The sequence below is a fragment of the Amblyomma mixtum genome, chromosome 3, assembly GCF_055824585.1.
Source record: "Amblyomma mixtum isolate Tamu chromosome 3, ASM5582458v1, whole genome shotgun sequence".
In the NCBI taxonomy this organism is placed as follows: domain Eukaryota; kingdom Metazoa; phylum Arthropoda; class Arachnida; order Ixodida; family Ixodidae; genus Amblyomma; species Amblyomma mixtum.
In genome coordinates, this window is record NC_143014.1 from 9,787,570 (window position 1) to 9,859,658 (window position 72,089).

Consider the following 72,089-nt stretch of genomic DNA (forward strand, 5'->3'; position numbering starts at 1 on the left):
GTTTTTTTCTTATTTCTCATGCGTTGATGCTTTCTTGTAAACCAAGAGTTAGATTTATCATTTGATAGCGTGATAAGTGGGACGTGTTTGGCAACGAGTTTTGCGAGCTTGTCTTTAAAAAAAACACAGTTATCTTCTACCGACCTGTCTTGAAAAGAGGGCAAGAGGATATTATCAGAAAACACTTGAAGTTCGTCATTGATTCTATTGTAATCTCCTCTGTTATAGTCGTGAATCTTTTTCCTCGTGATGCCAGTGAACGGAAGTGGAATGTTAATTGTCAGTGGAAGTAAATTGTGGTCGCTCAATCCATCTAAGTACTTTATGTCATGCACTGTGTCAGGGGCTGTTGTAAAGACAAGGTCTAAAATATTGGGGCCATGGGTGGGTTGGGGTACTAAAATGAAATAGGTTGAAAAAGTTGAAATAGGTTGAAATCTAAAGTCGAGTTTACGAAGCTTGATGAAGCAGTACAAGGAGATGAGAGCTTCGACCAGTCGATCTGTGGAAAATTAGTCTCCGAGTAGATAAGTTACATCGGCCCGGAACAGTTCAAATGCCCTCGTAAGCCTTACACGTAGTTTATCTGAAAAGGAGTGATCGGAGGTCGCTCGCAGTAAAAGTTGCCTATCAAAAGCTTGAAAGAGGAAATAATGCAAGCCGTACAAATGATCTCAAGGTCGCAGTCGGTATCGATAGCAATAATGTGAGCGTTTTTTTTTATGCCTAAGAGTACGCCCCCGCCTCGCTTATGAATGAGATCACACCTGTATGCTTTATATGAATTGGAGCCAGAAAGAACTTCCCAGTCCTTGATATCGGGATGTACCCATGTTTCAATGAAAGCTATATCGTAGTCACTGTCTTCGAGAAAAGATGAGGCATGAGCGCTCTTGGATAAGATACTTTTACGAATTGGAAAAACAGCGCAATCAAAGACGAGACACAAGAGAAGGACAAAACACCAGCGCTGACTAACAACCATATGGTTTATTGCTACAGGCAAGGCAGCATATATATGAAATGGCACGAGTAAAAACACAAAATAAGCATGAGAGAAAGATACCGCACAACCACACAACTTGACTAAAAAAAGGCACGTCACTGTGTGGTTGTGCGGTATCTTGTGGTTGTACGGTTGTGTGGTTGTGCGGTATCTTTCTCTCATGCTTATTTTGTGTTTTTACTCGTGCCATTTCATATATATGCTGCCTTGCCTGTAGCAATAAACCATTTGGTTGTTAGTCAGCGCTGGTGTTTTGTCCTTCTCTTGTGTCTCGTCTTTGATTGCGCTGTTTTTCCAATTCGTAAAACATGTACCAACCAGCCCATATTTGCCCTCTTCTGGAATAAGATACTTCATCATCATCATCGTCATCAGCCTGACTACACCCACTGCAGGGCGAAGGCCTTTCCCATGTCTCTCCAATTAACCCTGTCCTTTGCCAGTTGCGGCCACTGTATCCCCGCAAACTTCTTAATCTCATCCGCCCACCTAGCGACACACTTCGTGGTCAGACTTTCGCCGGTTCTTACCCCCACCCCCATCTAACCCCTCCGACTACGCTTCATGGGTTGATGATCTCAGAAACACCCAGTCACGGGCAACACGTGAAATTTCTAACCCTACTCCCCGTGACAACCCTGATCCTCACCTTCTACGATTGTGGAAGCGGAGAAAACGTCTCCAACGCACATTAGCTACACAACCATACAACACACAGCTCCGCGACAGAATACAAGCAATCCGCAACGACATTATCTCCCACTGCAAGACACTCGACACCGAACACTGGACACGAACATGCGACCGCTTAGACGGAACTTTACATCAAAAATCATCCTGGTACCTTCTCCGCTCCCTTCTCGGACCTCAACCTCATCCCACACCCACTCTTGAACGCCTCTTCGCCTCCCATACTCCAACAGAGGTTTTCACTGACCTCCAACAACTTTATTTCCCACCCTCACAATCCTCTTTAAACTCACCATATCATGGTCCAGCCCTTCCCGCACTAGACATACCCTTCACGCACACAGAACTTGACACAGCACTCGCGCGTTGTAACAGACACCCTGCCCCCGGTGCAGTCAAAATCACATGCAAAACTCTCAAGAACCTTCCCCCCGAAGCCAACACATTTTTTCTTAATGTCATCAACGACGCCTGGACCTCTGGCACCCTGCCAGTGGACTGGACATCGTCCCTGGTCTCATTCATACCGAAACCCAATAAACCCTCCAGCATCAGTAACCTCCGTCCTATTTCCCTTACCTCCTGCGCGGGCAAGCTCATGGAACACATGGTGCTTTCCCGCCTCACTTCCCATCTTCAAGCCACCGACTATATCCCCCAGTAAAGATCAGGTTCTTCTTCCTCTTCTTGCACCACAGGTGCACCGCCAGAGACGGTCGGTAACTAGGACTGAAGCTCTTCGCACCAGGGGTGCCCCGTCAGAGACGGTCTCTCGACGAGTACAGACGCAGGGATGAAAAAGGCAATAACTGAAGATTTATATACAAATATACACAGAATATACAAGTTCAGGCACAACGGCAAAAAGACAAACAACCAAAAGGTGGAACTGGCTAACACTAGGGGAGGCCCCTACTCGGCGTTGCCGAAGATGCATAGCATCTCACGTTAGCGCAGAACCCCGCTTCCAGCTCCGGGGCCCGGTTTTAAAGGCCCGGCCCACATTTGATGGCTTCCAATCATGTTACGATGTTCACATGATTGGTTTATCGAGAGCCTGGCCAGCCCTCCAGCTTCCGTAGGGCAAAACGCCCTTTCCACAAACCCAAACGCACGGTCGTGTCAAATGAAAATAAACACAAATATACATTCGTGCTCGGTACCGCGTGTCGGGTGGACACCCGTACTTCCCGGCGCGTTCGCGAGCGGCCGCGTTCCAAGAAAGGAGACGCTCCGCTTTGAGTGCCCCCAGCCGCGTTCCGATGACCCCCGCGAACGCTACCGATACCTTACACCCCCACACCCTTATTGGATTTCGCCGAGCACTATCCACTCAAGACCTTTTCCTTCTCCTTCAACACGCTTTCTTTAACTCAAATGCCTCAGACGCTGCGCAGGTCAAAGCCTTAGTAACCATTGACATACGCAAGGCTTTCGACTACATATCACACGACCACATCCTCACCATACTAGCTGATACGCAGTGCGGACACAGCATGCACAATTACATAAGAGCTTTCCTCTCCCACCGCTCTGCCCGTATCCGCTACCTCGACAAACTGTCTAACCCAATCCCACTCACTCGTGGCACTACACAAGGTGCCGTCCTCTCTCCATCCTCTTTAACCTAGGCATGGTCCCACTCGCCCGGGCCTTAGCCGAGATCCCCAACCTTCATTTCGTCTTCTATGCAGACGATCTCACCTTGTGGGTCACCACTGACTCACCGGGAGAGGTCCAAACCCCACTACAACATGCACTTAACACCATTTCCTCACACCTCTCCCAAGCGGGCCTGCAACCCGCTCCGGAGAAATCAGAACTTTTACTCATAACACGCAGTAAATATCAACGGACGATGAACCCCTCCATCTCCCTCACACTTGCCGGACAGCGCATCCCCCGCGTCGAATCTTGTCGCATCCTGGGTATGCAACTAAACTCCAACACTTTCACCTCTGCCATCAATCAGTCCATACGCACATGCCACTCAGTAACACACTTACTGCGCCGCGTAGTTTTAAAACATGCCGGCCTCTCCGAGACACACGCCAGCCGCCTTGCTCAAGCGCTGGCTTTGAACAAATTCCTGTACTACATACCTTACTGCCCACTTACAAGTACACAACAAGACAAACTAACCCGGGCCCTCAATACACTATATAAAGCAACACTAGGACTCCCCCCTCAGGCTTCTACAGACACCCTGTACAGAACAGGCCTCTTCCACCCTCTTCAAGCCCTCCTTAACCTGCACCGGGAGAGACAAATCATCCGCCTGTCCAGTACACCAGCTGGACAGTGGATACTTTCCCAGACTCCCTACGCACCCATCTCTTTCCCAGACCGACCGCAGTCTCCGATATATCCCCCTAACCTCCGCCTCGCACCCATTCCACGCAACATGTCCGCACACACACACGCAGGCCGTCGCCAGGCATACGCATACAACCACAAGCCACCTTTGGACGCTGCGGCGGTGGCCTGCACAGACGCCTGTCTCACGGAAACCGCGGGTTCCACAGCAGCCTTCTTCCTCCACCCTTCCCTCTCTACAACCAGCACTCACACAACCGGTCCATACACCTCCCCACCCTCCACGCTCGCCCTAGAAATACACGGGATCGCCGATGCCATCACACACTTTGCCACCCTACCCCCCGCCCCCCAATACGTTCTCTATACAGACTCGCAGGCAGCTCTGCGTGCCTTCCATGAAAGAGCCCTCCCTTTCCCTACTCGATCGGCCTTAGATGCCGCCCTCTTAGCATTAAGCCCACGACCGGTGACCCTTCGGTGGATCCCTGGTCACATGGGCATCCCCGGCAATGAGCTGGCTCACCAGCTTGCCTGCGAAACTATACACCGGGCGCCGGGGATCCCATGGACGAGCCCACCGACGGAGCAGGCGGTCAGGGCTTACAAACGTACTGTCGACGAATACTACACACAGCAAAAATTAGATTTAGCTGATTTACCACCACCGCACCCATCCTTATCGATCCGTGAAGCTCGCATTCTTCGCCGAATACAGTTTAATCTCCTACATACACCAGCCAAACTTTACCTATACCGGTACACTTCCACACCTCAGTGCCCAAACTGTCCACACACATATTCAGACATAGAACACTGCATCGTGGTGGAGCAGCGCAAAGGACGGGACACAAGAAACAAGGAAGGACGTACACAGGCGCTGACTATCAACTGAATTTTTATTGCGAAATACAGAGAATATATAGCCATCATGAGGGGGTGGAACATAGATAAAAGGTTGCTCGGTCACCGGAATCCAGAAGACAGTCACGTCAGTAGATAAAGTATGTTGGTGAATGTGGTGGCGGTGAAAGACGATAAAGAGAAGCGGAGGGTGTATAGGGCCAAGGCGCGAAATAACGGATGATCGGTAAAGAAAGATCATCCGTTATTTCGCGCCTTGGCCCTATACACCCTCCGCTTCTCTTTATCGTCTTTCACCGCCACCACATTCACCAACATACTTTATCTACTGACGTGACTGTCTTCTGGATTCCGGTGACCGAGCAACCTTTTATCTATGTTCCACCCCCTCATGATTGCTATATATTCTCTGTATTTCGCAATAAAAATTCAGTTGATAGTCAGCGCCTGTGTACGTCCTTCCTTGTTTCTTGTTTACCGTCCTTTGCGCTGCTCCACCACGATGCAACAGCACCAACTAGCCCAGCAACTTGCTCTTCGATAGAACACTGCCTTACACAGTGTCACGCAGCCTTCCAGTCCCCCGCCTATCCTTTCCCCCCACCCCCACCGTGGCCCATCTGGCTCGCCTCCCTGGAACTGAGACTGCAACGTGCCCTCGTCGCCTTGGCCCAGGATGTACTGAACGCCTAATAGAAAGGATGTTCGAATAAAAATGTCACACCACCACCACCATCCGCCCACCTAACTTTCTGTTGTTCCCTGCTATGTTTGCCTTCTCTTAGAATCCACTCCGTTACCCTTAAAGGCCTACTGAAGCGGTTTTGTAATTCGATGAGTTTAAGGTTGCCGAATGTGCGAAACATGCACGTAAATTCTGAGAAATCGTTTTGCTCTAGCATTTAAAATGGTGGCGTAATCGCCGAATAAAGTCGTCGCCGGCGTTCAGGCTTCTCTGAAGTGCACAGCGGCGGACAGAGGCCCCGATAATGACGTCATGTATGACGGCCCTACGTTTCCAACGAACAAACGGTTATTCCATGGAAGAAAACCGACGCCATCGAAGGTGAAGCTCACAATGCATTGTTTGGCGCCATCTGACGACATACAGCAGCATGCAGGCGTAAGCAGCGGACATCAGAAATTTCGGCAACAATGACGTCACTGCCCAGTTTCCCCGCACTCCTCCAACGTAGTGAGAAGAAGCGTAAACATCGTCGCGGTTTTAATCGATGATTATGACATCCCTTTAAATGCTAGTGCAAAAGTACTCTTCATGCTTTATCTAGAACATTGATAGATTCGAATTCTTGAATAACCTCGAATTCTAAAAAAAACGTTTCCGCTTCCCTTTAAGGACCAGCGGTTATCATGCCTTCGCATTACATGCCCTGCCCAAGCCCATTTCTTTCTCTTGATTTCAACTAGGATGTCATTAACCCGTGTTTGTTCCCTCACCTACTCCGCCCTCTTCTGATCTTCTTAACGTTACACCTATCATTTTTCTTTCAGACAGCCGGAAAAACCGGCATGTCTAGTCAGCTGTGATACTCTGAAGTTTTCTCTTCGAAACGAAGGATCGCTTACAGTGTTTGTCTTGAGACACGCTGGTTAGAGCGTACGAGTTTTGAGTCGGAACTCCTCACTTTGCAGTGAAACACGAACCACCTTTGCAGGCTGAGTGCTCGAAACTAGGTTGCCCCCGAAGGGGCGCAGCGGAGTTTACGGAGCCTCCTCCAAGCGCACACCCCTGAAGAAGCCGGGCGCCGGGCCGGGGGTGGCTTGTACCCATTTTTACCGGTGGGTGTCCGGCGGTGGGTTTCGAACCAACCACCTCCCGCAGCCGAAGCGGACGCCCAGACCACTAGGCCACGACTGCGGTCTATGGAAAGCTGAACCCTCTTCGTTAGCCTCCACGTTTCTGCCCCATAGGTTAGTACCGGTAAGATGCAGCTGTTGTATACTTTTCTCTTGAGGGATACTTCGGGTATTCGGATATTGAACATACTTCGGATATTAGTAAATGATATTGATAACGGGGAAGATATGACTGGTTTGGGATTTTTGTGGATGTATGCAATATTGCCACGTCTCAGCTATTGATCTAACTACACTACAGCATCAGTATCGACACTGTAGATGTACGTTTTTAAGTCCATGCGCAGTTGATTATCAACTGATAACTTGTACTTCAATTTATGCTGTTTTGCGAACTCGATCAGCTTTGCCCTTGTTTTGTGCGTGGCAAGCGAAAAATCCTCACGGATTGCAAAATATGTTCCCTTAAGTTCTCGCCCTTATGACAGAATAAGTGCTTTGTCCTTGAAATAGATCAACTTTGTCATCACTGGCCTCCGCTTCTCAGCGTTATACTTCCCCAGTCGGTCAACTCGGTCAAACTGATGGCTTGTAGCGGTAATTTCTAACTTTTTGGGGAAGAATTATATTATTTTCTCCTCGTACATTGCCCAGTCTTCATCTGATTCATCTTCTATTTCGAAGACAAGAAGGTTTGAGCACCGCATCCTATTTTACGCATCCTCACACCTTGACGCAATGGCTGTCAGCTGGTTCGAGACGCACACTATTTTGGCATTTTAAGCATGAAAAGCTCCCGTTGTCAGCAGTGTGGTGAAGTCACGCCGAGACCGAGAGAGCCAACATCCGGGCACTGAATTCCACTCATCCGGACACTGAAACGAGAGCATCTGGGCACCGTACGAGATTTAACGAGACTCTCTAAGAGAGAGGGTCGCGCTTCCGCGCCGTCCCCAAGGATAGCGCTGCGGTCCCACACTCACGCATGAAAAAGACCGGCCGCTGGGCCTTCAGCTCATGAAGTTTCCCCCTTTGGCAAGATGTATACACGCTCGCGGAGTATTCAACGCGCTGCATACACATTCTTGTCAGGCCTGCGTCTCGTCGTGCCCGCATACGCTTCTGCGTCGTCCTGCATTTCAATGCCGCCACCGTCACACCTGCTTTAGCCGAGCAATGGAGGCTGATGAAAGGAGAGGTAGGAGGCGTCTTGAGGAAAGCGATCGCTTTGCGAGTGATACACCACAGCAGAAGACTACTCGCCCCTGCCGACAACGCCGCGATTATGCGGCCCCTCCAGAAAGCGACCAGGCCGCCACGATTCGCGGATGCCTACCTAAGCCCGCTTTATTGCAGGCGATCGCTTCGACGCAACAAGAGTGTGGTGTGGTGTGTTGAACACTATAGACATATTTCAAGATTTTGACTAGTACCATCTACAACCAATGTGTTATGCCCGTAAACATTTCATGCTTACTCTGCTCTCGGTTACGGGAGAGGCAAAGATTTTAGAGCGCAGCTCTTTGGCGTCCGTTCCTGCGTTTCGCGTCGTCGTCGGCGTCGGCGTTGTCGTCGGCCTCGTAACCAGCTCCGCCCCCCTTTCATCCCCCCAGCGCTATCGGCGTCAGCGGCATCAGTCAGTCGCTGCTATCTATTCCCTCCTCCCTTTATCGTGTTGTCCGCTTGCTGCGCGCGCTTCTGCCCCCATCGTTTGCCGCTGGGTGTACACGCCGCCCCCCTCTTCCTGCGAGTCTCCGGTTGTCAAAGCGCCGGCTCGAACTTAATTTTGTTTAACCATTTTTCAACAGCGCAAGAAGACGACGACGTTTACACACACAACAACACGAGCGCTGACTTTTAACTGAAAATTTATTAACACAAAAGACACTTATACGTAATCCCACCAAACAAACACACACAAAAAAACTACTTAACTTATCTTAAACATCCGGCAACGACTTCTCAAGAAGGGCAAATTCACGATTCATCACTGACAATGACTGTTTAGCGACACACGCAGAGCCCCCCTTATCAATGCGATAGGCCTCTACTAATTCTCTTACCGTCTGATCTTTGAGTTGGAAAACTACAGACGTGTCTTGAAGCAGAGGGGTACAGGTGTGTTCACGTTGTCTGCAATGCAGAGCTAAATTTGATCCGCCTCCTTTGTCCAATGAATTAAAATGTTTCCTCAGGCGGTCGTTTAAACAGCGTCCTGTCTGCTCTACATACCATGCGCCGCAAGACAGGGAAATTCTGTATACTACCCCTTTCACGCAATCGACCCTCCTTTCAGCATAATTAGTGGTGCATTCACTTTCAGTCCTCCTACCAAGTAGGGACTCACGCCTTATTTGTACAGCAGGGCAAATATTACTCAATTTTCTACGGAATGAAAATAAAACGTCAACCTCATATTTACGATCCACTTTCTTCAGACGGTGGGAGACCGAGTGGACGTACGGAATAACCGCGACCCTCTGGCGCTTGGCTACTTCACGGATGTGGTTGGATTTCATTTTGGACGCCATTCTTTCGCATAGCCTTCCAATCGTAACTTCAGGGAAACCTGCCTCCCTGAGCCTGGCAATTTAGCTTTTCACACTTTCCTCAATCGAATGAAGGCACGGCTTATTTGAGCGGCGCGAATGCATGAAGTGGCAACGCCGTCTTTCACCAACTTGGAATGCCCCGAATGCAAGCTTTGTAACCTCTTGACGGAGCGTGGCGAATACAACCAGCAAACATGCCCCGGCTCAAGCCTCAGTTCTAGATCCAGAAACTGAATCCTGCCATGTTGAATAGACTCTGTGGTAAAGGTAAGGCCATGGCCATTCCTGACATGGAATAAACAGCTATGGCTGCCGTCACGAAGAATTTTCGATGCGTGCCTGAGAACGCTGCCAAGATTAAGATACGCGCCGTCGCTCTTCTAAAAAAAGTGAGCCTTGACAAGTTGTGCGACTCGGTCAAAAAAGCGGAACGTAGCACGCTCGAGATATTTTTTACTGTCAAGTCTCACAAAGTAGGCTTGCCCTTTCATTCCATAATTTCGGAGCGTGGCACGTGGCAGCTTGTCGTCTCGAGCTACTTACAGAAGTCTCTTGCTTCCCGTTCCTTTGAAGATCCTTTTCGCACAAGTAACTCTGAAGCCGTTCAGGAATACCTTCAGGACAATAATCCCGGTGACTGTCATGTGTTCAGTGTGGACGTAGAGGACTTATACTACTCGATTCCTCACGATTGTTTGCCGCGCTTTGTGAGAGACTGCATTACGGAAGAGAATGACGAGGTGCGGTTCCGCAACGTTTGTGGTGTGCCGGTGGATGCCTTTCTTGAAGTACTTTGCATGTACCTTAGATCAACCATTGTTGCTTGAAATGATGGCGTAGTTATACAGCGCTCTGGGATTTGTATCGGTTCCCGTGTAGCACCGATGCTAGGCGATTTGTTCCTCAGCAGGGTTGACAGAGCGATTGAAGTAGAGGCACCGGCCGGTGTACTGAAGATACTTAGATATGTGGACGATTACCTCGTCTTTGTTAGGAACGATAGCTTTACACAGCCTGTGCAGCACAGCTTTGTCAGGAATGGCCATGGTCTTACCTTTACCACAGAGTCTATTCAACATGGCAGGATTCAGTTTCTGGATCTAGAACTGAGGCTTGAGCCGGGGCATGTTTTCTGGTTGTATTCGCCACGCTCCGTCAATAGGTTACTAAGCTTCCATTCGGGGCATTCCGAGTTGGTGAAAGACGGCGTTGCCACTTCATGCATTCGCGCCGCTCTAAATAAGTCGTGCCTCCATTCGATTGAGGAAAGTGTGAAAAGCCAAATGGCCAGTCTGAGGGAGGCAGATTTCTATGAAGTTACGATTGGAAGGCAATGCGAAAGAATGGCGTCCAAAATGAAATCCAACCACATCCGTGAAGCAGCCAAGCGCCAGAGGGTCGCGGTTATTCCGTACGTCCACTCGGTCTCTCACCGTCTGAAGGAAGGGAGTCGTAAATATGAGGTTGACGTTTTATTTTCATTCCGTAGAAAATTGAGTAATATTTGCCCGGCTGTACAAAGAAGGCGTGAGTCCCTACTTGGTAGGAGGACCGAAAGTGAATGCACCACTAATCATGCTGAAAGGAGGGTCGATTGCGTGAAACGGGTAGTATACAGAATTCCCCTTTCTTGCGGCGCATGGTATGTAGGGCAGGCAGGACACTGTTTAAACGACCGCTTGAGGGAACATTTTAATCCAGTGGACAAAGGAGGCGGATCAAATTTAGCTCTGCATTGCAGACAACGTGAACACACCTGTACCCCTCTGCTTCAAGACACGTCTGTAGTTTTCCAACACAAAGATCAGACGGTAAGAGAATTAGTAGAGGCCTATCGCATTGATAAGGGGGGCTCTGCGTGTGTCGCTAAACCGTCATTGTCATTGATGAATCGTGAATTTGCCCTTCTTGAGAAGTCGTTGCCGGATGTTTAAGATAAGTTAAGTAGTTTTTTTGTGTGTTTGTTTGGCGGGATTATGTATAAGTGTCTTTTGTGTTAATAAATTTTCAGTTGAAAGTCAGCGCTCGTGTTGTTGTGTGTGTAAACGTCGTCGTCTTTTCGCGCTGTTAAAAAATGGATAACAACCAACTCGCCCAGCTTTCTGTTCTTCTTACGAAATGCTTTTAGCTCCCGTTGTCGGCAGTGTGGTGACGTCACGCCGAGACCGAGAACCAACATCCGGGCACTGATTTCCACTCACCCGGGCACTGAAACGAGAACATCCGGGCACCGTACGAGATCTAACGTGATTCAACGAGACTCTCTAAGCCCTCCTACGGGACCGGCATCCAAGCGTCGGTTGCTCTCCAAACGAGTCACAAAAAATAACTGCTGCCAGTGTCTTCTCAATGTTCATCAAGATATCACTCGAGCTGTGCATTTGATAATGCACGGAATTATAATTTCCGATTTCTAATAACGCGTGCAAAAAGCACATACATGCCACGATACACTTCGTTGACATACGTGATCTGTTAGGGGCTTTGAGAAAATGCCGCTTAGAGAAAGAGGGGAGCTCCAGGGCGAGAAGGGCTGTCGACAGAAAACTGCTTTCGCTCCCTCCCCAAGGATGGCGCTACGGTCCTACACTCCCGCATGTAAAAGACCGACCGCTGGGCCTTCAGCTCATGCCAGTTTCCCCCTCTGGCAGGCTATACAGAGCGTATACACGCTCGCGGAGTATTCGAACGCGCTGCATATACATTCGTGTCAGGCCTGCGTCTCGTCGTGTCCGCGTACGCTTCTGCATCGTCCTGCATTTCAATGCCGCCACCGTCACAGCTGCTTAAGCCGAGCAATGGAGCCTGATAAAACGACAGGTCGGAAGCGTCTTGCGGAAAGCAATCGCTTTGCGAGTGATACGCCACAGAAGAAGACTGCTCGCCCCTGCCCTGCCGACAACGAACACTAGACCAATTTCAAGATTTTGACTAGTACCATCTACAAGCAATGTGTTATGCCCGTAAACATTTCATGCTTACTCTGCTCTCGGTTACGGGAGAGGCAGAGATTTTTCTTCCTCTGTTGTGCTACGTGCGGCGATGGCTGGTTATAAGGTCGCTACCTTAGTGCTAAGGAGCCAAATTTTGTTTCAATTTTCTGCCTGTTTTTCTTTAGCACTTTTCATCTCCTCCAATAGGAAAGCATAATCGTCTTCAAGTTTATGGATCGTTTTATGGGCCGCGGCAAATGCATCAGCTTCGCCTTTCGACATGGGACCAGGGTTGGATTCAATATCAGCAGAAAGCATTAGCATGATTTCGCACAACTCGGAAAAAAAGCACTAAAAAACACGAACATTCGCTTTAACATGTCTTCAATAGCAGGTGGGCCCGACACCGACAAAAGACAGCAATTGTTGCTCTTAACACAAGTCGCGTTGGTCAAGTGACTAACCTGCAACATCAAGGAGCGTGAGTGCATCTTCCCTGGTGCGATGTCGTGCCCGAAGTGCGAGCTTGGTGGGTGGTTTTTACACTGCGCGCCAACCGCTTTGAACGCTGGTGTTGTAGAGCCTGGTTGCCAGACAAAAGGGTAGGTCTCGTCCAGAACTGGCTATAGAGATAGATCATCTATACACGAAAGGAGATTGAGGCAGTTATAGACTTCAGTGTATACAGAGTCTATAGACCACCTATACACGAAAAGAGATTGAGGCAGTTATAGACATTAGTCTGTAAATAGTCTATAGACAGTCTATAATCTTGATATAGACTGTCTATAGACTTTAGTCTATAGATAGTGTATAAACAGTCTATAGACAAAAGGTAATTCAGAAAATTCTAGACTTTGATCTGTAGATTTTCTATAGACTGTTTATAGACAAAAGAAAGAGTGTAAAGGATGACTTTAGATTGTATAAAAAGTCTATAGAAAATCTATAGAAAATTTTGCAAGCGTTCGCCTTGCCGCGCTGGCGTTCGCGCAATCTTTTCGCCCACGGCGGACCCTAGTTCTCCCTGGGCCGCCTCTCACGGCCGCAGCCGCTTCGCGGCATCCTCCTCTTAGCTCGCCAATTTAGTGACCTATTTCCACCACGCGCCATTTCTTTCCCCTCTCTCCGCTCCTGCGCAAATATTAATGCGATAGAGGTCCCTGCATGTGCTTTTAACTGCAATATTAATATCGTCTTGGAGCCCACCTAATCGTGCCCCCACTAAACATTCAACCGTACTCTGCCGCGCCCGTTTTCTTTCCACCTGGAACTCACCTATAGCCCCATCTTCTGCACTTTCTACAGCCCGACCGATTGTTACTCATCTAATTTTTTCTTCGCAACCTAGCGCAGGCCTGCAAGAAAGTAGGCGTTTAACAGGCTGCGCTTTCTCCGTCCTTCTGCATCATCTCATCCTCCCGCACGACTTCAGAAATTGGGAATCACTTATCTGCATATGTAGGTTAAGAAATGGCTGCTAGCGAGATTCTTTCAGCTGTCACGCCGCTAGCATGGCCGCGCCAGTCAGCCGCGCCGCTCCTCCGGCAGGTCGGGAAGCCCCCCCCCCCCCCCCCCCCCCCCCCACCGGCGTAGTCTAGCGCGCGTCGGCAGCCGGGTGGGTGGAGCCTGTGGAGCAGCGCCAACCTTTGAGTTTCCAAAAAGTGGCGAGAGGAGAACGAAAGGCGCTACAACTCTGAAATTCAAAATTTGACTATGGATAACTGAGCTCCTAACAAACACATTAAACGGAAGATATTTGTGAAACGGCGTCTTTTAAATGCCAGGCTTACCGTAAGTTTATTAAGAGCCCCTTTTAGCCCCGTTTAGAGCCCCCTTAAAGGTAGGTTAAGCCTTATGGGATGATGAAAGAAGGGACAGTGTTCGTATCTACGAAGTAATACGCAAAGAGGACCCCAGGTCGCCGAAGGAAACCATTAAAACTTTCGTGATACGCTTAGTGCACAATGGTAACCAAATTTTTCCTTGCAGTTTCCTATTTCCAACAATGCATTAGACATTAATATATGATATTCTATTAATATATGATATGTGATATTCTTATGTGGCCATTGAGCATTTTCTGTTTGAATTTCTTCTTGGCGCTCTATGGGTTTCTGTTTCATCAACTCGACGATGGATGTGATGTGTTTGCGTTTGTGACACTTGAGGCACTAAAAAATGACAATTAATGCATTTTGATGCTTTTTGTTGTTGTCATTACAGCACTTCAGCAGGCTGGTTTAAGTGCTGTAGTGAATTCAAACTACGTATGTGCATTAATATTGCAGTTATTTCGTGCCTTACGTGACCTAAGGGCTAACTACACGTGAACGCCATCCTGCGATGGATGAAACCCATATAGAAGAGCATTAGCAATGAAATTCCGTTATACATTGTAAATTTAGAGGTCGTAAGGGAGTACCGCGTGGTGATCCATGTGTTCCAATGTCTTACGGATCATTTAAAAGAAGAAAACCAGCAAGCAAAAATTAAGTGTTTATAGTCCTTTAAGGCCGAGATTAAGTGTACCCTACAGTTCTTTTTAGAGCGCAGCTCTTTGGCGTCCGTTCCTGGGTTTCGCGTCGTCGTCGGCGTCGGCGTTGTCGTCGGCCTCGTAACCAGCTCCGCCCCCCTTTCACCCCCCCTGCGCTATCGGCGTCAGCGGCATCAGTCAGTCGCTGCTATCTCTTCCCTCCTCCCTTTATCGTGTTGTCCGCTTGCTGCGCGCGTTTCTGCCCCCATCGTTTGCCGCTGGGTGCACACGCCGCCCCCCTCCCCCCTCTTCCTGCGAGTCTCCGGTTGTCAAAGCGCCGGCTCGAACTTAATTCCTTTCTTCGCTCCTCCTCCAATGCAACCCCTGTGCGGTGGCAATCAGAGAGCCAGATCGGTGGTGGCGGATCTGTATATGTGCACCGCCCGAGCCGAAATTGCGAATACGTGTGAAAAATAAAAAAAAATTCTGTGATAGCGCATACATGTGTTGCTCGATTTCTTTGCCTCAATCTATCGAAAAGGTGAAACAGCTTATTTGCTGCGCTCAAATTTCGCATTAGGAAGTAACGTAATCGTCGGTAATGGGCTACGAGACAGCGAAAGCGGCAGCATGCTGATCCGCTTCTTATTCTTCACGCAGTTCTGCGCCTGCCTCGCTGGTGCCTTCGTCGGGACTACAGCGGCGCCTTGCTTCCTTGCGCTACGGACTTCAGTTCCATCGCCATCACCAATCCTACACGTGGATGACATCTAAGCGAGCGTGGACTGCCCTACCTTTCCTATAAAAGACAGCACGGGTGTTCCCTCCACTGCGCAACCTGGCCGAGCATCTCCCTTCGACGATGTCATCTTCGATCTACCGGTCATCTTAAAGCCAAGTTCTGTGACGTCACCCACGGATCGTATAAAAGCAATGCCTACACAGCGGTCTGCCAGTGGGCTAGGAGACAGCGAAAGCGGCAGCATGCTTATCCGCTTCTTATTCTTCACGCAGGTACGTTTTCTTGAAAACGCACGTTGCGTCCGCTCTGATGACAGATTTTTGATGCTGTTTTCTCGCCCACACAATCGCGGTTTTCGTTATGTGTCTGTATCGTTGTATTCACAGCTTGTTTACTGCATTGCTAGTGTTCTCTTAAGCGGCGATGTGGAAACTAATCCTGGACCCTCTCACAGCAATCCCGGTTCAAAACCAGGCACACGTTCTACATCTTCTGCCGTTAATGTTCAAGTAGCAAGCACTGATGACGCTTGCTCCACTTTCAATCAGCCAGCTATTAATGAAATGCTTGCCGAATTGCTTGCGGGCCAGAGAAAAATGGCCGAAGATATTGCAGATATAAAGCGTTTCCAGCAGAGAGTGAACTCTCGTTTTGAGGCACTTGAATCACGAGTCTCTGCTCTTGAGGCAAACCCGCCAACCTCGAACGGCGACGCAAGCGACGGGGCCATGCAACACCAGTTGAATTCGTTGTCTGAGGTTGTTAGCAAGCTTGTTTCAAGAAATGATGAGCTGGAAAACCGTTCTCGCAGAAACAATCTTATATTTCACGGTCTTGCTGAAGAAGATGAAGAAACTAACAAAGCTCTGTTCATTGCGGTGACTAAGGTATTCATCGATAACCTTCAGTTGGATTGTCCTAAAATAGAAAGGTATTGTTGTGTCCCCTTATTGCTTTTGTGTGTGTGCGCCCCCGCACTCCTCCTAACGACCACTCGCATCCTCCTCCTAACGACCACTCGCATCCTCCTCCTAACGACCACTTGCCCCTCGTCGCACGCTGTCGCCAGATGCCCCCCCATGGTGCGCCCCCGCATCCTCCTCCTGTTTTGGGAAGCCACTCCCTCCCGTGGACGCTTCTCCGCTCCCTCCTTTCTTCGGGCGGCCAGTTCGGCTCCTGCCTCGGTCGACGCTGGTCGCACCCTCATCAGCTTTAAATAAACGAAGTCTTAAAGTACCGTGTGCGTCTTTCGCTGCATTCAACACAGCGACCGGACACGACAGTGGCGACGAGAAAGTGGATTCGACCCGCGCTACGCAACGCTATTGACAAGCCATGGCTACGCGAGGGTTTCCCAATCAGATACCAGAGTTCAACGGCTCATCGTGGTCATCGTGGGTTGGACGCCTTCAGTTCTACTTTGAAGCTAACAACATCACAGACCCAGCCTTGAAGAGGGCCAACCTGCTGACGCTGTGCGGGGAGCAGACCTACGATACTGTCTGCGCCCTTATTCAGCCAAGCACACCAGCGGCAGTGTCTTACGACGACATCGTAAAAGCGCTGCAAAAGCACTACGACCCAAGGCCATCCGAGGTCTACAGCCGGGCTCGCTTCCAACGACGAGATCAACTGGGAGGAGAAACTGTGAGCGCCTACGTAGCCGCGCTCAAGAAGCTCGCTGCCGACTGCAATTTTGGAACGCTGTCGGCAACAGCTACCGGGCAGGAGGGAGACGCAGCTTCTTCTGCTAACACCACCATGCTTCCCTTGGACGTGATGTTACGCGACAGATTTGTGTGCGGACTGAGTGACGAGTCACTGCAGCAGCGCCTGTTCGCTGAGAAGGACCTCACATTCAGCAAAGCTTACGACATCGCCGTTCGAGCGGAGAGCGCCGGTCACCAGCAGAGAGGGATTCGCCGGAACACCGAGCCGGTACACCAGACAAGCAACCAGGTGCGCAAGCCTTCTGTTGTAAAATCGGTCAAAAAGGCACAACGCTGCTGGCGGTGTGACGACCAACACAACCCCCAGGGATGTCGATTCCAGTCAGCCACGTGTAATTTTTGCCACAAGCGAGGGCATATCGAAAGAGCATGCATTACGAAACGGAGACTTGCCAAGATAAAGTCACCTTCCCAGCCTAATCACAGCGTCAACGCCTCAGAGAATACGCCGCTATCTGATCTCCATGGAACAACATCAGCAACACCATCTGTGTTGTACGACCTGAACACCATGAATCTCGGCACGCGACCGAAGATTTTTACAGAAGTAAGCGTACATCACCAGCTGATTAAGTTCGAGGTGGACTCCGGCGCAGCCTGTACTCTGATCAGTGAGGACACGTTCCGAACTTCATGGCCATCTGACGCACCCGCCCTGCAACAAGACGACACGCACCTGCGAACGTGGTCAGGACAGAATCTGCCACTATTGGGCTCTGCCAACGTGCAGGTTAACTACAACGGCCAGACCCATACGCTACCTCTGCTTGTTGTGAAGGGCACAGGATCAAGCCTTCTAGGGAGAAACTGGTTTTCTCCACTAGGCGTGATGATATGCGGCATACACCAGACGCCGAGCCAGAACATGGTTGAGCAACTGCAAGAGAAATACGAAAGAGTATTCTCGGAAGAGATTCCAGGAAACGAAGGGCCCCCGGTCACACTGGAGTTGTTGGACAACGCGCAACCCAAATTTCTGAAGGCCAGGCCGGTGCCGTTTGCTCTCCGAGATTCAGTTGAAAAAGAGTTGGACAAACTGGAGCAGCAAGGTGTCATCGAGCCGACGCAGCATTCAGAATGGGCCACACCACTTGTCGTAGTTCGCAAGAAGAACGGAACCATACGCCTCTGCGGAGACTACCGGAGCACCGTCAATCTTGCGACTAAAGCGTCCTCTTACCCGCTACCGACACCTGAAGAAGTATTCAGTGTACTGCGTGGCGCAAGAGTCTTCAGCACATTGGACCTCACCCAGGCGTATCAGCAGCTGAAGGTGAGCGAGTCAACTGCTGAATTATTGGCAATTAACACACTGAAAGGCTTGTACAAAGTCAAGCGACTGCCTTTTGGCGTAGCTGCAGCCCCGGCCATATTTCAAAAATTCATGGAGACAGTGCTTCAGGGCATCCCAGGAGTTTGTGTCTACCTTGACGATGTCATCATCAGTGGCACTTCCACTGAAGAGCATGCAGTGCGCCTAGAGCTCGTTCTCGAAAGGCTAGCAAACGCTAATTTGTGCATAAGCAAATCGAAGTGCTGTTTTGCGGTGCCAGAGGTGCAATTTCTGGGACACCGAATTGATGCGGAAGGCATTCACCCTACCGAGGACAAAGTGCGAGCGATCACAGAAGCACGAGCTCCAACAAACAAGCAGGAGCTACAGGCTTTTCTCGGACTCTTGACGTTCTACGACCGGTTCTTGGAACAAAGAGCTACCGTGGCCAACGACTTATACCAACTCCTTCGGAAAGATGTGACATGGACATGGTCGCCACGCCATCAGCAGTCATTCGATGCCCTGAAAGACCTGATTCGAAGATGTACAGTCCTCCGCCACTACGACGAAAGGAAGCCTCTGCTTTTGGCTTGCGACGCATCACCGTACGGAGTCGGCGCGGTTCTATCGCAAACTGACGAGCAAGGAAGGGAAGCTCCCATCGCATTCGCCTCACGTACGTTGTCGCAAGCAGAACGCAACTACGCGCAACTTGACAAAGAAGGGCTAGCCATCGTCTACGCGGCGACACATTTTCACCAGTACATTGCCGGCCGGAAGGTGACCTTTATAACCGATCACCGACCGCTATTGGGCATTCTGGGACCACAAAGGCCTATGCCACCAACTTTGTCTCCGCGAATGACACGTTGGTGCATCAAACTCTCAGCGTACGACTACGCTCTGGTCTACCGCAATGGGAGTAAACATCAAAACGCCGATGCGCTAAGCCGTCTGCCACTAGACGCAACTGTTGACGAACCATTTCCACCAGGAGACGTTCTGATGTTCGAAGCACTGCCAGAACCTCCGCTTACAGCAGGCACAGTTGCAGCATCTACGCAGAAGTGCGCAGCTCTCCGGCTAGTTTACACAGCTGTTCAACAAGGCAACGTGCATAAACTCAAAGGGGACAACTTCGACGCTTACCGCAGGCGAGCTACAGAGTTGAGCACCCATCGCGGCTGCATCATATTTGGGTCCCGAGTTGTGATGCCGAGAGAACTACGCGCACAAGCTATGTCTCTCATTCACGCCGGACATCGGGGCATCGTTGCAATGAAAAAGTGTGCCAGAAGCTACATGTGGTGGCCTGGCATTGACAACGACATCGAAACAGTGGTGCGAGAATGCAAGCCTTGCCAGAGTAGCCGGAGCGCCCCGCCGAAAGCTCCTGTCCCAGAATGGGAAAAGCCAGACACACCATGGCACACACTGCACATTGATTTTGCAGGACCAATTGAGGGCTGCACTTTCCTTGTGGTCGTAGATGCCTACACAAAGTGGCTTGAGATAAGGCAAATGGGACAGACGACTTCGGCAGCAGTCATTGACAACCTCCGATCACTATTTGCAACGTTCGGCCTGCCGCGCAAGGTAGTGTCGGACAACGGAACACCGTTTGTGTCTGCGGAGATCCTCAAGTTTTATCGCGACAACGGGATCTCATCAGTTACATCGGCCCCCTACCACCCAGCGACAAACGGACAAGCCGAGCGCTACGTAGCCGAGCTAAAACGCGCCCTTGAAAGAGATCAGACAGGCTCGCTGCAGCGCCGCCTTGCGCGCTTTCTCTTCAAGCAGCACACGACGGTTCAGAGCACAACAAGCGAGACCCCCTCGAAAATGATGTTCGAGCGTGAAATGCGAACCCAGCTCACAGCCATCCTCCCCGAGCCAAAGGCAGAGACGTTCCGGGAAGAAAAAGCAATTCCGCGCTGCGGCACGCTTAATGAGGGGCAGCGCGTCCTCGCCCGACAGTTTCTGAAAAAGCCACGCTGGGAGGAAGCTACAATTGTCATACGCATAGGCCTGCGCTCTTGGCTCGTCAACATACATGGCACAGTAGCACGCCGACATCTCAACCAGCTGCGTAGATTTACGACGCCGTCTGAGAGCTGTCCGCCAGCGGAGAGAACACGTGCACCATCTTCCCACATAGCCTGGCACCTCTTCCCGGAAGAAGAGACTTCGCCCAGGACAGACCTAGGAGACACAGCGAACAACAGCCAGCCTACAAGTGTTTCTCCCCCGAGCGCACAAAGCCAGCGCGCCTCCACGCGTGAGCGCCGACCCCCTGCACGATACCAGGCAACTTTCTAAGGGGGAAGGAAGTGTTGTGTCCCCTTATTGCTTTTGTGTGTGTGCGCCCCCGCACTCCTCCTAACGACCACTCGCATCCTCCTCCTAACGACCACTTGCCCCTCGTCGCACGCTGTCGCCAGATGCCCCCCCATGGTGCGCCCCCGCATCCTCCTCCTGTTTTGGGAAGCCACTCCCTCCCGTGGACGCTTCTCCGCTCCCTCCTTTCTTCGGGCGGCCAGTTCGGCTCCTGCCTCGGTCGACGCTGGTCGCACCCTCATCAGCTTTAAATAAACGAAGTCTTAAAGTACCGTGTGCGTCTTTCGCTGCATTCAACACAGCGACCGGACACGACAAGTATCATCGGCTAGGTAGAAAGCAGGAAGGGCGCCCTCGTCCTGTCATCGTTAAGCTTCTCGACTTTCGGGAAAAAACTCAAGCGTTAAAAAATGCGCATAGGCTCAAAAATTCAGGCATTAGCTTATCCGAGGATTTCTCTGCTCACGTTCGATTAATCCGGAAAAAAATATGAGATGCAACGCAATCTTATCGTGACAGTGGCTCGAAGGTTCATTTGCGTTATGACCACGTGTTTATTGATAGCGTGCGGTACAACTGGGATGATGTTGAGAAAAGTTTGGTCAAAGATTCGAAATCAACGCCCCCGGACACTGCTGCTGCTAATGCTACTGCTGCCAAGTCACCCGCAGATTCTGACTGACGGGACACCGCCGCCAACCTTCGTGTTCTGAACATTAATGCCAGAAGTTTAGTAAACAAGCTTCCAAATTTTATCTCTTTAATCCTAACTCATTCGCCTGATGTCATTGCGGTCACCGAAACGTGGCTACATGATGGTATAATTGACTCTGAAATAAGTCCTCCAGGTTTCGCTGTAATTAGGGCGGACAGGCAGCATGGGAAAGGAGGCGGTGTCGCTCTCTTCATTAAGTCTAGTCTGAAATTTGTTGCAATTTCGGTCCCTGTCGAAATAGAGTCAACTTGGTGCAAACTCTACGTAGGTAACAAATCATTTGTTATCGGTGCGGTGTATCGACCACCAGGCACTTCCATAGACCACGTGCATTCTTTAAGTAACTTCTTGCATTCTCATCATATCAGCAATCCAAATATAATTATCCTAGGAGACTTCAATCTTCCCGGAATTCATTGGCATACATTATCCATTACTGGTCACGACATTGCAATCAGTAATGACCTTGTCAATTTTTCTTTGTCATTTGGATTAAAACAGATAGTTGATAAGTCCACGAGGTCTTCGACAATACTGGATCTGGTGTTTTTAAGCTCTTCTCTTTTCGCGACGAATTTTACATGCGAAGTCGTCGAGGGGATATCCGATCACAACGCTGTTCTTGTTTCGATCCCATGTTCTATTCCTTCCTCAAAACTAACTTATTCAACATTTCCGGATTTCAGTAGAGCAGACGACGTGGCTATCCTGGATTTATTAAGTGACGCATTTGAACAGTTTCAGCACCTTAGCATATCAGGTGACGTGAATTCTTTAGTAACATTTTCCGAAAACATTGTGAAGGTCTGTATTCAGCGTTTTGTTCCATTAAAAACTAAAAAGCAAAGCCACAGTATGCCCTGGATAACAAGGGACATACTGCATCTTTCTCGCCGTGTTGCCAGACTACGCGTTTCCAAGCGCAATGGTAACCCTGAACTCTTGCAACAGTTCAGCGACGCTAAAGAAGAACTCCGTGCCAAAGTTCACTCGGGAAAAGATTTTTACTACAGAAATTCCTTGCCGCAATTAATGAAACACAATCCCCGCAAATTTTGGGCATCCATATTGCCACAGAGCACTAGTCCCAATACCTTCATTATTGATGATAAGCCGGTCTGTGACTCATTAGCTATAGCTACTAATTTCAACACATATTTTCAGTCGGTATTTACAAGAGATAACCTTGAAATGATTACTTTTCCTAGCAACTCTCAATGTTCTGTCGAAGATATTTCAATAAGCGTCGAAGGTGTTCTGAACCTCATTCTGAACATAAATGTGAAAAAAAGCAGTGGTCCTGATGATATCCCTAATGTATTTCTGCATCGTTACTCTCTTTGGACCAGCCGCTATTTGACTACCATCTTCCAGAAATAGCTATCATCCGCAACCGTCCCCGTAGCCTGGAAGCTTGCAAAAGTTATTCCCCTGTTTAAAGCTGGCAGCACCCAAATCTTGTCCAACTATCGCCCCATTTCGTTAACTTCACACTCATGCAAATTACTAGAACATATCGTTCATAAGCACATTACAGAATTTCTTGAAGCTAACAATATCTTGTGCAAATTTCAGCATGGGTTTCGGCGCGGGCTCAGTACCATTTCACAACTTGTAGAATTCACGCACGACATTGCTAGTTCCCTCGACACCGGCTCACAAATCGACGCTTTATTTATCGACCTTTCTAAAGCTTTCGACACTGTTCTCCACAGCAAACTTCTTTGTAAACTTAATGCAATACTCAAAAACCCGTTACTGGTAGACTGGATATCAAGCTTTCTTTCTAATCGTACACAGTATGTTTCTTTCAACTCCTGTTCATCTGAAACTGTTAATGTATCATCCGGTGTACCGCAAGGATCCGTGCTCGGGCCACTGTTGTTCTTATTATACATTAATGATTTGCCAGAAAATATTATTTCTAAAATTCGGTTGTATGCAGACGATTGTGTCATATACAGTTCAATTAACACCACTGAGGATCACGCGCAACTAAATCAGTCATTCGTGTCATTCTGCTCATGGTGTGAAACATGGCAAATGCAAATAAACTTTCGTAAATCTGTATACATGTCATTCTGTAATCGCACAATACCATCTTCTTACACCTACTCATTCAAAGATAACTCTCTGAATCAAGTGTCCGAGTACAAATATTTAGGTCTTCTTTTTTCTTCTAACTTGTCCTGGTCAAAGCATATTAACACAATATCCAATAATGCAATGCGGAGGCTCGGTTATCTAAAACGTACACTAAGTGTTGCCCCACAAGAAACTAAACTGGTAACATACAAAGCTTTAATTCGTCCACTTTTGGAGTATGGGTCAATAATCTGGAATCCTCATAAACAGTCCGATATCAGTAAGCTGGAATCCGTCCAAAGGAAAGCAGTACGGTTTATTTGCCGACGGTATGACAGACATTTTTCACCTTCATCCACTCTTCCTGCCATAGGCCTTTCCCTCCTTTGTACCCGCCGCGACAATGAGTGTTTAAAATATTTTCATGGTATTGTTAATTCATCCCGCTTTGCTTTACTGTCTGAGTATTTGCATTTTTCAGCATCTTCATCTACAAGGAGCTACCACCCTTTGAATGTAACACCCATTCACGCGCGCACTGATATGTACAAATTTAGTTTTTTTTCCTCGTGTTATCGAACGATGGAATTCTTTACCCGGTGATATACGCTCCCTGGAACCAAACCTATTTTTCAATGTTGTTGCAAATCTGTGATTAGTCTGTTCCATTTCTGTTCTGTATTTTAATGGTGTTCACTTCTGAATATGTTGTCCCTCTCTGCCTTTTTTTTTCTTCCCCCCACTCCTGCAATAGCCCCATCGGGGCTGCAGTATATGTAAATAAATAAATAAATAAATAAATAAATAAATAAATAAATAATTTTTTTCTCTTCATTGCAACTGCTTCACCTCTGTCCCTATTACAGAATTCCCTAAGCAAGATTATGCTCCTTCTATTCGCGTCCTTCGGCACCTTGCGCTCATTCTTATTATGTGGATGGGTAGTGGAAGAACCTATCGCTGCAGAACAGACACGCACAGAACATCGCATGGGATGTTTATTATTTCAGGTTCCTTTGCGCTGAAGGCCGGCTGTGGCTAACACGCCCACAGGTGAAAGACTTGGAAAGTTTTCTCTTTCGTGGTGTTTTCGACATGTTTCTTCCAAGAATCTGTGTCTAAATGGACTCGGGATGAAAACAGCGCGCAAAGCGCGGCCATGTTTCTTGAAGCAAGGTCGTTTTGCTTGCGTAGTTATACGTTTGAAACCGCTCATTCAAACATCGCCTAGTCTGGCCAACGTATGCATGACCACAAGATAACGAAATCGTGTACGCCATGCGTTATGTACTGAACACATTTGTATTTGATGTTGGTGCCGCACGTTCTGCCATTTGTTTTCGCCTTTTTATTTCCTAGCCTTGTTTTGTTCCCCTTCGTGCATATTTCCTCAAGATGCAGACCAGACTGGCTTCGTTCTTGGCAGCCGTCTTATCAGCTTACGAATATGCTATGGTAGCATGAACAAAACCGCCTGCTATTCTTGCTCTCCAGCTCTGTGTTTAGTTTTCAATTTTCGCTGGCACATTTTACGTTTCTCAGCTGCTCTGGGGGTCACTTTTTGCAACCGCACCGCTAAGACTTGCGTTCACTTAGTGCGGGTAAGACTTTTTTAATTGCCTTTTTTTAGATTAGTAGTAGCGATGCCGTCTTTATGTGCCCAGAGTCCAAGTGGCAAATTCTCTTCTAGCTTTTCGTGGAATACCATCGCTCCTTTCACTTTTGGCTGTTTCACGCGCACCGGAGTCGCGATTAGACGTCACCCTCTCTTTATCCAGTGAAGCGCAATATTTTTCCTTCATTTTAAATTCCTGGTCGCCGAACAGCGAGAACAAGGTACGCTCTCGAACAGAGCCGTCTCCCGCAGGAGAACAGTACGGCTCGTGCATTATTCACCACACGCATCTATCGGAGACAAGGGCGCTCCCCGGGGACTCCCCTCATTCACGGGAGGGAGGCGCGCGAACAACACGCACTAGAAGAGGCGAGCGGCCTAACGATGCTCACCTGCTGTCATCCTCCCAGGCCCATCAATCCGGCACAGGAGTAGCGCCCACACTTTTTAGCGTTTCGCGAACCCTCGAGGTGCTGTCCGGCGATGGGCTGAATGGCGAAGCATCGTTGTCGCGGTTGCACGGGACCCACTGCACGAGAGCCAAGCCTGGAAGAAGGCGATCCAGGGCGCTTCGGTACCAGGTTCTCATGGTTGCCTGCCGAACTCGTGGAGCATGCCGACGCGTGGTACCCTCTGGAAAGTTGGAAACGTTAAAAACCAGCCCGAAATACATCGACAACTTAATAGATATGCATAACCAGCAACAAATATTTTACTCCGTAATTAAAAGCCGGCTAACAAAATTCCCCGTTCTACGAACAAATTTCGCTTCCTAGTCAATGGACCTTCTGTTCAAGTTATTGATCAACACAGTTTTATTAACCTCAGTATATGCCAGATTGCCTTTACTTCAAGGAAGCAGCACAAAAGCAGCCGCCAGCACAGAGGGCCCGTGATATATATCGCTAAAGCCGCATAGGATTTAAAAGCGCTTGACTGCCCAGTGTATGAAGCAAGCTTTGCGAGCAAGATAGTGGCCGTTCAGACATCAGCTTCAATGTCAACGCGAGTGTCGCTGGGAAAATATTTACGCCTTTCAAGAAATTTTCGTTCCCGTAAGAATAACAAGGAAAGAATACAGCACATATCCAAGTACAGCTCTAGGCCCTACAGCCCTGAGGCATGAGACGTGAAAAAAATTCAAGAAACTTCGGCATCAAAAACAAGTCTAAGCGCGCTCAATTCCAGGCGTGCTCAATCAGAGTGAAGCGCTAATCGTACGATTCATGCAGGTGAACAAGACATGTCGTGAAAGAAATACGAGTAATATGCGTTCAGAGGATAGTTGGTCTATTTTCAGTGTTTTGCCCAGCGCACACACATACGATGCAAAGGACGAGCAACAGAGGACATTGGAGTTTCACCTACCTACCTGCCTACCATACCTACTTAAAACAGCGAGAATTGGGCCTAACACCTTCGCGCTCTGCCTTATTGCGTCTACATCACGTTCTGTGAAGAGTTAAGCCCGTTGAAACACCATATAACTACCTACCTACACCTACCTGTCTGTCCGTCCGCCTGCCCGCCCGCCTGTCTGTCTGTCTGCCTGTAGTTTGAATCTATATCCATCTACTTCTATCTATCAACAAGAGATCAACGAACATTGCGACCAAATTGAAGTAAACCACGAATAAAAAGAGGACATTATCAGCGCTTTACAGGGGCATGGAAGCGGTAAGAACATGAAACTGCAACTACCGCATTCTTTCCTGCTCGTGCAGGTCATCCCCGATGTTGCTTCTAAAGAGCATGTCACCGAGGTTAATATGAACGGAAAATGTACGGCGTCCACAATCAGCAGAGAAAAATCCAGGCGCAGTGGCAGTTCGTGCACAACATGCTGTTGTGTAGCTTTTGGTCGGTGCAGCCTTCCGATCAGCGCACATTCCACACCACGAACATACGAACATATAAACCGCCTACAAAAGGAGGATATTGTCAGTGCTTACCGGGACGTGGAAACGGCACGACGCTGCAAGCGGCGCTCACGCATTTGTCGCTGCTCGCGCAGGGCATCACCGATGTCGTTTCAAAAGAGCGTGTCGCCGAGGTTAATATGAACGGAAAGTGTACGGCGTCTACAAAAAAAAAGAGAAAAATCCAGGCGCAGTGACAGTTCGTGGACCACATGCTGTTCTGTAGGTTGCGGTCGGTGCAGCCTTCCGATCAGCGAAAATTCAAAACAACGACCATGTAAACCGCCTACAAAAGGAGGATATGGTTAGTGCTTTACCGGGGCGTGGAAACAGCACGACGCTGCAAGTGGCGCTCACGCATTTTTTGCTACTCATGCAGGGCATCACCGATGTCGCTTCAAAAGAGCGTGTCGCCGACGTTAATATGAACGGAAAGTGCACGGCGTCTACAATCAACAGAGAAAAATCCAGGCGCAGTGACAGTTCGTACACGACATGCTGTTCTGTTGGTCATGGTCGGTGCAGCCTTCCGATCAGAGAACATTCCAAACCACGACCATGTAAACCGCCTACAAAAGGAGGATATTGTCAGCGCTTTACCGGGGCGTGGAAACAGCACGACGCTGCAAGTGGCGCTCACACATTTTTCGCTGCTCGTGCAGGGCATCACCGATGTCGCTTCAAAGGGGCGTGTCGCCGAGGTTAACATCAACGGAAAGTGTACGGCGTCTACAATCAACAGAGAAAAATCCAGGCGCAGTGACAGTTCGTGCACGACATGCTGTTCTGTTGGTTATGGTCGGTGCAGCCTTCCGATCGGCGAACATTCCAAACAACGACCATGTAAACCGCCTACAAAAGGAGGAAATTGTCAGTACCTTACCGGGGCGTGGAAACGGCATCACGCTGCAAGTGGCGCTCACGCATTTTTCGCTGCTCGTGCAGCGCATCACCGATGTCGCTTCAAAAGGGCGTGTCGCCGAGGTTAACATCAACGGAAAGTGTACAGCAACTACAATCAACAGAGAAAAATCCAGGCGCAGTGGCAGTTCGTGCACGACATGCTGTTCTGTTGGTTGTGGTCGGTGCAGATTTCCGATCAGCGAACATTCCAAACAACGACCATGTAAACCGCCTACAAAATGAGGATATTGTCAGTACCTTACCGGGGCGTGGAAACGGCATGACGCTGCAAGTGGCGCTCACGCATTTTTCGCTGCTCGTGCAGGGCATCACCGATGTCGCTTCAAAAGGGCGTGTCGTCGAGGTTAACATCAACGGAAAGTGTACAGCGTCTACAAACAACAGAGAAAAATCCAGGCGCAGTGACAGTTCGTGCACGAAATGCTGTTCTGTTGGTTATGCTCGGTGCAGCCTACCGATCGGCGAACATTCCAAACAACGACCCTGTAAACCGCCTACAAAAGGAGGATATTGTCAGTACCTTACCGGGGCGTGAAAACGGCATGACGGTGCAAGTGGCGCTTACGCATTTTTCGCTGCTCGTGCAGCGCATCACCGATGTCGCTTCAAAACAGCGTGTCGCCGAGCGTAATATGAAGGGAAAGTGTACGGCGTCTGCAATCAACAGAGAAAAATCCAGGCGTAGTGGCAGTTCGTGCACGACATGCTGTTCTGTTGGTTATGGTCGGTGCAGCCTTCCGATCAGAGGACATTGCAAACCACGACCATGTAAAGCGTCTACGAAAGGTGGATACTGTCAGTGCTTTACCGGGGCGTGGAAGGGGCACGACGCTGGAAGTGGCGCTCACGCATTTTTCGCTGCTCGTGCAGCGCATCACCGATGTCGCTTCAAAACAGCGTGTCGCCGAGCGTAATATGAACGGAAATTGTACGGCGTCTACAATCAACAGAGACAAATCCAGGCGCAGTGACAGTTCGTGCACGACATGCTGTTGTGTTGGTTATGGTCGTTGCAGCCTTCCGATCAGAGGACATTCCAAACCACGACCATGTAAAGCGTCTACGAAAGGTGGATACTGTCAGTGCTTTACCGGGGCGTGGAAGGGGCACGACGCGGCAAGTGGCGCTCACGCATTTTACGCTGCTCGTGCAGGCCATCACCGATGTCGCTTCAAAACAGCGTGTCGCCGAGCGTAATATGAACGGAAAGTGTACGGCGTCTACAATCAACAGAGAAAATTCCAGGCGCAGTGACAGCTCGTGCACAGCATGCAGGTCTGTTGGTTATAGTCGGTGCAGCCTTCCGATCACAGGACATTCCATACCACGACCATGTAAAGCGCCTACAAAATGAGGATATTGTCAGTACCTTACCGGGGCGTGGAAACGGCATGACGCTGCAAGTGGCGCTCACGCATTTTTCGCTGCTCGTGCAGCGCATCACCGATGTCGCTTCAAAACAGCGTTTCGCCGAGTGTAATATGAACGGAAAGTGTACGGCGTCTGCAATCAACAGAGAAAAATCCAGGCGTAGTGCCAGTTCGTGCACTACATGCTGTTCTGTTGGTTGTGGTCTGTGCAGCCTTCCGATCAGCGAACATTCCAAACAACGACCATGTAAACCGCCTACAAAAAGAGGATATTGTCAGTACCTTACCGGGGCGTGGAAACGGCATGACGCTGCAAGTGGGTCTCACGGATTTTTCGCTGCTCGTGCAGGGCATCACCGATGTCGCTTCAAAAGAGCGTGTCGCCGAGGTTAACATCAACGGAAAGTGTACGGCGTCTACAATCAACAGAGAAAAATCCAGGCGCAGTGACAGTTCGTGCACGACATGCTGTTCTGTTGGTTATGGTCGGTGCAGCCTTCCGATCGGCGAACATTCCAAACAACGACCATGTATACCGCCTACAAAAGGAGGATATTGTCAGTACCTTACCGGCTTACCGGGGCGTGGAAACGGCATGACGCTGCAAGTGGCGCTTACGCATTTTTCGCTGCTCGTGCAGCGCATCACCGATGTCGCTTCAAAACAGCGTATCGCCGAGCGTAATATGAACGGAAAGTGTACGGCGTCTGCAATCAACAGAGAAAAATCCAGGCGTAGTGGCAGTTCGTGCACGACATGCTGTTCTGTTGGTTATGGTCGGTGCAGCCTTCCGATCAGAGGACATTCCAAACCACGACCATGTAAACCGCCTACAAAAGGAGGATATTGTCAGCGCTCTACCGGGGCGTGGAAACAGCACGACGCGGCAAGTGGCGCTCACACATTTTTCGCTGCTCGTGCAGCGCATCACCGATGTCGCTTCAAAAGGGCGTGTCGCCGAGGTTAACATCAACGGAAAGTGTACAGCAACTACAATCAACAGAGAAAAATCCAGGCGCAGTGGCAGTTCGTGCACGACATACTGTTCTGTTGGTTATGCTCGGTGCAGCCTTCCGATCGGCGAACATTCCAAACAACAACCATGTAAACCGCCTACAAAAGGAGGATATTGTCAGTACCTTACCGGGGCGTGGAAGGGGCACGACGCGGCAAGTGGCGCTCACGCATTTTTCGCTGCTCGTGCAGGCCATCACCGATGTCGCTTCAAAACAGCGTGTCGCCGAGCGTAATATGAACGGAAAGTGTACGACGTCTACAATCAACACAGAAAAATCCAGGCGCAGTGACAGTTCGTGCACGACATGCTGTTCTGTTGGTTATGGTCGTTGCAGCCTTCCGATCAGAGGACATTCAAAACCACGACCATGTAAAGCGCCTACAAAAGGAGGATATTGTCAGTGCTTTACCTGGGCGTGGAAACGGCATGACGCTGCAAGTGGCGCTCACGCATTTTTCGCTGCTCGTACAGGGTATCACCGATATCGCTTCAAAAGGGCGTTTGGCCGAGGTTAACATCAACGGAAAGTGTACGGCGTCTACAATCAACAGAGAAAATTCCAGGCGCAGTGACAGCTCGTGCACAACATGCTGTTCTGTTGGTTATGGTCGGTGCAGCCTTCCGATCAGAGGACATTCCATACCACGACCATGTAAAGCGCCTACAAAAGGAGGATATTGTCAGTACCTTACCGGGGCGTGGAAACGGCATGACGCTGCAAGTGGCTCTCACGCATTTTTCGCTGCTCGTGCAGGGCATCACCGATGTCGCTTCAAACCAGCGTGTCGCCGAGGTTAACATCAACGGGAAGTTACGGCTTCTACAATCAACAGAGATAAATCTCGGCGCAGTGACAGTTCGTGCACGACATGCTGTGCCTTTGGTTATGGTCGGTGCACCTTTCGATCAGAGAACATTCCAAACCCCGACCATGTAAACCGCCTACAAAAGGAGGATATTGTCAGTACCTTACCGGGGCGTGGAAACGGCATGACGCTGCAAGTGGCGCTTACGCATTTTTCGCTGCTCGTGCAGCGCATCACCGATGTCGCTTCAAAACAGCGTGTCGCCGTGCGTAATATGAACGGAAAGTGTACGGCGTCTGCAATCAACAGAGAAAAATCCAGGCGTAGTGGCAGTTCGTGCACGACATGCTGTTCTCTTGGTTGTAGTCAGTGCAGCCTTCCGATCAGCGAACATTCCAAACAACGACCATGTAAACCGCCTAAAAAAAGGAGGATACTGTCAGTACCTTACCGGGCCGTGGAAACGGCATGACGCTGCAAGTGGCGCTCACGCATTTTTCGCTGCTTGTGCAGCGCATCACCGATGTCGCTTCAAAACAGCGTGTCGCCGAGCGTAATATGAACGGAAAGTGTACGGCGTCTGCAATCAACAGAGAAAAATCCAGGCGTAGTGGCAGTTCGTGCACGACATGCTGTTCTGTTGGTTATGGTCGGTGCATCCTTCCGATCAGAGGACATTCCAAACCACGACCATGTAAAGCGCCTACAAAAGGAGGATACTGTCAGTGCTTTACCGGGGCGTGGAAGGGGCACGACGCGGCAAGTGGCGCTCACGCATTTTTCTCTGCTCGTGCAGGCCATCACCGCTGTCGCTTCAAAACAGCGTGTCGCCGAGGTTAATATGAACGGAAAGTGTACGGCGTCTGCAATCAACAGAGAAAAAACCAGGCGCAGTGGCAGTTCGTGCACGACATGCTGTTCTGTTGGTTGTGGTCGGTGCAGATTTTCGATCAGCGAACATTCCAAACAACGACCATGTAAACCGCCTACAAAAGGAGAATATTGTCAGTACCTTACCGGGGCGTGGAAACGGCATGACGCTGCAAGTGGCGCTCACGCATTTTTCGCTGCTCGTGCAGCGCATCACCGATGTCGCTTCAAAAGAGTGTGTCGCCGAGGTTAGTATGAACGGAAAGTGTACGGCGTCTACAATAAACCGAGAAAACCCAGGCGCAGTGACAGTTCGTGCACGACATGTTGTTCTCTTGCTTGTGGCCTTTGCAGCCTTCCGATCAGAGAACATTCCAAACCACGACCATGTAAACCGCCTACAAAATGATGATATTTTCAGTGCTTTACTGGGGCGTGGGAACGGCTCGACGCTGCAAGTGGCGCTCACGCATTTTTCGCTGCTCGTGCAGCGCATCACCGATGTCGCTTCAAAAGAGCGTGTCGCCGAGGTTACTATGAACGGAAAGTGTACGGCGTCTACAATCAACAGAGAAAAGCGAGGCGCAGTGACAGTTCGTGCACGACATGTTGTTCTGTTTGTTATGGTCGGTGCAGCGTTTGGATCAGAGAACATTCCAAACCACGACCATGTAAACCGCCTAAAAAGGGAGGATATTGTCAGTGCTTTACCGGGGCGTGGAAACGGCTCGACGCTGCAAGCGGCGCTCACGCATTTTTCACTGCTCGTGCAGCGCATCACCGATGTTGCTTCAAAAGAGCGTGTCGCCGAGGTTAATATGAACGGAAAGTGTACGGCGTCTACAATCAACAGAGAAAACCCAGGCGCAGTGACAGTTCGTGCACGACATGTTGTTCTCTTGCTTGTGGCCGGAGCAGCCTTCCGATCAGAGAACATTCCAAACCACGACCATGTAAACCGCCTACAAAAAGAGGATATTGTCAGTGCTTTACCTGGGCGTGGAGGCGGCACGACGCGGCAAGTGGCGCTCACGCATTTTGCGCTGCTCGTGCAGCGCATCACCGATGTCGCTTCCAAACGGCGTATCGCCGAGGTTAATACGAACGGAAAGTGTACGGCGTCTACAATCAACAGATAAAAATCCAGGCCCAGCGACAGTTTGTGTACGACATGTTGTTCTGTTGATTGTGGTCGGTGCAGCCTTCAGATCAGCTAAAACTCGAAACAACGACGATGTAAATCGCCTACAAAAGGAGGATATTGTCAGTGCTTTACCGGGTCGTGGAAGCGGCACGACGCTGCAAATGGCGCTCACGCATTTTTCGCTGCTCGAGCAGGGCATCACCGATGTCACTTCAAAAGAGTTTGTCGCCGAGGTTAATATGAACGGAAAGTGCACGGCGTTTATAATCAACAGAGAAAAATCCTGGCCCAGTGACAGTTCGTGTATAACATGTTGTTCTGTTGATTGTGGTCGGTGCACCCTTCAGATCAGCTAAAACTCGAAACAACGACGGTGTAAACCGCCTACAAAAGGAGGACGTTGTCAGTGCTTTACCGGGGCGTGGAAACGGCACGACGCTGCAAGTGGCGCTCACGCATTTTTCGCTGCTCGTGCAGGGCATCACGGATGTCGCTTCAAAAGCGTGTGTCGCCGAGGTTAATACGAACGGAAAGTGTACGGCGCCTACAATCAACAGAGAAAAATCCAAGCGCAGTGACAGTTCGTGCACGATATGTTGTCCTGTTGGTTGTGGTCGGTGCAGCCTTCCGATCAGCGAAAATTCCAAACAACGACCATGTAAACCGGCTACAAAAGGAGGTTATTGTCAGTGCTCTTCCGGGGCGTGGAAACGGCACGACGATGCAAGTGGCGCTTACGCATTTTTCGCTGCTCGTGCAGGGCATCACCGATGTCGCTTCAAAAGACTGTGTCGCCGAGGGTAATGTGAACGGAAAGTGTCCGGCGCCTACAATCAACAGAGAAAATTCCAGGCGTAGTGAGAGTTCGTGCACAACATGCTGTTCTGTTGGTTGTGGTCAGTGCAGCGTTCCGATCAGCGAACATTCCAAACAACGACCATGTAAACCGCCTACAAAACGAGGATATTGTCAGTGCTTTACCAAGGCGTGGAAGCGGCACGACGCTGCAAGTGGCGCTCACGCATTTTTCGCTGCTCGTGCAGCGCATCACCAATATCGCTTCAAAACGGGGTGTCGCCGACCGTAATATGAACGGAAAGTGTACGGCGTCTGCAATCAACAGAGAAAAATCCTGGCGTAGTGGCAGTTCGTGCACGACATGCTGTTCTCTTGATTGTGGTCGGTGCACCCTTCAGATCAGCTAAAACTCGAAACAACGACGATGTAAATCGCCTACAAAAGGAGGATATTGTCAGTCCTTTACCGGGGCGTGGAAGCGGCACGACGCTGCAAGTGGCGCTCGCGCATTTTTCGCTGCTCGTGCAGGGCATCACCGATGTCGCTTCAAAAGATGTTAGTTATATTGATTTTTATGGCGCAAAAGCAACTGAGGCTATGCTGCGCCAACCTCAAGGTTAGAGTTTTTGTTAATGGTGAAGCTTTTTAAAAATACTTAGAGTTTGTTTAAAACGTTGGCTTCCTTGAGAAACCTAAAAATACATGAAATGTCAACCAGTGCTCGATCACCTAAGAGTAGCATGGGGTGTAATGGGATGCTTTCCCTGTAAAATGTTGTGAAATATTTCTTTCTTAGTTCTTCTAATTTTATGCATGAAATTAAAATGTGGTTCACTGTGAGTTCAGCACCACACATTTCACATAGAGGTTTGTTTTGTTTGGCTAGCAGAAAGTTGTGCGTGAGGTGGGTGTGTCCAATGCGGAGCCGACATAAAATAACTTCGGTAAAACGTTCTTGATGCCTACATGATTGCCATTCCCCTAAAGTTGGTTTCACAGAATGTAATTTGTTGTTTACGTGATCTTGCCATGCGGCCTGCCACTTATTTCTGAGTTTACTGTTGATAAACTTTAAGCAATCCCTGTGCGGTATGTTCACTTGCTTTATTTGGCCATTCCGGGCTTGTGCAGCGCATACATCTGCTTTTTCATTACCTACGATTCCAACATGGCTAGGAACCCAGCAGAATTTAATGTTACGTTTTTGTTTTGTGATTTTAACAATGTTATGTATGATGTTACCTATTATGGGTTCAGCAGCATTTCTGGAGTGCAGTGCTTTGAGCATACTCAGGGAATCGGTGTAAATGATGCTATTTTTGATATTCTCTCTTACTATTTTTTCCACAGCTACAAAGATGGCATAACACTCAGCAGTAAAAACCGATGCGCATTCTGGTAGTCGCATTATCTGTTTGTTTTTTCCTTGGATTACTGCACTTCCAACGTGATTTTCTGTTTTTGAGCCATCGGTGTAAAATTCAATGTAAGTGTCATACTTTTCTTGTAGTGCAAAGAATTCCTGTAATATGTACTCATTTGGCGTTTGCTTTTTATCTAAATGTGTCATTGTGAGGTCACATACTGAAGGCAGGCTGTACCATGGTGGTAAATATTCATTCCTTTGTGCAATATTCGGTAGGGCATCTAGTACTCTTAGCTCTTCACATTTGTCTTCAAAGCGCAATAGTAATGGTCTGATAGAATGTGGTTTGTTGATGAATAATCTTTTAGATGGGCACTTGGTGACAACTGGATGGCAGAGATGTTTCGGAAGAGAACGGATTTTTAAGACATATGAGCATGTAAGGGCGATTCTTCGATCCTCAAGAGCGGCTTCATTAGTTTCAACGTAAAGGCTAACTACTGGTGATGTTCTGTATGCTCCAGATGATAGGCGCAGACCAAGATTATGAATGGGGTCTAATCTTTTTAAGTAGGATGCTCTTGCCGAACCATATACTATGCACCCGTAGTCCAGCTTGGAGCGCACCAGAGAGCGATATATTTGTAAAAGGCTTGCTCTATCGGACCCCCACCGCTTCCGTGAGAGAACTTTTAAGATATTGAGGGCTTGAGAAGCTTTCTTTTTAAGGTTGTTAATATGTGGTAGAAATGTGAGTTTCTTGTCGAAAGTTACGCCTAAAAATTTGTGTTCTAGTTTAATTGGTAGCGCAGTGTGATTCAAGTATAGACTGGGATCGACCTGTAGGCCTCGTCGCAATGAAAAAAGAACAGCTACTGTTTTTTGAGGAGAAAATTTAAACCCATTTATGTCTGCCCAAGCACCTAGTTTATTTAGTGTGATTTGTATTTGTCTCTCACAGGTTGATATGCTAGAGGACGTGCATGCTATTTGTAGGTCATCTACATAGACTGAATACATTATGGACTTGGGTATTACTTTAGCTAAGGAATTCATTTTTACTATGAAGAGTGTCGTGCTTAGAATGCACCCCTGGGGTACGCCGTTCTCTTGGGTGAAAGTCATGGAGAGAGTTGCTCCTAGGCGGGCTCGGAATGTGCGGTTAGCCAGGAAGTCGTTCAAGCAGTTCAACATCCTGCCGCGGATACCTAGCTCTGCTAGGTCACGGAGGATGCCGAACTTCCACGTAGTATCGTAGGCCTTCTCCAAGTCGAAGAAGACCCCAATACAGTGCTGCTTGTGGATGAACGCCTCCCGGATGGTGTTTTCTAGGCGGACAAGATGATCTGTGGTGCAGCATGTTTTCTTAAACCCACATTGGTGTTTATCTAGTAGTTGCCGAGATTCAAGTACGAAGGTTAGTCTAATGTTTATTACACTTTCGAAAGATTTAGCAATGCAGCTGGTGAGGGCTATTGGTCTGTAACTGCTAGGACTTGTTGGTGGTTTTCCGGGTTTGAGAAAAGGTATTATGACTGCTTTTTTCCACTCGTCAGGTATATTTCCAGTTATCCAGATTTTATTAAAGAATTTTAACAGTGCCTCTACAGCAGCCACGGAGAGATGTGCAAGCATAGCGTAATGCACGTTGTCTGGTCCTGGTGCTGTCTTTTTTCCAGAAGATAATACTTTATTTAATTCTTGTAGTGTGAGAGGCTGGTTATAATCCTCATGTACACCTGCTCCAGATGGAAATTTTTGTTTTTCAGCTATTGATTTGTGTTTCTGAAATGTGTTTGTGTAGTTGGATGAGCTTGAGATCTCAGCAAAATGCTCGCCCAGTATGTTGGCCTGTTCTTCTAAAGATGTTTGTGTCCCGGGTGCCGTCAAGAGAGGAAGTGTGAAAGGGGTATGGTCACCAGTAAATTTACGAACTTTTTCCCACATTTTCTTTGATGTTATTGAACTATTTATTTAGGAGACATATTTCTGCCAAGAGGTTTTCTCTGCATTTCTTCGCACATACCGCGCTCTGGCTTTTGCCTTCTTAAAGGTGAGTAGGTTCTCTGCAGTGGGATATCGACGCAGAGCGCTCCAGGCTTTCTTTTGTTGTTTTTTTGCTAATGTGCATTCTTTTGTCCACCACACTTTGTGTTTCTTTTGTGCAAGTCCTGTTGTTCGTGGTATAGCGAGTGTTGCGGCCGATATTATGCATTCAGTAAACTTCTCATTAATTTCATCTGTGCTAAGGTCGTCACAAAATTCCTTTTCCAGAGTGGCACTTTTTGTAAAAAGTGACCAGTCGGCGAGCTGAATTTTCCAGCGCCGTGGCCTTGTGGGGATGATTGGAGTCGACGATGAGAGCCTGATGATGGTAGGTAAGTGATCGCTGCCCATGGGGTCATTTAAAACATCCCATTTAAAATCGTTAAAAAGTAATGGTGATGCGAAAGCTAAATCGAGAGAGCTCATTTTTGCTGTGCTTGGACAGCAATATGTGGCTTTTCCCGTATTTAAAAGACAGACATTATTCGAAAGTATAAAATCTTCGATTGTTTGGCCTCTAGAGTCACAGCGTTCGCTTCCCCAAAACGGAGAGTGAGCGTTAAAATCGCCAACTACCAGGGATGGCTCCGGCAGTTCATCGATCAGGCCTTCTAGATCTTGGCATGTTAATGTGATGTGTGGGGGAAGATATACAGAACATATTGTAATGGTTTTGTAGCTGATGACGCTAACCGCAACCGCCTCAAATTTCGTTTTCAGTTTGATTTCTTGAGCCGGGATGCCGCTTTCGATGATGATTGCGACGCCTCCCGACAGTCTATTTGCATGTTCGCGATCACGCCTAAAATTTTTATAATGTTTTAAGATATTTGAATGTTGTGGACCAAGATTGGTCTCCTGGAGACATAGGGCTAGAGGCATCACTGACCCTAGAATATGAGTTATATCATTGTAGTTCCTCAACATTCCTCTACAGTTCCATTGCATTATGAAAGCCATCTTAGTTTTGTGTTTGTACTGATTGAAAAAACTAGATCAAGTTGTTTATGGCCCCGTGACTCGGGGCCTGTCTCTTTTTGACCGATCCAGGGAGCTCCGCCGACCGTCCGACGTGGACGGCGAGGGGCTGCCCGGGGTCGTGTCCATCGCCTCTGCGGAGGCACTGGACGACCGTGCAGGAGGCACATTGAATTTCGAATTTGACCTCGACCTGTGGGAAGAGGTCTTTGGGCCCGCCGACCCGGGGGTCTGCGTCCCCTCCTTTGAGGTAGGCGGAGTAGCGTGAGCTACTCCACCAGATGGCGCGGATGGCCCCGCCACAGGCTCACTACGTGTGGCCTGGACAGGTGCCGAAGCCTGGTGTGGTGCGCCGCGCCCACGCACCACATCGGCGAAGTTTGTTTTTGCAGTGAAGGTGAATTTGTTTGTTTGAGAGTATTGCCTTCTTGCTTCTTTGAAAGAAATGTTTTGCGTAGTCTTGAGAGTAATGATTTCTTTCTCTTTTTTCCAGGACGGACAAGCCCTGGAGTAGGCAGCATGGTCGCCATCACAGTTTGCACACCGTAGGTTAGCAACACATTCTTCGGATTGGTGGTCCTTCGAAGAGCATTTTGCGCAAGTTTTGCGGCCGCGACAACTCTGGGAGCCGTGGCCAAATCTCTGGCAGTTGAAACATCTGCGTGGGTTGGGAATATACGGTCTTACATTTATTTTCAGGTAGCCTACTTCAATGGATTCGGGTAATGTGCTCATGTTGAATGTCAAGATCAGGTGTTTGGTGTCCACTTCTTTGCCATCCTTCCGGATCTTGATCCGGTGGACATCTATAACTTCTTGGTCAGTAAGTCCTTCGAGCATTTCCTTTTCAGAAAGGTGGACAAAATCTATTTCAGAAATGATGCCTCGTACAGTATTCAGAGACCGATGTGGGGTCACAGAGACAGGGATGTCCCCAATGGATACAATTGTTGCAACTTTTGAGTGTTGTATGCTGTCGCGCAGTTCAAGAAGTAAGTCGCCACTGGCCATTTTTTACACCTTGTAGCCAAGGCCTAAGGCATCCGTCAAGCGTTTTGAGACTTGGAATGGGGATATTATCCTTGCTTGTGTTTCTTCTGCTTTACTGTGAATGACATGAAATTTTGGAAAGGATACTTTTCTTTTCTGGAAAAAGTCATCTGCTTCGGTCCGCCCTCTCTTGAGAGAGCGATCAAGTTTTGAAAGGGGGGAGCCATAAAAAAATGTAGTTTTTCGGTCATGGTGCCAGCCACCCACCATGGAGTCCAACAAGGGGACGCGACAGGTACTTGAAAGAAAGTCCTGCCCACGCCAGCTGTACACCTTAACTATAACCTAATATGACTCAACTCAGGGTAGTTGGTCACACACGGTTAACCCTCGCCGCCAGGAAAAAGGAAAAAACAAAGAAGAGAGGAGGATACAGGAAAGTTGTAAGAAAGGAAATAGGAAAGTGAAAGGTAGAGGGGAGGACAGGAAAAGGCGACTGCCGATTTCCCCCGGTCGGGTCAGGCCGGAGGTGCCGTCTACAGAAAGCTGGGGCCAAAGTGGTGTGTTGCCTCCGCCGAGGGGCCTTAAGGGTCCAAACGCTCGGCATCGGCTCAACCACCAGGATCCCCTTTTCCCCGGACACGGCGATGCCACGCACGGCTAAGCGCGGATGCTCGGGTCCGTGGTGACGCATTGTTCACCATCATCCCCCTGTGGGGATGTCCCTGCGGATGCTCGGGCTAACCCCGTGGTGTCGCCACTCACCAACGTCTGCATGCTGCAGACGCCTCCCTGCGGGGAATCGCTTCAAAAGAGTGTGTCGCCGACGTAAATACGAACGGAATGTGTACGGCGTCTATAATCAACAGAGAAAAATCCAGGCACAGTAACAGTTGGTGTACGACATGTTGTTCTGTTGATAGTGGTCAGTGCAGCCTTCCGATCAGCGAATATTGCAAACAACGACCATGTAAACCGCCTACAAAAGGAGGATATTGTCTGTGCTTTGCCGGTGCATGGAAACGGCACGACGCTGCAAATGGCGCTCACGCATTCTTCGCTGCTCGTGCAGGGCATCACCGATGACGCTTCAAAAGAGTGTGTCGCCGAGGTTAACACGAACGGAAAGTGTACGGCGTCCACAATCAACAGAGAAAAATCCAGGCCCAGTGACAATTCGTGCACGACATGCTGTTCTGTTGGTTATGGTCGGTGCAGCCTTCCGATCGGCGAACATTCCAAACAACGACCATGTAAAGCGCCTACAAAAGGAGGATATTGTCAGTGCTTTACCGGGGCGTGGAAGCGGCACGACGCTGCAAGTGGCGCTCACGCATTTTTCGCTGCTCGTGCAGGGCATCACGGATGTCGCTTCAAAAGAGCGTGTCCCGGAGGTTAATACGAACGGAAAGTGTACGGCGTCTATAATCAACAGAGAAAAATCCAGGCCCAGTGACAATTCGTGCACGACATGCTGTTCTGTTGGTTATGGTCGGTGCAGCCTTCCGATCGGCGAACATTCCAAACAACGACCATGTAAAGCGCCTACAAAAGGAGGATATTGTCAGTGCTTTACCGGGGCGTGGAAGCGGCACGACGCTGCAAGTGGCGCTCACGCATTTTTCGCTGCTCGTGCAGGGCATCACGGATGTCGCTTCAAAAGAGCGTGTCGCCGAGGTTAATATGAACGGAAACTGTACGGCGTCTATAATCAACAGAGAAAAATCCAGGCCCAGTGACAGTTCGTGTACGACATGTTGTTCTGTTGATTGTGGTCGGTGCACCCTTCAGATCAGCTAAAACTCGAAACAACGACGATGTAAATCGCCTACAAATGGAGGGTATTGTCAGTGCTTTACGGGGGCGTGGAAACGGCACGACGCTGCAAGTGGCGCTCACGCATTTTTCGCTGCTCGTGCAGGGCATCACCGATGTCGCTTCAATAGAGCGTGTCGCCGAGGTTAATACGAACGGAAAGTGTACGGCGTCTACAATCAACAGATAGAAATCCAGGCCCAGTGACAGTTCGTGTACGACATGTTGTTCTGTTGATTGTGGTCAGTGCAGCCTTCCGATCAGCATATATTCCAAACAACGACCATTTAAACAGCCTACAAAAGGAGGATATTGTCTGTGCTTTACCGGGGCATGGAAACGGCACGACGCTACAAGTGGCGCTCACGCAATTTTCGCTGCTCGTGCAGGGCATCACCGATGTCGCTTCAATAGAGTGTGTCGCCGAGGTTAATACGAACGGAAAGTGTACGGCGTCTACAATCAACAGAGAAAAATCGAAGCGCAGTGACAGTTCGTGCACGATATGTTGTCCTGTTGGTTGTGGTCGGTGCAGCCTTCCGATCAGCGAAAATTCCAAACAACGACCATGTAAACCGGCTACAAAAGGAGGATATTGTCAGTGTTCTTCCGGGGCGTGGAAACGGCACGACGCTGCAAGTGGCGCTTACGCATTTTTCGCTGCTCGTGCAGCGCATCACCGGTGTCGCTTCAAAACGGCGTGTCGCCGAGCGTAATATGAACGGACAGTGTACGGCGTCTGCAATCAACAGAGAAAAATCCGGGCGTAGTGGCAGTTCGTGCACGGCATGCTGTTCTGTTGGTTGTGGTCGGTGCAGATTTCCGATCAGCGAACATTCCAAACAACGACCATGTAAACCGCCTACAAAACGAGGATATTGTCAGTGCTTTACCAAGGCGTGGAAGCGGCACGACGCTGCAAGTGGCGCTCACGCATTTTTCGCTGCTCGTGCAGCGCATCACGGATGTCGCTTCAAAACGGCGTGTCCCCGAGGTTAATACTGATACGTGGCGGCTAGAAGCAGCAATAGAAACAGTAGAGGTAATCTGCTACGCAAGGGACCGACGGCTTGGAGTAGTCTCACAGCACACAAGCTCGCACCTCAGCGTCGTCTTCTTAACAAAACCACTTCGTCGTCCTCCCAGCGTCCGTAGCATGACCCCCTCGCGGCAAAAGCACCGTCCCGGTGCGCACTACACAGGCCAGCTAGACGGCGAGTTGTAAGGTTTGAGGCGGGACACATGGACGATGTCGGTGCGGGGAGCAGCGGCCGGGGATGGCGGATGTAGCGGGGTGATCTCGTACGTCACCGCGGTCACCGGACGTACGACCCGATAAGGGCCTGTATATCGGGGAAGCAGTTTTTCACAAAGGCCCACACGGCGGGAAGGGACCCAGAGTAAAACAAGAGAGCCAGGAGAGTAGGTGACTTCACGACGGCGACAGTCATGACGCCGTTTCTGATTGACTTGGGAGGCTGACAGCCGCTGGCGGGCGACAAGACGGGCAGCGTCGGCGCGAGCGATGGCGTCCCGAGCGTAAGGACTCGTGGAGGCGGTGGCGGGCAGCACACTGTCGAAGGGCACCAAAGGATCGCGGCCAAAGAGAAGATAAAAAGGGGAGAAACCGGCTGTATCGTGACGCGTAGAATTGTAGGCGAATGTAACAAATGGGAGGCTAATATCCTAGTCGCGGTGATGGTCGGAGACGTACATGGAAATCATGTTGGTGAGGGTACGGTTCAGACGTTCAGTGAGCCCGTTCGTCTGCGGATGGTAGGCCGTGGCGAATTGATGACGGACGGAGCAGAAGCGGAGCAGTTCGGCGACCACTTTGGAAAGAAAGCAGCGGCCGCGATCGGTGAGCAGGTGACGGGGAGCACCGTGGTGGAGTATCACGTCGTGCAGGAGAAAGTCAGCGACATCAGTTGCGCAGCTGGTTGGGATCGCTCGCGTAATAGCGTAGCGCGTGGAGTAGTCCGTCGCAACCGCGATCCATTTGTTTCCCATAGCAGACACCGGAAAAGGGCCGAGCAGGTCGAGGCCGACACGGGAAAACGGGTCTTCGGGGATGGGAATCGGCTGAAGGTGTCCGGGAGGGAGAACCGAGGGCGTCTTCCGTCGTTGGCACAGCTCGCAAGCGGCCACATAACGGCGGACAGAACGGTATAGACCGGGCCAAAAGAAGCGGCGGCGCACGCTGTCGTAGGTGCGGGAGACTCCAAGATGACCGGCCGTGGGAACGTCATGAAGCTGCTCAAGGACGCTGCGGCACAGGTGTTGCGGGACCACCAGCAAGAGGTCAGCGCCGTCAGGCCGCATATTGCGCCGGTAGAGGACGTTCTCATGGAGCACAAACGGGGCAAGGGACGCATCACAGCGGTTGGCAGTGAGGCGGTCGATGAGGAAACGTAGCGAAGTATCCAAGCGCTGTTCTTGCGCAATGTTGCGGAAGGCCGAGATGGATAAGACGCAGGCGTCAGCCTCGCATTCGTTGGAGGAAGGCGCATCGACAGGGTAACGGGACAAGCAATCCGCGTCCTGGTGCAAGCGGCCGGACTTGTGGACGACACAAAATGTGTACTCTTGAAGGCGAAGAGCCCAGCGCCCCAGCCGGCCTGTAGGGTCACACCGTAAAACAGCGCGCTTACACGGGACGAAGAAAGAACACACGCACACACACAGCGCTGAACTTACAACTGCATGGTTTATTGCATTGCTCGCAATAAATACCGGAAAGGAAAACAAAAAACAACCAAAGGAAGGCGAGGAGATATCCTCCTGTCGCATCATGTCGTCAAAGGTTATTCAAGATATTTAATCTCTTTTCTTGTCAGTGCCATCGATGGAGTGCTAACGCATGACGCGCCTTTCCTGTCTATGATGAATGCTTCATATAGTTCACGTTTTTGCTGATGATTGTACCGCCTCAAAATCTGGCTTCGTCCAAGGTTAGGTGTGCAATGACAGGCAGATACGTGTTTTGGCAGCGTGCTGCCGTATCCCGTGCGGATGTTTATGGCGTGCTCTCGTAGACGGTCGTTTATGCAGCGTCCACTTTGGCCCACATAAGATGCGCCGCATGACAGCGGTATCTAGTAGATTACCTCCGTGTCACAGGTGGTGAACATTTTTTCATGTTTCTTACTGCACCGCGCTGGTTTTGGGGCATCTTCATTCACCATTCTGCAAAGCATATTGAGCTTTCTGGGTGCGGTTAGGACCAAGTTCACTCCAGCACGCCCTACTATCTTCTTCAACGAGTGGCTGATCCCGTGCAGATACGGCATAACAGCCATCTTCTCTCTTTCTTTGCGTGGCCTCATCGGGAGGCTAGATAGGCGGAGATCCTTCAGGAGCTTGAAGCCGATCCCTGAAATGAGGGCATCCGGGAAACCCGCTTCGCGTAGACGTTTCAGCTGAGATTCCATGCTAGCTTGCTGTCGGTGATGGCACGATTTTTTGAGGGCATTGTTCAAGGCGCCCAAAGCTATTGCTCGTTTGACAAGCGTGGTATGCGCGGACGAGTAAGGCAGAAGGCATTTCTTAGACCTCGGAGCATAGCACCAACACAGATGGTCCTCACTCGAGAACAACCGTAGGTCAAGGTACTGAAGTTGGCCTTCGTCAGGCAGTTCTTTCGTGAGTTCAAACTCACCCAAATTTTCAGAGAAGACCTTGAAAAGAGCCTCCACGTCCTTGCCTGGGTCCTGATCCGACTTTTTGTAGACAACGAGGAAGTCGTCGACAAAACGGAAAACCCTTATCACGCTGGTGTTCAGCAACGCTTCTTTTAGCCGACGATCAGCCTTCGCAAGCAGAAGATCGCTGAGTAGAGGTGCGACACAGGATCCTATGCACACGCCCTTCTTCTGTGCAAACAGTTCTTCATTGAAACTGATGAACGTTGACCTTAGGTAGAAAGCCATCGCCTCGAGGAACTTCTCTGTGCTGATTCCGCAAGCCTGTAGGGTCTTTGAGCGAAGAAAGCCAGCATAAGGCGTGGTGATCAGTGATAACAGAGAAAGGGTGCCCAAACAACTAAGGGCGGAATTTTGCAATAGCCCAAACCAGGGCGAGGCATTCCCGCTCGGTGACACAACAGTTGCGCTCTGACACAGAAAGGAGACGGCTGGCGTACGCAATAACGCGAAGCTTGTTGCGTTGCCGCTGAGCAAGTAGGGCACCAATGCCATGGCCGCTCGCATCGGTCCGAAGTTCCGTAGGGGCTGAAGGATCGAAGTGAGCCAACACAGGCGGAGCAGTGAGGGCATTGATAAGGGCTCTGAAGGCGTCAGCTTGGGGGGGTCCCCAAGAGAACGGGATGTCCTTCTTGAGGTGCGTGGTAAGAGGTCGGGCTATTTCCGCAAAGTTCTGGATGAACCGGCGGAAATAGGAACATAGGCCGAGAAAGCTGCGCACATCACCGGAGGAGCGCGGAGTGGGAAATGAACGCACGGCGCGGACCTTGTCGGGGTCGGGTTGGATCCCAGCAGAATCGACCAAGTGGCCAAGGACCTTGAGCTGGCGGCGGCCGAAGGTACATTTCTTCGAGTTCAGCTGAAGACCAGCGCGGCGGAAGACGGCAAGGATGGCTGAAAGGCGATGAAGATGGCTTTGGAATGTGGACGAAAAAACAATCACGTCATCTAGGTAGCAGAGGCATGTCGTCCACTTAAAACCGCGCAGGAGGGAGTCCATCATGCGCTCGAAGGTGGCAGGGGCATTGCACAGGCCAAAAGGCATGACTTTAAACTGGTACAGGCCGTCCGGGGTGACAAAGGCGGTTTTCTCCCGATCCCGTTCATCGACAGCAATCTGCCAGTAACCTGAGCGAAGATCGATGGAGGAAAAGTAACTGGCGCCGTGCAAGCAGTCGAGAGCGTCGTCAATTCGGGGCAAAGGGTAGACGTCTTTCTTTGTGACGGCATTCAGATGGCGGTAATCGACGCAGAATCGCCAAGTTTGATCTTTCTTTTTAACAAGCACGACAGGGGACGCCCAAGGACTAGTCGAAGGCTCGATGATGTTGCGGGCCAGCATCTTGTCCACTTCTGCCTGAATAACACGGCGCTCTGCGAGGGAGACCCTATAGGGCCGTCTGTGAATAGGACGGGCCTCGCCGGTGTCAATGTGGTGGGCGACAACAGAGGTTTGGCCCAAGGGACGGTCCCCAAAATCAAAAATATCACTGTAGGAGGACAAGAGGCTGTGAAGAGCTGTAGAATCAGCAGAGGGTAGATCGGCCGCTATCATCCGGGAAATAGAATCCTCACTGGAGGGATGCAATGTAGGGACATTGGATACGGCAGTCGTTGGGTCAGGAGCCAGGACAGAGACTGTGCAATCGGTCAATGGGGACAGATCAGCAAATGAAATGCCGGTCGGAAGTACCTGAGGGGACAGGCTGAAGTTGAGGACAGGGAGGCAGGTGCAGTTGTTGGTGATGTGGACAATGGTGTGGGGAAAGAGGACGTTACGATTCAGAATCACAGCGGTGATAGGGCAGGCGACGTAGTCTTCATCAGGGACGGGAGGAGAAGGCGACATAGGGATGTAGACAGCACCTTGTGGCGGGAGACGAGCAAACTCGGTGGATTGAAGGCGAGGTGAGCTGGTGGAGTCGTCATTGCACAGGGGCAGATCCAATCGGAGAAGGCCTGAGGAACAGTCAATAAGAGCTGAATGGGCGGTTAAAAAGTCAAGGCCAAGGATTAGGTCCTGAGGGCACCTGGTCAGGACGGTGAACAGAACGGGTATATGACGTCCGGCAATGCTGACTCTCGCAGTGCACATTCCAATCACGGCAGCGGGGCTGCCATCGGCGACGCGAACCGTGGACATGGCGGCAGGCGTTAAAACTTTCTTCAGGCGGCGGCGCAAAGAAGAGCTCAGGACAGACACTTGGGCGCCAGTATCAATGAGGGCAAGGACCGGGACACCATCCACGAGAACATTCAAGAGATTACGTTGGGCAGCGGGGGTCAAGAGAGGACTTTCAGGCCGGGTCAATGATGCAGCGTCACCTCCGGGGGCTGCATCGGCTAGTTTTCCGAGAAGTGGCGGGAGGTCGAAGGAGAAGGGCTGCGGCGTGTGGTAGGAGAACGGGAGCGGCGGCCTAATGGGGAAGGTGAGCGGCTGGACCCACGAGCTTGCGGAGCGGGCTCGTCACGGAGCTGATCGGGACGTGGGGTGAAGCGGCGCGGGCCGTAGTCGTTGCGGCGATCGACGAAGGAGTAGGGGCGAGGTGGCGGGGACCAACGGCTGCGGCAGTGACGGGAGATGTGTCCGACGCGAGAGCAGGTAAAACAGATCGGCCTGTCATCAGAGGTGCGACATTCGGCTGGATTGCGATATCGGTACCGAGGCGAGAAGCTGCGACTGTAAGTGGCAGCTGCGATCACTGGAGGGTCCGGGCTGGCATGAGCGTTGTCCACGACGCGAGAAGGGACGGCCATGTTCGCAACCTCCTGTCGAACGACGGCTTGGATGAGGGCCAAGGTGTTGTCCGGCAGTGGCAAGGAAGAAACAGCGGGCGTCATCGCCTCCCGTTCGCGGCGCACGATACGGGTTAAGTTAGCCGGGTCGGAAGGCTGCCGCAATGTTGGCAGATCTTCACACGAGGAGCTAGCAGCAGTGTTCGGCAGCCGTTCAAAACGGTGAGAAATGCGCCGGTGTTTGGCTTGCTCGAAACGCCGGCACACCTCAACAACAGAGGAGACCGTGGAACAGTCTTTGCATAGAAGCAGGTTAAAGGCATCGTCGGCAATGCCTTTCAGTATGTGGCCAACTCGATCTGCCTCGGACATGTCTTTATCCACTTTACGGCACAAGGCGAGGACGTCTTGTATGTACGCTATGTATGGCTCGGAGGAAGTTTGGGCGCGTGACGCGAGGGCCTTCTTGGCGGCGAGTTGGCGGCCGGTGGGTTTTCCGAAGAGGTCGCGGAGCTTCTGTTTACAGATGTCCCATGAGGTCAAGTCCTCTTCGTGGGTTTCGAACCACACTCTCGCGGTGCCGGTCAGATAAAATATGACATTAGCGAGCATCAGCGTTGGATCCCACCTGTTGTGCGTGCTGACGCGTTCGTAAAGGGCCAGCCAGTCGTCCACATCAACGTCGTCGGTACCGCAGAACGTGCCCGGTTCGCGGTGGTGGGCGACGACGACCGCTGGCGGTGTTGACGGAGAGGGAGATGGCTCGGACTCGTTAGACATGGTGGCGAGACGGCGGCCACGGCGGAGAGCCAGCTTGAGGTCGGGGATCGAATTTAGCAACCTCCACCAAATGATACGTGGCGGCTAGAAGCAGCAATAGAAACAGCAGAGGTAATCTGCTACGCAAGGGACCGACGGCTTGGAGTAGTCTCACAGCACACAAGCTCGCACCTCAGCGTCGTCTTCTTAACAAAACCACTTCGTCGTCCTCCCAGCGTCCGTAGCAATACGAACGGAAATTGTACGGCGTCTACAATCAACAGATAAAAATCCAGGCCCAGTGACTGTTCGTGTACGACATGTTGTTGTGTTGATTGTGGTCGGTGCACCCCTCAGATCAGCGAAAACTCGAAACAACGACGATGTAAATCGCCTAAAAAAGGAGGATATTGTCAGTGCTTTACCGGGGCGTGGAAGCGGCACGACGCTGCAAGTGGCGCTCGCGCATTTTTCGCTGCTCGTGCAGGGCATCACCGATGTCGCTTCAAAAGAGTGTGTCGCCGAGGTTAATACGAACGGAATGTGTACGGCGTCTATAATCAACAGAGAAAAATCCAGGCGCAGTAACAGTTCGTGTACGACATGTTGTTCTGTTGATTGTGGTCAGTGCAGCCTTCCGATCAGCGAATATTCCAAACAACGACCATGTAAACCGCCTACAAATGGAGGATATTGTCTGTGCTTTGCCGGTGCATGGAAACGGCACGACGCTGCAAATGGCGCTCACGCATTTTTCGCTGCCCGTGCAGGGCATCACCGATGACGCTTCAAAAGAGTGTGTCGCCGAGGTTAATACGAACGGAAAGTGTACGGCGTCTACAATCAACAGATAAAAATCCAGGCCCAGTGACAGTTCGTGTACGACATGTTGTTCTGTTGATTGTCGTCGGTGCACCCTTCAGATCAGCTAAAACTCGAAACAACGACGATGTAAATCGCCTACAAATGGAGGGTATTGTCAGTGCTTTACCGGGGCGTGGAAACGGCACGACGCTGCAAGTGGCGCTCACGCATTTTTCGCTGCTCGTGCAGGGCATCACCGATGTCGCTTCAAAAGGGCGTGTCGCCGAGGTTAATATGAACGGAAAGTGTACGGCGTCTACAATGAACAGAGAAAAATCCAGGCGCAGTGACAATTCGTGCACGACATGCTGTTCTGTTGGTTATGGTCGGTGCAGCCTTCCGATCGGCGAACATTCCAAACAACGACCATGTAAAGCGTCTACAAAAGGAGGATATTGTCAGTGCTTTACAGGGGCGTGGAAACTGCACGACGCTGCAAGTGGCGCTCACGCATTTTTCGCTGCTCGTGCAGCGCATCACCAATGTCGCTCCAAAACGGGGTGTCGCCGAGCGTAATATGAACGGAAAGTGTACGGCGTCTGCAATCAACAGAGAAAAATCCTGGCGTAGTGGCAGTTCGTGCACGACATGCTGTTCTGTTGGTTATGGTCGGTGCAGCCTTTCGATCAGAGAACATTCCAAACCACGACCATGTAAACCGCCTACAAAAGGAGGATATTGTCAGTGCTTTACCAAGGCGTGGAAGCAGCACGACGCTGCAAGTGGCGCTCACGCATTTTTCGCTGCTCGTGCAGCGTTTCACCGATGTCGCTTCAAAAGGGCGTGTCGCCGAGGTTAATATGAACGGAAATTGTACGGCGTCTACAATCAACAGATAAAAATCCAGGCCCAGTGACAGTTCGTGTACGACATGTTGTTCTGTTGATTGTGGTCGGTGCACCCTTCAGATCAGCTAAAACTCGAAACAACGACGATGTAAATCGCCTACAAAAGGAGGATATTGTCAGTGCTTTACCGGGGCGTGGAAGCGGCACGACGCTGCAAGTGGCGCTCGCGCATTTTTCGCAGCTCGTGCAGGCCATCACGGATGTCGCTTCAAAAGAGCGTGTTGCCGAGGTTAATATGAACAGAATGTGTACGGCGTCTATAATCAACAGAGAAAAATCCAGGCGCAGTAACAGTTCGTGTACGACATTTGTTCGGTTGATTGTGGTCAGTGCAGCCTTCCGATCAGCGAATATTCCAAACAACGACCATGTAAACCGCCTACAAAAGGAGGATATTGTCTGTGCTTTGCCGGGGCATGGAAATGGCACGACGCTGCAAGTAGCGCTCACGCATTTTTCGCTGCTCGTGCAGCGCATCACCAATATCGCTTCAAAACGGGGTGTCGCCGACCGTAATATGAACGGAAAGTGTACGGCGTCTGCAATCAACAGAGAAAAATCCTGGCGTAGAGGCAGTTCGTGCACGACATGCTGTTCTGTTGGTTGTGGTCGGTGCAGATTTCTGATCAGGGAACATCTCAAACAACGACCATGTAAACAGCCTACAAAAGGAGGATATTGTCAGTGCTTCACCAAGGCGTGGAAGCGGCACGACGATGCAAGTGGCGCTCACGCATTTTTCGCTGCTCGTGCAGCGCATCACCGATGTCTCTTCAAAACAGCGTGTCGCCGAGCGTAATATGAACGGAAAGTGTACGGCGTCTGCAATCAACAGAGAAAAATCCAGGCGCAGTGATAGTTCGTGCACGACATGCTGTTCTGTTGGTTGTGGTCGGTGCAGCTTTCCGATCAGCGAAAATTCCAAACAACGACCATGTAAACCGCCTACAAAAGGAGGATATTGTCAGTGCTTTGCCGGGGCGTGGAAACGGCACGACGCTGCAAGTGGCGCTCACGCATTTTTCGCTTCTCGTGCTGCGCATCACCGATGTCGCTTCAAAACGGCGTGTCGCCGAGCGTAATATGAACGGAAAGTGTACGGCGTCTGCAATCAACAGACAAAAATCCAGGCACAGTGACAGTTCGTGCACGACATGCTGTTCTGTTGGTTGTGGTCGGTGCAGATTTCCGATCAGCGAACATTCCAAACAACGACCATGTAAACCGCCTACAAAAGGAGGATATTGTCAGTGCTTTACCGGGGCGTGGAAGCGGCACGACGCGGCAAGTGGCGCTCACGCACTTTTCTCTGCTGGTGCAGGGCATCACCAATGTCGCTTCAAAAGGGCGTGTCGCCGAGGTTAAAATGAACGGAAAGTGCACGGCGTCTACAATCAACAGAGAAAAATCCAGGCGCAGTGACAGTTCGTGCACGACATGCTGTGGTTTTGGTTGTGGTCGGTGCACCTTTCGATCAGAGAACATTCCAAACCACGACCATGTAAACCGCCTACAAAAGGAGGATATTGTCAGTGCTTTACCGGGGCGTGGAAACGGCTCGACGCTGCAAGTGGCACTCACGCATTTTTCGCTGCTCGTGCAGCGCATCACCGATGTCGCTTCAAAAGAGCGTGTTGCCGAGGTTAATATGAACGGAATGTGTACGGCGTCTATAATCAACAGAGAAAAATCCAGGCCCAGTGACAGTTCGTGTACGACATGTTGTTCAGTTGATTGTGGTCGGTGCACCCTTCAGATCAGCTAAAACTCGAAACAACGACGATGTAAATCGCCTACAAAAGGAGGATATTGTCAGTGCTTTACCGGGGCGTGGAAACGGCACGACGCTGCAAGTGGCCCTCACGCATTTTGCGCTGCTCGTGCAGCGCATCACCAATATCGCTTCAAAACGGGGTGTCGCCGACCGTAATATGAACGGAAAGTGTACGGCGTCTGCAATCAACAGAGAAAAATCCTGGCGTAGTGGCAGTTCGTGCACGACATGCTGTTCTGTTGGTTGTGGTCGGTGCAGATATCTGATCAGCGAACATTTCAAACAACGACCATGTAAACTGCCTACAAAAGGAGGATTTTGTCAGTGCTTCACCAAGGCGTGGAAGCGGCACGACGCTGCAAGTGGCGCTCACGCATTTTTCGCTGCTCGTGCAGCGCATCACCGATGTCGCTTCAAAACGGCGTGTCGCCGAGCGTAATATGAACGGAAAGTGTACGGCGTCTGCAATCAACAGAGAAAAATCCAGGCGCAGTGACAGTTCGTGCACGACATGCTGTTCTGCTGGTTGTGGTCGGTGCAGATTTCCGATCAGCGAACATTTCAAACAACGACCATGTAAACCGCCTACAAAAGGAGGATATTGTCAGTGCTTTACCGGGTCGTTGAAGCGGCACGACGCGGCAAGTGGCGCTCACGCACTTTTCTCTGCTCGTGCAGGGCATCACCAATGTCGCTTCAAAAGGGCGTGTCGCCGAGGTTAATATGAACGGAAAGTGTACGGCGTCTACAATCAACAGAGAAAAATCCAGGCGCAGTGACAGTTCGTGCACGACATGCTGTGGTTTTGGTTGTGGTCGGTGCACCTTTCGATCAGAGAACATTCCAAACCACGTTCATGTAAACCGCCTACAAAAGGAGGATATTGTCAGTGCTTTACCGGGGCGTGGAAACGGCTCGACGCTGCAAGTGGCACTCACGCATTTTTCGCTGCTCGTGCAGCGCATCACCGATGTCGCTTCAAAAGGGCGTGTCGCCGAGGTTAATATGAACGGAAAGTGTACGGCGTCTACAATCATCAGAGAAAACATCCAGGCGCAGCGACAATTCGTGCACGACATGCTGTTCTGTTGGTTATGGTCGGTGCAGCCTTTGGATCAGAGAACATTCCAAACCACGACCATGTAAACCGCCTACAAAAGGAGGATATTGTCAGTGCTTTACTGGGGCGTGGAAATGGCTCGACGCTGCAAGTGGCGCTCACGCATTTTTCGCTGCTCGTGCAGCGCATCACCGATGTCGCTTCAAAAGAGTGTGTCGCCGAGGTTAATATGAACGGAAAGTGTACGGCGTCTATAATCAACAGAGAAAACCCAGGCGCAGTGAAAGTTCGTGCACGACATGTTGTTCTGTTGGTTATGGTCGGTGCAGCCTTTCGATCAGAGAACATTCGAAACCACGACCATGTAAACCGCCTACAAAAGGAGGATATTGTCAGTGCTTTACCAAGGCGTGGAAGCAGCACGACGCTTCAAGTGGCGCTCACGGATTTTTCGCTGCTCGTGCAGTGCATCACCGATGTCGCTTCAAAACGGAGTGTCGCCGAGGTTAATATGAACGGAAAGTGTACGGCGTCTACAATCAACAGATAAAAATCCAGGCCCAGTGACAGTTCGTGTACAACATGTTCTGTTTATTGTGCTCGGTGCACCCTTCAGATCAGCTAGAACTCGAAACAGCGACGATGTAAATCGCCTACAAAAGGAGGATATTGTCAGTGCTTTACCGGGGCGTGGAAGCGGCACGACGCTGCAAGTGGCGCTCACGCATTTTTCGCTGCTCGTGCAGGGCATCACGGATGTCGCTTCAAAAGAGCGTGTTGCCGAGGTTAACATGAACGGAATGTGTACGGCGTCTATAATCAACAGACAAAAATCCAGGCGCAGTAACAGTTCGTGTACGACATGTTGTTCTGTTGATTGTGGTCGGTGGAGATTTCCTATCAGCGAACATTCCAAACAACGACCATGTAAACCGCCTACAAAAGGAGGATATTTTCAGTGCTTTGCCGGCGCATTGAAGCGGCACGACGCTGCAAGTGGCGCTCACGCATTTTTCGCTGCTCGTGCAGGGCTTCACCGATGTCGCTTCAAAAGAGTGTCGCCGAGGTTAATACGAACGGAAAGTGTATGGCGTCTACAATCAACAGACAAAAATCCAGGCGCAGTAACAGTTCGTGCACAACATGCTGTTCTGTTGGTTATGGTCAGTGCAGCGTTCCGATCAGCGAACATTCCAAACAACGACCATGTAAACCGCCTACAAAAGGAGGATATTGGCAGTACTTTACCGGGGCGTGGAAACGGCATGACGCTGCAAGTGGCGCTTACGCATTTTTCGCTGCTCGTGCAGGGCATCACCGATGTCGCTTCAGAAGGGCGTGTCGCCGAGGTTAATATGAACGGAAAGTGTACGGCGTCTACAATCAACAGAGAAAAATCCTGGTGTAGTGGCAGTTCGTGCACGACATGCTGTTCTGTTGGGTGTGGTCGGTGCAGATTTCCGGTCAGCGAACATTCCAAACAAGGACCATGTAAACCGCCTACAAAAGGAGGATATTGTCAGTGCTTTACCAAGGCGTGGAAGCGGCACGACGCTGCAAGTGGCGCTCACGCATTTTTCGCTGCTTGTGCAGCGCATCACCGATGTCGCTTCAAAACGGCGTGTCGCCGAGCGTAATATGAACGGTAAGTGTACGCCGTCTGCAATCAACAGAGAAAAATCCAGGCGCAGTGACAGTTCGTGGACGACATGCTGTTCTGTTGGTTGTGCTCGGTGCAGATTTCCGATCAGCGAACATTCCAAACAACGACCATGTAAACCGCCTACAAAAGGAGGATATTGTCAGTACTTTACTGGGGCGTGGAAGCGGCCCGACGCGGCAAGTGGCGCTCACGCATTTTTCGCTGCACGTGCAGCGCATCACCGATGTGGCTTCAAAAGGGCGTGTCGCCGAGGTTAATATTGTTTCGGGAAAGAATATATTTACAGATATTTACAAATAGACAAGAACAGCTGCGGGCGGCACCGAGAACGCAGTCCGAACTTCGTTGTCCTCTTCTACTCTTCCCACTCGTGCCATCGCTCTTTGTCGTCGTCGTCTACCTGCATCAGGACCCCCGGCTGCTGAAACGCCGTCTCGGCGTTAGGGCGGCGACGTATGGGCGTCGTGATAAGGTTTAAGGCGACAGACGTGGACGATGTCGGTGGTGGCGCCAGAGGACGATGGCGAGGTTTCAAGGGGAGCAATTTCATAGTTCACGTCGGTAACACGGCGCACGACACGGTAAGGGCCACGGTAGTGCGAAAGGAGCTTCTCGGAGAAACCGACGCTGCGAGAGGGCGTCCAGAGAAGGACGAGTGATCCCGGGGTAAAATCGACGGCCTGGTGACGGCGGTCGTAAGCTGACTTCTGGGAAACTTGAGAGGCTTGGAGCCTATTACGTGCTATTTGGCGCGCCAGCGTGGCCTGGGAGATGGCGTCCCGAGCGTAAGCAGTGGTGGGGGCTGAAGAAGGCGGCAAGAGTGTGTCCAAAGGCAAGGTGGGATGCCTACCAAACAAAAGGTAGAAAGGAGAATAGCCTGTTCTGTCATGAAGGGAAGAGTTATATGCAAATGTCACATAAGGCAAGGCTGCGTCCCAATCGCGGTGGTCTGGCGATACGTACATGGCTAACATGTCGGTGAGCGTGCGGTTGAACCTTTCCGTAAGCCCATTAGTTTGTAGGTGGTAAGCTGTCGCGAGCTGGTGCTGCGTGTCACAAGAACGAAGAATGTCGTGAACTACTCTGGATAGAAAATAACGACCGCGGTCGGTGAGCAGTTGACGAGGGGCGCCGTGGTGAAGGATGACGTCTTGCAGAAGAAAATCGGCAACATCGGTTGCGCAGCTGGACGGCAAAGCACGCGTGATGGCGTACCGAGTCGTATAATCAGTTGCGACAGCGATCCACTTGTTGCCGGAGAGGGACGTCGGAAAAGGGCCAAGAAGGTCGAGGCCAACACGGTGAAAAGGTTCCGGAGGTATGTCGATGGGTTGCAGAAGACCGGCAGGCAAAGTGGAGGGCCTTTTCCGACGTTGACACAGGTCGCAAGCGGCGACGTAACGCTTGACGGAACGATAGAGACCAGGCCAAAAGAAGCGATGCCGCACCCGAGCGTACGTGCATGACACGCCAAGGTGGCCGGCTGTCGGCAGGTCGTGCAGTTCTTCAAGGACAGAAGAGCGTAGATGTTGGGGTATCACGAGCAGGAGCGAAGGGCCATCGGAGCGTAGGTTTCGGCGATACAAAATGCCGTTCTGGAGCACATAAAGGTTCAGAGACGGAGATCGGTTTGCAGAACGGATGCCATCAAAGATAGGACGTAAAGATGAGTCGTGGCGCTGTTCGTTGGCAATATCGGCAAGATCAGAGATAGCTAAGAGGCAGGGCAGGGTCTCAGCGTCCTCTAGGGCAGGTGGTTCCACAGGGTATCGGGATAAACAGTCAGCGTCCTGGTGATGGCGCCTTGACTTGTACACGACGGAGTATGAGTATTCTTGGAGGCGCAATGGCCAGCGACCAAGGCGACCGGTGGGATCTTTTAGTGAAGACAGCCAACAGAGAGCGTGGTGATCAGTGTCAACAGCGAATGAACGGCCGAACAGGTAGGGTCTGAATTTAGCCACTGCCCAGACAAGGGCAAGACACTCGCGCTCAGTAATGGTGTAATTTTGCTCTGCGGCTGAAAGTAGGCGGCTGGCATAAGCGATGACTCGATCTTGACCCTGTTGACGTTGGGCAAGTACGGCACCGATGCCATATCCAGAGGCGTCCGTGCCAACCTCTGTGGGAGACGACGGGTCAAAATGTGCTAAGATGGGCGGAGTGGTCAGCAAATGGACGAGGGATGAAAATGAGTTCTCTTGAGCAGGGCCCCAGGTAAAGGGGGTGTCGTTCTTCAGAAGATCGGTGAGGGGACGAGCGATGCCGGCGAAATCTTTGATAAAACGGCGAAAATACGAGCACAAGCCGACAAACCTGCGCACATCTTTCGACGACCTTGGAAGAGGAAAGTCCTTCACAGCTTGAATTTTGATGGGATCTGGGCGCACACCAGAAGCGTCAACGAGGTGTCCGAGAATAGTGAGTTGGCGACGACCGAACTTGCATTTCGATGAGTTCAGCCGAAGGCCGGCGTTACGAAACACTGTCAGAATATTGGAGAGGCGCTCGAGGTGCGTGGCAAAAGTAGGCGAGAAAACCACAACATCGTCTAGGTAACAGAGGCAAGTGGAGCATTTAAAGCCACGAAGAAGGGAGTCCATCATTCGCTCAAAGGTAGCCGGGGCGTTACAGAGGCCGAACGGCATGACTTTCAACTGGTATAAGCCATCAGGCGTCACGAAGGCGGTCTTCTCGCGGTCCTTCTCATCAACGGCAATTTGCCAGTACCCCGATCGAAGATCAATTGAAGAGAAATATTTGGCGCCGTGGAGGCAGTCTAATGCATCATCGATCCTTGGGAGTGGATATACGTCTTTTTTGTGATGCGGTTGAGGTGCCGATAATCAACAGAGAAGCGCCAGCTGCCGTCCTTCTTTTTCACCAGGACGACTGGTGAAGCCCAAGGACTTGACGAGGGCTCGATGATGTCTTTTGCGAGCATCTTGTCCACCTCTTGATTTATGACGGTGCGTTCGGCGCTGGACACTCGGTACGGACGTCTGCGGAGAGGAGCGGAATCACCGGTGTTTATGTGATGCGTTACCACAGAGGTCCGAGCCAAAACACGGCTATCAAAGTCGAAGATGTCGCGGAAAGATGATAAGAGACACCTAAGATCGCGAGCTTGCATTGGCGGTAGGTCAGAAGCGATCATGTCGGCGTAGTCGTCCGTTGGGTTCTCAGTTGATGGGGCCGCAGGCAGCCGGCATTGCTGAGTGGAAGGTAAGCAGGTGTCCACCACTGATATCACACATTCGGCAGCAGGGCACAGCGTGGCGAGTGAGATGCCTTGCGGGAGCGGTTGGATGGATGAACCAAAGTTCAGGACCGGAAGGTACGCTCGGTTGGCCGACAATGTAAATACAATATGTGGAAGCGCAATGCTGCGCGTCAGGGCGACGTCAAGTTCCGGAGTGACTACGTAGTGACCATCAGGTACAGGGGGAACAGATGAGAAAGAAATCTAAGTGGCGGCTTGAGGCGGTAGACGGACAAAGTCGACAGCACAAAGACGGTGTATAACTGGGGACGGCGACTCAGCAGAAAGAGGAAGGTCAAGCTGAACAACATTAGTGGCGCAGTCAATGAGGGCTGAATGCTCAGACAGGAAGTCGAGGCCAAGAATGACTTCATGAGGGCACTGGTCCAGAACAGAGAACAGAACGGATGTATGGCGGCCGGATATGGTCACACGGGCTGTGCATAGTCCAACAACATGAGGCGTTCCGCCGTCGGCAACGCGGAGAACGGCTTTGGGTGCAGGGGTCAGTACTTTTTGGAGGCGGCGTCGTAGCGCTGAATTCATGACGGATACGTGCGCGCCTGTATCGATCAGGGCTCGCGCAGGCACTCCATCGACATGAATAGCGAGCAAATTATGGTGTGCGCGAAGGGCTAATCGAGGCTTTTGGGACTGGGGCTGTACTGCAGCATCACCTCCAGACACTGCAGCGTCTAGTTTTCCGCTTGCAAGCGTCCGTAGGGGCCAGGAGAGGAGCGACGGCGTTGGGGCGAACGAGACTGTCGACGCAGGGGGGACGGGGAGCGGCTGGAGCGGGGAATCTGGCCGTCGACTGAAGCACTGTGCTGGGCTCGAGGGGGCGTGTAGGGGCTGGGCTGTTCGTCGTCGCGGTGGGAGCTGAGAGGACGATATGTGCTGCGACGGGACCAATAATTTCGACAGTGGCGGGAGATGTGGCCAATGCGGTGGCAATGGAAACAAATGGGCCTGTCGTCGGTTGTCCGCCAATCGTTAGGGTTTCGCCGACGTAGAGTGAAGTACGGAGGTCGTCCAGGAGCAATCGCAGTGAATTCGGGTGGTGGTGGTGAAGACCGTACAGGGCTGACGGGCTGGACACCAAGGTTTGCAAGCTCTTGGCGGACGACAGCCTGTACCAGAGAGATGGTAGGCAAGCGGTTGTCGCCATCATGTAGATGCAGGGGGGCAGCGGACATAGCTTCGAGCTCGCGTCGGATGATGCGGGTCACATTTTCTGGGGGCGCTGGAGTTTCCCGGTGTCGCAGGTCTTCACATGAAGAAATCGCAGCCGTGTTGGGAAGGCGTGTGTACGGCTGGCTAATACGCCTGCTTTTGGCTTCCTCGAAGCGTCGACATTCCTTAATAATTCCGTCGACTGTAGTGCAGTTCTTGTATACGAGCAAGTTGAAGGCATCGTCGGCGATTCCCTTCAACACGTGGCCGACTTTGTCAGACTCGGGCATGTTGGCGTTAACTTTGTGACAGAGGGCCAGCACATCTTGAATGTACGACACATAGGACTCCGTAGATGTTTGAGCTCGGGAGGCGAGGTCCTTCTTAGCGGCAAGCGTTCGGCCGAGCGGCCGTCCAAACAATTCGCGGAGTTTCTCTTTGCACACGTCCCAGCTGGTCAGATGGTCTTCGTGCGTCTCATACCAGACCCGGGCGGTGTCTTTTAGATAGAATATTACATTTGCGAGCATGGGGGTCGGATCCCAGCGGTTGTAGGTACTCACTCGCTCGTACATGTTGATCCAGTCGTCGACGTCAGTGTTGTCGGTACCAGAAAAGGTCCCAGGGTCACAAGGGGGAGAAAGAACGAGTGATGTCATGGCCGGGGCTGAAGTTTGCTGGGCGGCGTCTTGGGTCATGATGAGTGAAGGCGACTGGCGGCCGCTGCGGAGCTCCGTCGTCGGTAGACGTAGGGGCTGACCCCGCACCTCCACCAAATATGTTGCGGGAAAGAATATATTTACAGATATTTACAAATAGACAAGAACAGCTGCGAGCGGAACCGAGAACACAGTCCGAACTTCGTTGTCCTCTTCTACTCTTCCCACTCGTGCCATCGCTCTTTGTCGTCGTCGTCTACCCGCATCAATATGAACGGAAAGTGTACGGCGTCTACAATCAACAGAGAAAAAATCCAGGTGCAGTGACAATTCTTGCACGACATGCTGTTCTGTTGGTTATGGTCGGTGCAGCCTTTGGATCAGAGAACATTCCAAATCACGACCATGTAAACCGCCTACAAAAGGAGGATATTGTCAGTGCTTTACCGGGGCGTGGAAACGGCTCGACGATGCAAGTGGCGCTCACGCATTTTTCGCTGCTCGTGCAGCGCATCACCGATGTCGCTTCAAAAGAGTGTGCCGCCGAGGTTAATATGAACGGAAAATGTACGGCGTCTACAATCAACAGAGAAAACCCAGGCGCAGTGACAGTTCGTGCACGACATGTTGTTCTCTTGCTGGTGGACGGTGCCGCCTTCCGATCAGAAAACATTCCAAACCACGACCATGTAAACCGCCTACAAAATGAGGATATTGTCAGTGCTTTACCTGGGCGTGGAAGCGGCACGACGCGGCAAGTGGCACTCACGCATTTTTCGCTGCTCGTGCAGCGCATCACCGATGTCGCTTCAAAAGGGCGTGTCGCCGAAGTTAATATTGCCACGTATCATTGCAGTGTGTGTTCGTTCACGCTCAAGGCAGCAGGAAAGGGCTGTTATCATTTTTGTTCGTGACGCGAGAAGCGACCAGTCTAATCTCGATTGATCGCAGCCATGAAAGGCTGCATCTAGGTTTTTCCAGATTACTGTAGATGATCTTGTTCTGGTATCTGGAAGTTTCCTTGCCGGCTTTAAATTGAGCGATGCCGCGAGCAGCGGTCATTCGTAGATCGACGATTGACGAGCACGCTTGTTGCTTACGCCGCCACCGAGTGATTCAGTTCTTTTGCGGGCGCAAGTCAGCCCTAATAAAGAGCTTCGTTTGAAAGTATTTCTGGTGTCTTCCTGACCGCTGGACTGCCGTCACTAAAACGTGACATCTGGTGGAGGTGCGGGGTAGCCTTCCAGGTACCGGACAACCCCTGCAAGTCGTGACGCCAGCCCTTTGAGTTATTCGCCGGAAGACCTGACTCCTGTCTACCACGCAGCCTCTGGAGCCTCCAGCCATGACTTACGCCGCAGCAGTGCGCCGTCCTGTACCTCGACGACGGGACCCAAGCCCCTATCGCCCTTAGCCAGCTGCACTGAGCGCCGCCATCTCGCCCCAACTCGCCCCTCCTACGAGCGTCGTACACGGCCGAGGAAATGGGTCGAGTGGAGAACACCCGACCAGCGCCGCCCACAATGCTTCCACAGCGGAGAAGCCGGTCACATTCTCCGGTACTGCCCATACAGGAGAATGGGCATCCGAGGGTTCTCTTACGAAGCTCCACGACCCCGACCCGGCCAGCGACCAGCCGAAATCGAGGAGTTTTTGCGTCGGGAAGAATACTCATCGCCGAGCCGCCTATCACGTTCCCCGTCGCCATCGTCCCCGCGCTTTGTATCTCCTAGCAGAGGTTACGCCATGCGTGGACGCTCCCCCAGCCCCCGAAGGTTATACTAAATAAAGCAGCCTCTGGAGGTGAGGTTGCTTCTAAGCGCAATGATAAAGATCCTCCATCGACGAGTACTCAAGACCATGCCTCAACTACGACGACAACACCGACGACGACAACACCGACGACGACAACACCGACGACGACAACACCGACGACGACAACACCGACGACGACGACACCGACCACGACGACGACGACGCGGCCAGACTTGAAGCTTTTACCGTTGCCCAGTGAAATAACGTCGCAGTACGCCCACCGCAGCCTCACTACTCGACGAAGCCGAGATCGTACACCGAAGACAACGTGCAATGCGAAAACGCGAACAAGTGACCTTGAAGTTATGATCGACGATCACGCGGTTACTGCCTTGGTAGACACCGGAGCTGACTAGTCCGTCATGAGTGGGCCACTCGCTGTCCGACTCAGGAAGGTAACAACAACTTGGGATGGCCCGCTGATCCGCACCGCAGGTGGTAACCTGATTACGCCGTCAGGACGCTGCACCGCGAGAGTTACTGTAAATGGGAGAACCTACGCGACAACCTTCCTGATCCTACAGCAATGCTCGCGAGACGTGATTTTAGGAATGGACTTCCTGAATGAACATCGGGCGATCATCGACCTTCGATCCAAGTCGATCAAGCTTTCCACGGACAAAGCCATATCTGCAGCGACGACAGCGACTCATCGCCTTGCCTTAAACGTCCTTGACGAAGTACTGAGCGTGCCACCCCGATCAAGTGTCTTCGCCTGCATAGGTACTGTAGACGTCGAAACTGCCGAAGGCGTCATCGAGGGGAACACCCAGTTACTCCTTGATCGAGGAATGGGCGTCGCAAGGGGAGTCGCCCAAATCCGAAATGGCCAAGCCCAGGTGCTGCTAACCAACTTCACAGAAGAATACCGGCATCTAAACAAAGGTACGACGATCGCATTCCTCGACGAGCTGGCAGACATCAGAGACACATGTTCCCTACCCGAGCAACCCGTAGAACCATCTAACCAAGGCCATCAACCAACGTTTGATATCAACCCGGCATTACCACGGAGCAGACAAGAACAAATACGCAGTCTTCTTCAAAAGTACAGCGATTGCTTCTCATCAGCATCGAATGTGCGAAGAACCCGGCTTGCCAAGCACCGCATTGTCACAGACGAACACGCCCGACCACTGCGACAGAGCCCCTACCGCGAATCGCCGCTAGAACGCCAAGCTATTCGCAAGCAAGTTGAGGAAATGCTACGTGACGACGTCATCCAGCCTTCAAGGAGCCCCTGGGCAGCACCAGTTGTCCTAGTGAAAAAGAAAGACGGCACCCTTCGCTTCTGCGTCGATTACCGCCGCCTGAACAGCATTACGAAGAAGGATGTCTACCCCCTCCCCCGCATCGACGACACACTGGATCGGCTATGCAACGCTAAGTACTTCTCATCGATGGACCTGAAGAGCGGCTACTGGCAAATTGAAGTCGACGAAAGAGATCGCGAGAAGACTGCGTTCATCACGCCAGACGGACTCTTCGAGTTCAAGGTGATGCCATTCGGCCTCTGCTCTGCACCAGCGACGTTCCAGCGAGTAATGGATACGGTGCTCGCAGGCTTGAAGTGGCAGATTTGCCTCGTCTACTTAGATGACGTTGTTGTCTTCTCCTCAAACTTTGAAGACCACCTCAGAAGGCTACGGATAGTGCTGGAAACGATCAAGTCTTCAGGCCTGACACTGAAACCAGAGAAGTGCCACTTCGCCTACGAGAAGCTGCTGTTTCTTGGTCACGTCGTAAGCAAGGATGGAGTTCGCCCAGACCCCCAGAAGACGGCTGCAATCGCAGAGTTTCCACAGCCTAATGACAAGAAAGCTATACGCAGATTACTTGGATTGTGCGCTTATTACCGGCGATTCGTCAAGAACTTTTCGCGCATCGCTGAACCTTTGACCCAACTTACCAAGGCTGACGTGCCTTTTAAATGGGAAAGGCCGCAAGAGGAAGCTTTCAACGAGCTGAAACGCCGCTTACAGTCCCCTCCTGTGCTCGGGCACTTTGATGAAAACGCCGAAACCGAAGTTCATACCGATGCAAGCAGTGTGGGCTTAGGAGCGGTCCTCGCTCAGAAGAACGGCAGAGAGGAGAAAGTTATCGCGTACGCTAGCCGTTCATTGTCGAGAGCCGAAGCCAACTATTCGACGACAGAGAAAGAATGTCTCGCCATTATTTGGGCCACGTCGAAATTTCGCCACTACCTATACGGACGACCATTCAAGGTTGTGAGCGATCACCATGCTCTCTGCTGGCTGGCCAATGTGAAAGATCCCTCCGGCCGCCTTGCTCGATGGAGCCTGCGTCTTCAAGAATTCGACATAACTGTAGTCTACAAATCTGGCCGCAAACATTCCGATGCAGACTGCCTATCGCGAGCCCCGTAGACGCAGCACCGGAAGAAGAAGACGACGATGCTTTCCTAGGACCGGTAAGCGCCAGCAGTTTCGCGCAGCAGCAGCGCTCGGATCCTGAGTTGCAAAGGCTAGTTGATTATTTGAAAAGCAAGACCGCATCGCCTCCCCGGGGGTTCAAGCGCCAACTGTCGTCCTTCGTCCTTCACAATAATGTCCTTCTGAAGAAGAACTTCGCGCCCAACAGGACAGTACATCTTCTTGTCGTGCCCAAGAATCTTAAGCAAGAAATTATGCAGGCTTGTCATGATGAGCCGACTGCAGGGCATCTCGGGATTGCTCGCACGTTGCACCGCATCCAGGAGAAGTACTATTGGCCGCGGCTAGCTACCGACGTTTCCCATTACGTGAAACGTGCCGTGAGTGTCAGCGACGCAAAACGCCTCCGAATAGACCAGCCGGACTCCTCAACCCCATACCACCTGCAACTAAGCCCTTTCAGCAAATAGGAATGGACCTCCTCGGCCCCTTTCCGACTTCATCATCAGGTAACAAGTGGATCATCGTGGCCACCGACTACATGACCCGATACGCCGAAGCAAAAGCGTTGCCTAATGGTACCGCAACAGAAGTCGCAAAATTTTTTGTCGAGCAAATTCTCCTGCGACACGGCGCCCCCGAAGTGCTCATCACAGACAGAGGGACGGCATTTACAGCGGAGCTGACGCAAGCCATTTTAAACTACAGCCAGACAAGCCATCAGAGGACAACTGCCTATCATCCACAAACCAACGGACTCACAGAGCGTCTGAACAAGACCATCGCAGACATGCTCTCCATGTAAATCGATGCCGAACACAAGACGTGGGACTCCATTCTGCCCTACGTGATCTTCGCGTACAATACTGCCGTCCAGGAGACAACCAGGTTTACCCCATTCCAGCTGGTATACGGCAGGAAGCCCACGACAACACTCAACGCAATGCTCCCGCACGTTTCTGACGAAGACAACCTCGACGTCGCCGCCTACCTTCATCGCGCCGAGGAAGCCCGAAGACTTGCGCGGCTTCGCATTCAAGACCAGCAGCACACCGACGCCCGACGCTACAATCTGCGCCGACGAGACACGCATTACAAGCCAGGTGATCGTGTTTGGATACGGACGCCAGTTCGCCGCCGTGGATTCAGTGAAAAGTTGCTGCGACGCTACTTTGGCCCGTACAAGGTTCTCCGTCGCATCGGTGACCTCCACTACGAAGTCATCCCCGACGGCACGACAGCATCTCAGCGACGCCGCACACGCCCGGAAGTCGTACATGTCGTACGCCTGAAGCCATATTATGAACGCTAAAGGACTGGAAGTTTTCATTGTCCGTGTTTATTTTCATTTTAAAGCATCGAGACTATGCTTCTTTGGAAGGGGGGTAATGCCACGTATCATTGCAGTGTGTGTTCGTTCACGCTCAAGGCAGCAGAAAAGGGCTGTTATCATTTTTGTTCGTGACGCGAGAAGCGACCAGTCTAATCTCGATTGATCGCAGCCATGAAAGGCTGCATCTAGGTTTTTCCAGATTACTGTAGATGATCTTGTTCTGGTATCTGGAAGTTTCCTTGCCGGCTTTAAATTGAGCGATGCCGCGAGCAGCGGACATTCGTAGATCGACGATTGACGAGCACGCTTGTTGCTTACGCCGCCACCGAGTGATTCAGTTCTTTTGCGGGCGCAAGTCAGCCCTAATAAAGAGCTTCGTTTGCAAGTATTCCTGGCGCCTTCCTGACCGCTGGACTGCCGTCACTAAAACGTGACAATATGAACGGAAAGTGTACGGTGTCTGCAATCAACAGAGAAAAAATCCAGGCGCAGTGACAATTCGTGCACGACATGCTGTTCTGTTGGTTATGGTCGGTGCAGCCTTTGCATCAGAGAACATTCCAAACCACGACCATGTAAACCGCCTACAAAAGGAGGATATTGCCAGTGCTTTACCGGGGCGTGGAAACGGCTCGACGCTGCAAGTGGCGTTCACGCATTTTTCGCTGCTCGTGCAGCGCATCACCGATGTCGCTTCAAAAGAGCGTGTCGCCGAGGTTCATATGAACGGAAAGTGTGCGGCGTCTACAATCAACAGAGAAAATTCCAGGCGCAGTGACAGTTCGTGCACAACATGCTCTTCCGTTGGTTGCGGTCAGTGCAGCCTTCCGATCAGCGAACATTCCAAACAACGACCATGTAAACCGCCTACAAAAGGAGGATATTGTCAGTGCTTTACCGGGGCATGGAAACGGCACGACGCTGCAAGTGGCTCTCACGCATTTGTCGCTGCTCGTGCTGGGCATCACGGATGTCCCTTCAAAAGAGCGTGTCGCCGAGGTTAATATTAACGGAAAGTGTACGGCGTCTACAATCAACAGAGAAAACCCATGCGCAATGACAGTTCGTGCACGACATGTTGTTCTCTTGCTTGTGGCCGGTGCAGCCTTCCGATCAGAGAACATTCCAAACCACGACCATGTAAACCGCGTACAAAAGGAGGATATTGTAAGTGCTTTACCTGGGCGTGGAAGCGGCACGACGCGGCAAGTGGCGCTCACGCATTTTTCGCTGCTCGTGCAGCGCATCACCAATGTGGCTTCAAAAGAGCGTGTCGCCGAGGTTAATATGAACGGAAAGTGTACGGCGTCTACAATCAACAGAGAAAATTCCAGGCGCAGTGACAGTTCGTGCACAACATGCTCTTCTGTAGGTTGTGGTCAGTGCAGCCTTCCGATCAGAGAACATTCCAAACCATGACTATGTAAACCGCCTACAAAATGAGAATATTGTCAGTTCTTTACCTGGGCCTGGAAGCGGCACGACGCGGCAAGTGGCGCTCACGCATTTTTCGCTGCTCGTGCAGCGCATCACCAATGTCGCTTCAAAAGAGCGTGTCGTCGAGGTTAATATGAACGGAAAGTGTACGGCGTCTACAATCAACAGAGAAAAATCCAGGCGCAGTGGCAGTTCGTGCACGACATGCTGTTGTTTTGGTTGTGGTCGGTGCAGCCTTTCGATCAGAGAACATTCAAAACCACGGCCATGTAAACCGCCTACAAAAGGAGGATATTTTCAGTGCTTTACCGGGCCGTGGAAACGGCACGACGCTGGAAGTGGCGCTAACGCATTTTTCGCTGCTCTTACAGTGCATCACCGATGTCGTTTCAAAAGACTGTGTCTCCGAGGTTAATATCAACGGAAAGTGTACGGCGTCTACAATCAACAGAGAAAATTCCAGGCGCAGTGATAGTTCGTGCACAACATGCTCTTCTGTTGGTTGTGGTCAGTGCAGCCTTCCGATCAGCGAACATTCCAAACAACGGCCATTTAAACCGCCTACAAAAGGACGATATTGTCAGTGCTTTACCGGGGCATGGAAACGGCACGACGCTGCAAGTGGCTTTCACGCATTTGTCGCTGCTCGTGCTGGGCATCACGGATGTCATTCAAAAGAGCGTGTCGACGAGGTTAATATTAACGGAAAGTGTACGGCGTCTACAATCAACAGAGAAAAATCCAGGCGCAGTGACTGTTCGTGCACGACATGCTGTCCTGCTGGTTGTGGTCGGTGGAGCCTTCCGATCAGCGAACATTCCAAATAACGACCTTGGAAACCGCCTACAAAAGGAGGATACTGTCAGTGCTTTACCGGGGCGTGGAAACGGCACGACGCTGCAAGTGGCCCTCAAGCATTTTTCGCTGCTCGTGCAGGGCATCACCGATGTCGCTTCAAAAGAGCGTGTCGCCTAGGTTAGTATGAACGGAAAGTGTACGGCGTCTACAATCAACAGAGAAAAATCCAGGTGCATGACTGTTCATGCACGACATGCTGTTCTGCTGGTTGTGGTCGGTGGAGCCTTCCGATCAGCGAACATTCCAAATAACGACCATGGAAGCCGCCTACAAAAGGAGGATACTGTCAGTGCTTTACCGGGGCGTGGAAACGGCACGACGCTGCAAGTGGCGCTCACGCATTTTTCGCTGCTCGTGCAGGGCATCACCGATGTCGCCTCAAAAGAGCGTGTTGCCTAGGTTAGTATGAACGGAAAGTGTACGGCGTATACAATCAAGAGAGAAAAATTCAGGCGCAGTGACAGTTCGTGCACGACATGTTGTTCTCTTGCTTGTGGCCGGTGCAGTCTCCGATCAGAGAACATTCCAAACCACGACCATGTAAACCGCCTACAAAATGAGAATATTGTCAGTTCTTTACCTGGGCCTGGAAGCGGCACGACGCGGCAAGTGGCGCTCACGCATTTTTAGCTGCTCGTGCAGCGCATCACCAATGTCGCTTCAAAAGAGCGTGTCGCCGAGGTTAATATGAACGGAAAGTGTACGGCGTCTACAATCAACAGAGAAAAATCCAGGCGCAGTGGCAGTTCGTGCACGACATGCTGTTGTTTTGGTTGTGGTCGGTGCAGCCTTTCGATCAGAGAACATTCCAAACCACGGCCATGTAAACCGCCTAAAAAAGGAGGATATTGTCAGTGTTTTACCGGGGCGTGGAAACGGCTCGACGCTGCAAGTGGCGCTCACGCATTTTTGGCTGCTCGTGCAGCGCATCACCGATGTCGCTTCAAAAGAGCGTGTCGCCGAGGTTAATATGAACGGAAAGTGTACGGCGTCTACAATCAACAGAGAAAACCCATGCGCAGTGACAGTTCGTGCACGACATGTTGTTCTCTTGCTTGTGGCCGGTGCAGCCTTCCGATCAGAGAACATTCCAAACCACGACCATGTAAACCGCCTACAAAAGGAGGATATTGTCAGTGCTTTACCTGGGCGTGGAAGCGGCACGACGCGGCAAGTGGCGCTCACGCATTTTTCGCTGCTCGTGCAGCGCATCACCAATGTCGCTTCAAAAGAGCGTGTCGCCGAGGTTAATATGAACGGAAAGTGTACGGCGTCTACAATCAACAGAGAAAAATCCAGGCGCAGTGGCAGTGCGTGCACGACATGCTGTGGTTTTGGTTGTGGTCGGTGCAGCCTTTCGATCAGAGAACATTCCAAACCACGACCATGTAAACCGCCTACAAAAGGAGGATATTTTCAGTGCTTTACCGGGCCGTGGAAACGGCACGACGCTGGAAGTGGCGCTAACGCATTTTTCGCTGCTCTTACAGGGCATCACCGATGTCGTTTCAAAAGACTGTGTCTCCGAGGTTAATATGAACGGAAAGTGTACGGTGTCTACAATCAACAGAGAAAATTCCAGGCGCAGTGACAGTTCGTGCACGACATGCTGTTCTGCTGGTTGTGGTCGGTGGAGCCTTCCGATCAGCGAACATTCCAAATAACGACCATGGAAACCGACTACAAAAGGAGGATACTGTCAGTGCTTTACCGGGGCGTGGAAACGTCACGACGCTGCAAGTGGCGCTCACGCATTTTTCGCTGCTCGTGCAGGGCATCACCGATATCGCTTCAAAAGAGCGTGTCGCCTAGGTTAGTATGAACGGAAAGCGTACGGCGTATACAATCAAGAGAGAAAAATTCAGGCGCAGTGACAGTTCGTGCACGACATGTTGTTCTCTTGCTTGTGGCTGGTGCAGCCTTCCGATCAGAGAACATTCCAAACCACGACCATGTAAACCGCCTACAAAATGGGGATATTGTCAGTTCTTTACCTGGGCGTGGAAGCGGCACGACGCGGCAAGTGGCGCTCACGCATTTTTCGCTGCTCGTGCAGCGCATCACCAATGTCACTTCAAAAGAGCGTGTCGCCGAGGTTAATATGAACGGAAAGTGTACGGCCTCTACAATCAACAGAGAAAAATCCAGGCGTAGTGGAAGTTCGCGCACGACATGCTGTGGTTTTGGTTGTGGTCGGTGCAGCCTTTCGATCAGAGAACATTCCAAACCACGACCATGTAAACCGCCTACAAAAGGAGGATATTTTCAGTGCTTTACCGGGCCGTGGAAACGGCACGACGCTGGAAGTGGCGCTAACGCATTTTTCGCTGCTCTTACAGGGCATCACCGATGTCGTTTCAAAAGACTGTCTCCGAGGTTAATATGAACGGAAAGTGTACGGCGTCTACAATCAACAGAGAAAATTCCAGGGGCAGTGACAGTTCGTGCACAACACGCTCTTCTGTTGGTTGTGGTCAGTGCAGCCTTTCGATCAGCGAACATTCCAAACAACGGCCATTTAAACCGCCTACAAAAGGACGATATTGTCAGTGCTTTACCGGGGCATGGAAACGGCACGACGCTGCAAGTGGCTTTCACGCATTTGTCGCTGCTCGTGCTGGGCATCACGGATGTCATTCAAAAGAGCGTGTCGCCGAGGTTAATATTAACGGAAAGGGTACTGCGTCTACAATCAACAGAGAAAAATCCAGGCGCAGTGACTGTTCCTGCACGACATGCTGTTCTGCTGGTTGTGGTCGGTGGAGCCTTCCGATCAGCGAACATTCCAAATAACGACCATGGAAACCGCCTACAAAAGGAGGATACTGTCAGTGCTTTACCGGGGCGTGGAAACGGCACGACGCTGCAAGTGGCGCTCACGCATTTTTCGCTGCTCATGCAGGGCATCACCGATGTCGCTTCAAAAGAGCGTGTCGCCGAGGTTAATATGAACGGAAAGTGTACGGCGTCTACAATCAACAGAGAAAACCCATCCGCAGTGACAGTTCGTGCACGACATGTTGTTCTCTTGCTTGTGGCCGGTGCAGCCTTCCGATCAGAGAACATTCCAAACCACGACCATGTAAATCGCCTACAAAAGGAGGATATTGTCAGTGCTTTACCTGGGCGTGGAAGCGGCACGACGCGGCAAGTGGCGCTCACGCATTTTTCGCTGCTCGTGCAGCGCATCACCAATGTCGCTTCAAAAGAGCGTGTCGCCGAGGTTGATATGAACGGAAAGTGTACGGCGTCTACAATCAACAGAGAAAAATCCAGGCGCAGTGGCAGTTCGTGCACGACATGCTGTGGTTTTGGTTGTGGTCGGTGCAGCCTTTCGATCAGAGAACATTCCAAACCACGACCATGTAAACCGCCTACAAAAGGAGGATATTTTCAGTGCTTTACCGGGCCGTGGAAACGGCACGACGCTGGAAGTGGCGCTAACGCATTTTTCGCTGCTCTTACAGGGCATCAGCGATGTCGTTTCAAAAGACTGTGTCTCCGAGGTTAATATGAACGGAAAGTGTACGGTGTGTACAATCAACAGAGAAAATTCCAGGCGCAGTGACAGTTCGTGCACAACACGCTCTTCTGTTGGTTGTGGTCAGTGCAGCCTTTCGATCAGCGAACATTCCAAACAACGGCCATTTAAACCGCCTACAAAAGGACGATATTGTCAGTGCTTTACCGGGGCATGGAAACGGCACGACGCTGCAAGTGGCTTTCACGCATTTGTCGCTGCTCGTGCTGGGCATCACGGATGTCATTCAAAAGAGCGTGTCGCCGAGGTTAATATTAACGGAAAGGGTACTGCGTCTACAATCAACAGAGAAAAATCCAGGCGCAGTGACTGTTCCTGCACGACATGCTGTTCTGCTGGTTGTGGTCGGTGGAGCCTTCCGATCAGCGAACATTCCAAATAACGACCATGGAAACCGCCTACAAAAGGAGGATACTGTCAGTGCTTTACCGGGGCGTGGAAACGGCACGACGCTGCAAGTGGCGCTCACGCATTTTTCGCTGCTCATGCAGGGCATCACCGATGTCGCTTCAAAAGAGCGTGTCGCCGAGGTTAATATGAACGGAAAGTGTACGGCGTCTACAATCAACAGAGAAAACCCATCCGCAGTGACAGTTCGTGCACGACATGTTGTTCTCTTGCTTGTGGCCGGTGCAGCCTTCCGATCAGAGAACATTCCAAACCACGACCATGTAAATCGCCTACAAAAGGAGGATATTGTCAGTGCTTTACCTGGGCGTGGAAGCGGCACGACGCGGCAAGTGGCGCTCACGCATTTTTCGCTGCTCGTGCAGCGCATCACCAATGTCGCTTCAAAAGAGCGTGTCGCCGAGGTTGATATGAACGGAAAGTGTACGGCGTCTACAATCAACAGAGAAAAATCCAGGCGCAGTGGCAGTTCGTGCACGACATGCTGTGGTTTTGGTTGTGGTCGGTGCAGCCTTTCGATCAGAGAACATTCCAAACCACGACCATGTAAACCGCCTACAAAAGGAGGATATTTTCAGTGCTTTACCGGGCCGTGGAAACGGC

At 50.9% G+C, this 72,089-nt stretch overlaps 1 protein-coding gene and 1 pseudogene across 1 annotated transcript; one reads left to right on the forward strand and one right to left on the reverse strand.

Moving 5' to 3' along the window:
* The first annotated feature begins 15,639 nt into the window (after nucleotides 1–15,639).
* On the forward strand, nucleotides 15,640–21,566 carry LOC149349198 (uncharacterized; annotated as a pseudogene).
* Nucleotides 21,567–47,204: 25,638 nt separating this feature from the next.
* LOC149349199 (uncharacterized) lies at nucleotides 47,205–48,635 on the reverse strand. Its single transcript, XM_089576757.1, has one exon. The coding sequence runs from the start codon at nucleotides 48,417–48,419 to the stop codon at nucleotides 47,247–47,249; it is 1,173 nt and encodes a 390-aa protein (XP_089432883.1). The 5' UTR covers nucleotides 48,420–48,635; the 3' UTR covers nucleotides 47,205–47,246.
* Between the last annotated feature and the right edge of the window lie 23,454 nt (nucleotides 48,636–72,089).

Bases quoted from the DNA above. Each gene is read 5' to 3' on its own strand.
- LOC149349199 (XM_089576757.1), bottom strand. From the start codon at position 48,419: ATGTCTAACGAGTCCGAGCCATCTCCCTCTCCGTCAACACCGCCAGCG.